The sequence below is a fragment of the Prionailurus viverrinus genome, chromosome C1 (genome assembly GCF_022837055.1).
Source record: "Prionailurus viverrinus isolate Anna chromosome C1, UM_Priviv_1.0, whole genome shotgun sequence".
Taxonomy (NCBI): Eukaryota; Metazoa; Chordata; class Mammalia; order Carnivora; family Felidae; genus Prionailurus; species Prionailurus viverrinus.
In genome coordinates, this window is record NC_062568.1 from 196,825,046 (window position 1) to 196,886,798 (window position 61,753).

General features: G+C 47.3%; 2 protein-coding genes and 1 pseudogene across 10 annotated transcripts; all 3 read left to right on the top strand.

The window, feature by feature from the left end:
• The first annotated feature begins 13,712 nt into the window (after window positions 1-13,712).
• Window positions 13,713-40,649, top strand: CNR2 (cannabinoid receptor 2). Of its 9 annotated transcripts, XM_047873044.1 has the most exons (6): window positions 13,721-13,881; window positions 14,362-14,474; window positions 28,086-28,199; window positions 29,816-30,031; window positions 36,889-37,346; window positions 37,437-40,649. In XM_047873044.1, the coding sequence occupies exons 5-6, from the start codon at window positions 37,320-37,322 to the stop codon at window positions 38,562-38,564; spliced, it is 1,155 nt and encodes a 384-aa protein (XP_047729000.1). In that variant the 5' UTR covers window positions 13,721-13,881; window positions 14,362-14,474; window positions 28,086-28,199; window positions 29,816-30,031; window positions 36,889-37,319; the 3' UTR covers window positions 38,565-40,649. The 9 variants fall into 9 exon arrangements, 8 of the variants coding, with proteins under 8 accessions (XP_047729000.1, XP_047728999.1, XP_047729007.1 ...); XM_047873043.1 differs by lacking the exon at window positions 28,086-28,199; XR_007155106.1 differs by lacking the exons at window positions 28,086-28,199; window positions 36,889-37,346; window positions 37,437-40,649 and adding an exon at window positions 30,197-30,532 and having other exon boundaries at window positions 13,713-13,881.
• Window positions 40,650-43,225: 2,576 nt separating this feature from the next.
• Window positions 43,226-56,564, top strand: FUCA1 (alpha-L-fucosidase 1). Its single transcript, XM_047873042.1, has 8 exons — window positions 43,226-43,646; window positions 45,526-45,660; window positions 47,798-47,935; window positions 49,862-49,967; window positions 52,455-52,655; window positions 54,139-54,329; window positions 55,470-55,569; window positions 55,792-56,564. The coding sequence occupies exons 1-8, from the start codon at window positions 43,273-43,275 to the stop codon at window positions 55,930-55,932; spliced, it is 1,386 nt and encodes a 461-aa protein (XP_047728998.1). The 5' UTR covers window positions 43,226-43,272; the 3' UTR covers window positions 55,933-56,564.
• Window positions 56,565-57,003: 439 nt separating this feature from the next.
• Window positions 57,004-57,153, top strand: LOC125174116 (uncharacterized; annotated as a pseudogene).
• The last annotated feature ends 4,600 nt before the right edge of the window (window positions 57,154-61,753 follow it).

Genomic DNA, 61,753 nt, shown 5'->3' on the forward strand with positions numbered 1-61,753 from the left:
GGAATGCCTCAGGGAGTGTCTGAAGGAGTCACAAAGACTCTTTGCTTCTCTTTCTCCCCTTCTTTTGTGATTACATCTGCAAACTCTGAGAAGGAAAGCACTGGGTTGTGTTTTAAAGCCCGGGATAAAAATCTTGGGCTAAAAGTGGTTCAGAAATGTTGAGAGGGTTTTTCAAAGGTGTGCTTGTTCTCGTTACGTTTCTATGAGCGGATATAATTGCCTTCACGATTCAGCTTAAAAGGGGAGTCCACACGGTCCACATTTTTATCTCAGAGCCCCAGTTCAGTCCCTGGAGCTGGGTTGGGCGCTGTGCAGGTGCAGAGACGAATTCTGGGTCTTACCTTTAAGAAGCCTTGACAGTAGGACCCAGAATCGGGAGCAACTGTGTCTACGGTGGGGCAGAGCATGCCAAGGGCCACAAGGGAGCGGCAAACACCATAAAGCGGGCTCCTCACCTTTGCACGAGGTGCCACTTTTGTTTACTTTGTGAAGCTCTCCTTGAGTTTCACCCACCCCAGCTGGGTCAGCACAATGTTAAGAACACAAGCTTTGGACGGAGCGCCTGGGTGGCTCAGTGGGGTAAGCGTCCAACTTCAGCTCAGGTCATGATCTTGTAGTGCGTGAGTTCGAGCCCTGCATCGGGGTCTGTGCTGACAGCTCAGAGCCTGGACCCTGCTTTGGATTCTGTCTCTCTCTCTCTCTCTCTCTCCCCCTCCCCCGGCTCATGCTCTCTCTCTCTCTCTCTCTCTCTCTCTCTCTCTCTTTCTCTCTCTGTCTCTTTCTCTCTCAAAAATAAATAAATACTAAAAGAAAGAAAGAGAGGCGCCTGGGTGGCGCAGTCGGTTGAGTGTCCGACTTCAGCCAGGTCACGATCTCGCGGTCGGGGAGTTCCAGCCCCGCGTCAGGCTCTGGGCTGATGGCTCAGAGCCTGGAGCCTGCTTCCGATTCTGTGCCTCCTTCTCTCTCTGCCCCTTCCCTGCTTGGTCTCTGTGTCTCTCTCTCTCAAAAAAAAGTAATAAACATTAAAAAATTTTTAAACGGCTCTGCGCCAGGATGTGCAGAACATTCAAGAAATGTCAGCAGTTATGGCTTGTCCGTTTCATAAATGAGGAGGCTGAGCTTTAAAGTGACCTGCCCAGAATCATTCAGCTAGTGGGGGGGGGGGGGGGGGGGGCTTGGACCCAGGGCTTCCAACTCCAAGTCCAGTGCTCTTTCCGTTGTTTGGCGGCCGAAAAGCTATGGGAGTCTTTCCCCCCTGGGGCTGGGGGAAAGGATGGAGGTGGGAGTGGGGAGGGGAAACCCAGGGAGGTTTCCCAAGATGGTACGAAGTGCAGACTTTTCTTAAGCTCCTGAATCCAAAAGCCTTCACCTAAAGATTACTTCCAACAACTCAGTTTGATGGTGTATCCTCTTAGATATATTAACGTAATTTCCTTCTTCATGTAGAACATTCCACCACCTTTAATGGCTGCCCCCGCCCCACCCTTGTGTTCTCCAACACACTGTACATCTAGGGCATTTGGGTTACCTGCTCTTCCAGTTTCGGTTGCTGCACAATAAACCACCCCAGAGCTTAGTGGTTTAAAGCAACAGCAAGCATTTTATCATCTTTCTAGGTCTCTGAGGGTCAGGAATTCATGAAGAGATCGGCTGGGGTCTATCGTGGGGCTGCTGGTGCGGGGGGCGGGGGTAGACGGAGCTGGAACAGCTGGGAGCTGGCTGGCCATCTCTGTGTCCTCATGTAACTCTCAGAGCCTCCCCCCCCCCAGGTTGTCCCTCCACGTGGGAGAGTTTGGGTGGCTCCCAGCATGGCTACGTCATGGTAACTGAAGGCTCCGGGAGGGAGTATTCTCAGCCTTGAAAGTCACATAGCGTCACTTCTGCAATACTCCATGGGTTGAAATCATCACAAAAGCCTTCCTAATTTCAAGAGGGAGGGGACATATGGGAGAAGTCATATGGATGGGAGAGTCTACTGAGGTCATGTTTAGAAAAAACAGTCTGCCAAAAAAAAAAAAATACAATCTACCAGACATGTTTTTGTGTCTGCCTTCCCTGCTAGAACACTTATTCATTCAACCACTCGTGTATAAATTTGTTCACGCATCAAACGTTTGTTGAGCATCTATTATGTGCCAAGCACTAAGCCAGCCCTTTATATTGATTATTTCACTTGATCTTCATGTCAACCCTTGGAAGTGAATGCATCATCCCCACTTAAGAGGTGAGGAAACTGAGGCTCAGAATGGGGCAGTGATCTACCCAAAGTCACGTGAATGGAGAAGCCATGATTTGAACCCAGAACTGCCCATTCTAGAACATTTGCCCATTCTTTACATCAAGCTACACTCCCAGCCTCAACATAATCTGGTCGACTCTAGGGCCTTTCCATCTGTACCTTGGCAAACCTCCTTGCCCTCCATTTCTCCGGAGCAGGTCAGTAGTTGGGGAAAGGAATAGAGAGACGCTGGATGGGACCAGTGGGAAGGAACCCCAAGTCTTGTGCCAGCAGCCACAGGACCACCGTTTGTGGTCTCAGAGGTTCTGGCCGCACAGTGCAGGGTTGCAAGGGATTCATGCCTTTATTGACTTGTGTTTTCGTGCATGAAACCAGGTTTATCTGGTGCCACCTGCGGTCGACAATGGCAGCCTGGAGTGCGACCCTGAGGATGATCGGGAGCAGCATCTGGGCTCCCCAGAAATAAGGACCTTGATCAACTAGTCCTGTCTACCACTGACATGTCACTGAGAGCCTCGGGCCTTGCATCCACCTTCCCAGTCTCAAGATGTCACACCTGTTTTCACATGGGAGGATACCAGGATGCGAGCAGGGTGAGGATTTTTGTCTATTTTGTTCACTGTTGTACCCCCAGCACCTAGAACAGTGCCCAACAGGAATTAGGCTCTCAATAAACATTCTCAGAACGAATGAAGCAGTTAAGGGATAAAGGTTACATGGGCCGAGGCCAAGGGCATCACAGCTCCGGGCTTGAGTTTCAGCTCTGCCCCTTGCTAGCTGGATAACATTGGGCAATTTATTTAACCTCCCTCAGGCTCGGCTACTTGCCTTCATTCATTTCTTCGTTCAACAAATATTAGCTGAGCACCTGGTGAGTACCACGCACTGCCCTAGGCACCAGGGATGTAGAAGTGACCAGACACAGATCTCCACTCTAAGGGAGTTTATATTTCTGGGAGGAGTAGGCAAATGAACTACTAAGTGGAGTATACAGTGGGCTTCAGCTGATGATACGGGCTTTGGAAAAAACAGGGAGATGGGATTCTGGGGTGAGGAGGGAGGAGCTTTACCTCCTGGCCTATGGGACCACGTGAAGATGAGAGTCCAGGGCGCAAAGGACTGACCCAAAGCACCTGGAGCTCGTCCTACCCCTTCCTGGAGAATACTGTGTTATATTTCCACGCGTAACATCACGTGGATATAAAAGCCCTTACTGCTGCTAAGTGTTGTGAGGCTCCGAAGAGAAAATATCTGAGACGCAGATATATCTGTGCCTGGTACGCAGCTCACTGCGTGCAGATTGATAGCGCTTTCCTCTCCTGTACTCAGTGCACGTGTAAGCAGCCGCAGAAGGTCAGAACCGGACGGTCCGTCCCCTTCTCTAAATCTAACGGAAGAGGGATCTAAGGCCTAGACTTGTTCAAGATCACACGGCCACGGCGAGGCCGAGCCAGAACTAGAACTCGGTCCCTCATCCCTGCATTGTTGTTTCCTCCTCCATCCAGGCCTCCCCCCGTGCCCCACCCCCCACCCCCGCGCTTGCGGACTGTTTCCTATGTCCACTCATGGGTCCTGCAAGCTACCGTTAAAGAACATTATTCACGACACTCGCTTAAGATCATAAGGGGCAGTGGGGGGGGGTGGGGTCTGTGGATGAAAAACGACTAACAAGAAACAGCAGGAGTAAGGAAGGATTCTTACTGACCTACCGAGATTCTTGCTGCAACTGGGCAATGCAGGAAGGAACAAGCACAGAAATCCCTGAGAAACTCAGGAGAGACTGAGTGAGTTTGGTCAAGGGGAGAGTCTTCGTCACTATTCAGTGGATGATTTAAAACCATGAAATAGCTTTGTTTCCCTGGGAGGTTCACGCTAAACCGATCTGTGGCTTCTCGAGCCAACCCTGGGTCAGGAGTATCCCGCCAGGTGGACGCTTTGGCATCTGCCCAGAGTGGAAATTGCAGCTGCCGGCCCCCGGGGTTGCTTAATCACTGGGGGCCCAGCCAGCCCGGCGGCAGGAAGCGCCTCCCTCTGACCCATTTCCCTTGACCCCTACACTGGGCCCTTGGATGCTGCCTCCTCTTTGTTCAGGGGACAGTTCTTCCTGCTCCTCTCCTGTCTAACTGGCAGCTCGTTTTGTCCCCAGCCCTCTGTCTGCCCTCCCTCCACTCCTCTGAATTCCTTCGGGCAGGGGTGCAGTTGCAGAGTGAAGAGGGTCCCTCCTTCCTCCAGGAGATTGTCACCGGCTCATAGGCTGCCTTCTCATGATCCCTATTCTCTGAGTCTCGCTCGTGCCAACTCAGTACCTGGACCCTGAATGTGTCTCGGGCCTTTCTGACACCTCCACTGTCCCAAGCACAGATGGAGGGAGACACTTGAGTACACAAGCAACTACTAATTGGTAGACATGGCCCTTTATGAAAAACAAGCAAACCAGATTGAGAAGTGAGACCAGTGCTGTGGCAGAGAGCACTCCTGGCGAGGAAGGACTTGAGTTAAGCCTGGAGGAGTAGAGGTCAAACAGGTGAGCAGCAGGGGTGGGATCTGCTGCCCCACTATCCTCCCCCCCCCCCCCCCCCCCGCTTCCTCTCTCCACAATATCCCACCCTCCTCAGCTGATGGAAGAGATGGAACTCGGCGCTTTAACACTCTGGCTCCTATTAGTTCCAATGTCCCACTTTTTGTTTTGTTTTGTTTTGTTTTGTTTTGTTTTGTTTTGTTTTGTTTTAAAGTAGGCCTTACACCCAGCATGGAACCCAACACGGAACTTGAACTCACAACCCTGAGATCAAGACCTGGGCTGAGATCAAGAGTCAAATGCTCAACCGACTGAGCCACCCAGACACCCCTCCGCTTTTTTTTTTTAATTTTTATTTAAATTCCAGTTTGTTAACTTACAGCATGATATGAGTTGCAGGTGACAACATAGTGATTCAACACTTCCATACATGACCCGGTGCCCATCACAAGTACACCCCTTCATCCCCATCACCTATTTCCCCTATGCCCCACCGCCCCTCTGGGAGGAGAGTTTGTTCTCTATAGTTAAGAGTCTGTTTCTCGGTTTGCCTCTCTCTCTCTTTTTCCCCTTTGCTAGGTTTTGTTTCTTAAATTCCACGTGTGAGTGAAATCGTATGGTATTTGTCTTTCTCTGACTTTTTTCGCTTAGCGTAATACACTCCAGTTCTACCCACATTGTTGCAAATGACAAGATGTCTTTCGTTTTGACGGCTGAGTAATATTCCATATATATATATATATGTATATAGAAGGTATATATATGTGGATATATAGAAGGCATATATATCTACATATGGATATCTATATATTCATACATAGATGGATATATAGAAATGGATAAAGAAGGTATGGCATATATATATGTATATATGCCATATATATATATATATACGCTACACCTTCTTTAATCCATTTGTCAGTTGGACACTTGGGCTGTTTCCATAGTTTGGCTATTGTAGATAATACTGCTGTAAACCTTGAGGTGCATGTATCCCTTTGAATTAGTATTTTTGTATCCTTTGGGTAAACATTTAGTAGTGCAATTGCTGGATCCTAGGGTAGTTCTGGTTTTAACTTTTTGAGGAACCGCCATACTGTTCTCCAGAGTGGCTGCACCAGTTTGCATTCCCATCAACGGCGCAAGAGGGTTCCCCCTTTTCCGCATCTTCGCCAACACCTGTCGTCTCTTGCGTTGTGGATTTTTAGCTATTCTGACAGGCGTGAGGTGATAGCACATTGCAGTTTTGATTTGCATTTCCCTGACGACGAGCGATGTTGAGCATCCAGGGACACTCCACTTTCGTTAGTCCAATAAATCCTTGCTGAGGGCCTACCTACTCTGGGCTGGGCCTCTGTGCCAGGTACAGGAATAGTATGCCGTTTAGAGTGCCGTTTAGAGTGTGGGATTTACTGCCTCGTACCTGGGTTAACTTTTTAAATTTTTGGTTTCAGATTGGGGATGTTAAAGAGTATTCTGACACTTGTTTAAACCGCACGGAAGACTTTATTCGAGAATCTTGCAACACAGAGAGAGATGGGGCTCAACTCCCAACACAGCACAGACAGCTGGGGGTTTACAGTCGAGGAGCACAGTGAGGGGGTCAGTGGACGGATGGTCACCGACAGGAGACATCGAGGGTAGGGGACACCCTCGCTAAACTGACCTAACAGGATTCTTGCTGAAGGCAGGCCAAGGACTTGAACCTCAAAGGTGGGAGATGAATAACCTAATCACGGATCACAGGTGGATTTAGCAGGATTCTTTGCTAAGACCAGGCTGGGCAGGCCTCAGACAGCACAAGGGCCAAGATCAAGGCCTACCTGGAAGAAAGGCTCAGAGGAACCCAACTACAGTTTGGTCAGAGAGATCCTTTGTCAGACAGCATTTCCATCTGTCTTCTATATCTTGTGTTTTCCTTGTCTCTGATATTTATATGGTCATTTCTGATTCTTGCATTAAATGCTAGGTAGTAAGGGGCGCCTGGCTGGCTCAGTCGGCTGAGCGTCCGACTTCGGCTCAGGTCGTGATCTCACAGTTTGTGGGTTCAAGCCCCGCGTCGGGCTCTGTGCCGACAGCTCAGAGCCTGGAGCCTGCTTCTGATTCTTCTCTCTCTGACCCTCCCCTGCTCACACTTTGCCTCACTTTGTTTCTCAAAAATAAATAAATGTAAAAAAAAAAAAATTAAATCCTAGGTAGTAGCAATAGATGGGAACACTGAGATTTAAGAAAATCCAGTCACTTGACCAAGGTCACACAGCTGTTCGCTGGCAGAAGAGGGGCCCAGGTCCATCTGTGTTTACAGCCCAGATGCTTAACCACGGTGCTATGTTGCTTCTCGAGGCCAGAACCCAGCTTGAAAATTCAAATCCAGTGTTCTGCTACTGAAGATGCCTGCCACCGTGCTGTTTTTGGAGCCTGGGTGTTATCTGCCTGAAACCCCCCAGGACAGTCGAGGCTATTATTGAACACTTTGAGTCTCAGAGCCTGGCAGGCTCAGATCTGCCCTCAGCCCCTGCCCACGCTGTTATTTATAGCATCGGTTGTTTACTGCTGGGGCTGGGCCACAAGGGCAAAGAACAGGCTGAAAAACCCCTGCGGTGGCCGGGTCACCGGAGCCCAAGGTTGGCTCCAAAGTCAGATTCTGTTGATCAACCCTGTAATGTATCTGTTCAACTGTCCTCCCTCCTCTGTGCCCACGGGCCCCATGGGCAAGCTGAGCCCCTCAACACCCCTGGCCTGGATATGTGGCAGCCTAGAGAGAAACACATCGAAAAATTAGCAATGTTTCCCTCCCCCATTGTGGCAGGATCTAGGGGCATTTTTGTCTTCTTCCTTGTAGTTTGTAAAATTTCTTAAAAGGCTGCATTGAAAATTATTGCTTTTTCTAGGGGACCGTTGGGTGAGTTTACGGTCTTAAGCAGACCCCTTGGGTCTATGGCTCGCTGTCACTACTCTGTGCAAGGCCCCTCTCGTCCATTGATTTATTGATGTACTGAGCTTGTTTTAAACCCTTTTCTCCCCCCACCCCACCCCCACCCCCACCACAGATAACGCCTCTGTACTGTTTTGTAAGTGTGTTTTCTAATCTACAAAAAGAGTAGTGTCCTGAGTGTCTTATTCTGCCTCTTCTCTTTTTTACCTTGGCACATAGGTGGACATTGTTACTTCTGTTTACTTTCATAGTCAGAAAAAAAAGGCCTAACAAGTAACAAAGGTTGAGTCTGGTGGATTTCAGGGGGAGCTGGGAATGGCTGTGGAATCTCTTGTTTCCTTCTGAAATACACAGGCATGCTTTAGGAAAGGGAAGGTACCCCCGGGGAGGAGATGTGGGTACACTCATCTAGAAGTTTCCAGCCATCCTCACTGGGAAGGGCAGGAGAGGGAGCAAATGGGCAACACAGAAACACCAGGGAAGGGCCCTCAGGCAAAGACTAGAGGCCTTCAGGACAGGTCCAGCCCATAGTAACCTGTTATTTGTTCCTCACAGAGTGAGATTAAAAAGTTGGAAGAATTTCACACGCAAATCCAGATTGTTTACTCCCTTTGAAAAATCTGTGGTTTGGCCCCTTGAGCCCATTCCCACAAGGACCGAGCAACAGAGCTGGGCAAGGGCTCCCTGGTTGGCCACCATCTGATGCCACACCTGCCCCCACGCAAAGTTGCATTTGCAATACTTGCCCGAGATTTTATCAGATTCTTTTTTTTTAAATTTTTTTTTTAATTTTTTTTTCAACGTTTATTTATTTTTGGGACAGAGAGAGACAGAGCATGAACGGGGGAGGGGCAGAGAGAGAGGGAGACACAGAATCGGAAACAGGCTCCAGGCTCTGAGCCATCAGCCCAGAGCCCGACGCGGGGCTCGAACTCCTGGACTGCGAGATCGTGACCTGGCTGAAGTTGGACGCTTAACCGACTGCGCCACCCAGGCGCCCCTTAATTTTTGTTTTAATGTTTACTTATTTTTGAGAGAGAGAGAGTCAGAGTGTGCATGGGGGAGGGGCAGAGAGAGAGGGAGACACAGAATCTGAAGCGGGTTCCAGGCTCCGAGCCGTCAGCAGAGAGCCCCACGCGGGGCTCGAACTCAAGAACCTCGAGATCAGGACCTGAGCCGAAGCTGGATTTTTAACTGACCGAGCCACTCAGGCGCCCCAAATTTTATCAGATTCTTAAAGGGGATCATGATCCCCCAAAACCCTAAGAATTACATTCCAAGGGTGCCAAAACTTGGCTTGTGGACAGCTGCTGCCCCTCTTACACCATTACAGACCTCATTAACTGATCATGACATGGTTTCCCACTGAGTTCCTACGCCCAGCTTCGGAATCTATGGTCTGATAACACCCACCAAAATACCTGACGTAGCACTGAAGCTAAAATCTATCTGCCATTCCTGGAAACCCAACGGTCTCATTTTCTAGAGGAGACCAAGACCCAGAGAGGGGAAAGGACTCGCCCAAGGTCTTGAGGAGCTTGAGGACAGCCTTGCCCAAGGATTAACATTATGCTCACCAAGTCTACCCCTGATTCCCACGTGCTTCCCAACTAACACTGGAGTGACCTCACCAAGGTCTACTTGTGCACAGATTTTTCTCGAGCGTCATGTATGTGCCAGGCACTACAGCCAGTTGCAGAGGCTGCAACAGTGAATACAGTAGATGGATCTGTGATGCGATGCGGTTTATAGTCTTCAGACAGGGAAGGGCAAGAGTTATAAATATAAGAACTGCTTACAACAGTGGGGCTTAACCTTGCTTGGGTAGTCAGGGAGGGCTTCTCACGGGAGGCAATGGCATTGCGGCTGACGTCTGAACAATGAATTAGGAGGGAAGAGCTTTCTGGTTGAGGGAACAGCATTGAACGCCCTGAGGTTGGAGGACGTGTGGGATCTTTGAGAAACTAAAATAAGGACCCATGCCCCAGTGGCTCAAATGTAGAGGGGAGAGGGGTAGAGGCCGATCCCCCCACCCCCAATCCCCACCTCCAGCCCCTGCCCCTGTTGAGCACGTCGTCATATATTTAACAAGTGGATATCAGCTCATAACATCCAAGCCTTTTGGTTTTTTTTTCCTCTTAATTTATATTGTGAGCATTTTCCAAAGTCATTGTGATGGGGTTTTTTTTGTTTTTTTTTTTTTTTTTTTGAAAGCTTCATTGCTGGGGCATCTGGACGGCTCAGTCGGTTAAGCGTCCGACTTCAGCTCAGGTCATGATCTCACGGTTCATGGGTTCGAGGCCCGCATCGGGCTCTGTGCTGACAGCTCAGAGCCTGGAGCCCGCTTCAGATCCTCTGTCCCCCTCTCTCTCTGCCCCTCCCCCCACTCTCTCTCTCTCTCTCTCTCTCTCTCTCAAAAAATAAACATTAAAAAAAAAGACAGCTTCATTTCTAATAGCTGTATTACCTTCCAACGCATGGATGTACATAATTTATTAAATAATTCCTCTATTATCGGATGTTTAGAATGCCTCCTGGTTCTCACCATCATAAATAATACCAATGTAACATCGTTGATCATGTGATTAGTTTCTTAAAATAAGTTTCCACTTGGGGCGCCTGGGTGGCGCAGTCGGTTAAGCGTCTGACTTCAGCCAGGTCACGATCTCGCGGTCCGTGAGTTCGAGCCCCGCGTCAGGCTCTGGGCTGATGGCTCAGAGCCTGGAGCCTGTTTCCGATTCTGTGTCTCCCTCTCTCTCTGCCCCTCCCCCGTTCATGCTCTGTCTCTCTCTGTCCCCAAAAAAATAAACATTGAAAAAAAAATTCAAAAAAAAATAAGTTTCCACAAGTTAATTACTGTTTCAAATGCTCTCTGTGGGCGTGTTTGAGATTCACGAGAGGAGCCACAACTTTGTGCAGGACCGCCTCACATACTACCTGCGATCACCCTTTGGAGATTCCCAGGTGAGGAAGCTAAGGCTTGCAGGGGGCTTCACCAGGGTGTCACATAGGTGACAAGGGAGCTGGTTAAGACAGGTGTACTGTCGGGCCCACTTGCACCTGTTGAACGAGCATCTCTGTGCCTCGAACTCTTCCAGCCCTTCTGGTGATCTGATGAAGTCGGACAAACATCGGCCGGCTCCCAGTTGCTCATTTCAAAGGCTGAAGAAATTAAGAAAGTGCTTTGACCAACACAGTATGTTCCCCCCAGGCTAGAATTCCCTAGGTCTAGCCCAGGTCCAGGGCTGCGCTCAAACCTCTATTAGCCCACACTGCAAAACCCGGAGCCGGCTTCCTTCCAGGCCACACGCCCACTGTGTCTGTCTCACTGCCTGCTTGCCAGCGTCGCTATTGGTTTGGGTGTTTTCTTAGTTTGATACACGAATCACCACATTTTAAACACGCCTTATGCAGCCACCTAAAAGAGTACCTGTGGGGGCGCCTGGGTGACTCAGTTGGTTAAGCGGCCGACTTCGGCTCAGGTCACGATCTCGCGGTCAGTGAGTTCGAGCCCCGCATCGGGCTCTGTGCTGACAGCTCGGAGCCTGGAGCCTGTTTCGGATTCTGTGTCTTCCTCTCTCTCTGCCCCTCCCCTGTTCATGCTCTGTCTCTCTCTGTCTCAAAAATAAATAAAGGCTAAAAAAAAAAAAAATTTTTTTTAAATACATAAAAAAAAAAATTAAAAAAAGAGTACCTGTGGTAAAGACTCGTACAGATACACAACCCTTTCCCATATAAATATCACCAGCATTTGCACTTAGTGAATTCAGATCACTGGTGTTGGGTTTTCAGAAGCTTCAAGGCATAACAGTTTGGTGAAAACTGCTACCCCACGGACTTGCAACTGCATTTTGTTTTCATTTTCCTAGGTTAATTCAGGCTCCCACATCCATACCGGAAACTGAGTCATCTGAAGGGGTCAGAAGGCCCAGACCTGACAAAGTCTGCTTCCCTGGGGCCCGCTGGGAGATATGTCACCCCTGAATGTTCCTCCTTCAATCAGGTCCTAAATGTAGCGCCATGAGAGGCCCGGCACGGGCTAGATGCATCCAGTAGATGGCAGAATCTCACTGTGCGCGGGCTGGTGAGGCTGGCTGTCCAGAGGGGAAAGCCAGCTGGAGAAAACCAGCTCCTGGACCCTTCCCTGCCGATGCACCTAGCCCTCTCTGGGGAAAAAAAGAGAACAGACTTCCTTAGCGGGCCCCATCAGCCCTGCCCAGGGCACCCAGGAAACTTGAGGATCCTGGACTGCCCCAGCAAGAAGGTCTCCTATCCGTCATTTCCTTCAGGCTCCCCAAAGTGTGTCCAAGGACCAACAACATCACCTGGGAACTTGTTAAGAATGCAGATTCTCAGGCCTCCCCCCAGAATACTTCAGTCAGAAACCTGGGGTGGAAGGGACAGCAATCTGTGTTTTAACAAGCCTTCTGGGCGATTCAGATGCATGCGGAAGTTATAGAAACACCAATTAGCTCCAACTTCCTCATTTTAGGAATGGGGAAATGGATACTACACAAGGGAAGTAACGTCACGCGGCCAGGAAGTAGCCAAGACCACACTAGAACCCAGATTCCCAGTGTTCTTCCTACCTTAACCTTGAAAATTCTTTTTATATATATATATTTTTTTAATGTTTGACCATTTTTGAGAGAAAGAGACAGAACACGAGCGGGGGAGGGCAGAGAGAGAGGAAGACGCAGAATCCGAAGCAGGCTCCGGGCTCCCAGCTGTCAGCACAGAGCCTGATGCGGGGCTTGAACTCACGGAGCGTGAGATCATGACCTGAGCCGAAGTCGGACGCTCAACCGACTGAGCCACCCAGGCGCCCCGCCATCCTACATTCTTACTTGCTGAGTCCGGCACCTCTGCCTCAGGGGCACGATCCCCCTTCCTGAGAACCACCGGCCTAGATCCATCCGTTGGGGTCTGGAAAGTGGGGGTAGTAAGTACAAATATCTAATGAGATAATCAAATGCCATTCATCTAGGAAGGCAGGAACTTTACCGCACTCATCTCTGTATCCCTAGGTAGAAGTAGATCTCATTAAATATTCTATCTGATAAGCCATAAAACAGACCCTTAACTATAGAGAACAAACTGAGGGTTGCTAGAGGCGAGGTGGGTGGGGGATGGGCCAGATGGGTGCTGGAGATTAAGGAGGGCCCTTGTTGGGATGAGCACTGGGTGTTGTATGTAAATCGGGAATCACTAAATTCTACTCCGGAAACTAATATTACACTGTATGTTAACTGGAATTTAGATTAAAACTTGAAACAATACATAAATACATAAACATTCTATCTGATAACAGGTATGAAAACACCCAGGACTGGGCATGAGGGACACAATCCCTGCCTTCAGGGAGCCCACGATCTAGCAAACGTGAGCGGAAAATGGTGTTGGTTTGACCCACATAGCGTTTCTAAAATATGTGACTTCGTGGTCAACATTCTAAAATTGGAAGCCATTACATAAAGGTCAGGATTTCTATTATCTCTTAGAAAAAGGGGAACATGTTCCAAATGTTTGGGACAGCTGGCAGCCGGGGTCTGCACTCCCATGCAGCAGGGCTTGGCTGGAGCTGAGATGCCAGCCCCCTCTGACTGGGTCATGTGTCTCCACTCCCCCACAGTCCCCGAGACTCTCTCTTGCCCCATACCAGCACCCTTCACCCATTTGTGTTATCTGGCGGGTGCCGACGGGCATTGGATTTCAAAGCTCTGATCTGACAGGCAAGAGGGATTGATTGGAACGGAATGTCCTTTGAGGTGATCTGTGTAAGGCTGGTGCATTATCTCCATTTTGCAGATGAAAAAAAAAACTAAGGTTTGGGAAGGTTAAAGCGAATTGCTCAAGGTCATGAACGCGATGTTGGATTAGAACCCAAGTCCCTTGGCTCCAGGGCCTACACCTGTGCCCTACGCTGGCCCGAGTTCCTTGTGAGAAACAGCTCAGCTACAGGGACAAGAATGCTGTGGCAGTGGGGTCCCAGAGGGGAAGTGGTGACAGGGACGGAAGGCCAGGCCTCCCCACACTCACTCATCTGTGAGAAAGAGCGAAAGCAAGTGAAAGCTGTTTGGGGTGGCTGTTCAACAGGGGCTCTGACTGGGACCCAGACCCACCACCTAGACACGACTGCCAGGACTCCTCAGCGCCCAGCAGGATCAGGGAGCTCAGCCACAGATCACCGTGAGTAGCTGTCTGCAGCTGTTTTCTTTGGGGCCTCTTCCTCATTTCGGAAAACTGTGTTCTGTGGGGCGCCGGTGGCCTAGCGGTTAGTTAGTATATAGCTGCCTTCCAGAAAACCTGTGCTCTTACTTCACCCCTTCCCTCCAGGGATCTAAGGAGCTGGGAGGGGGAGGACTGCCTGGGGCCGGGAAACTGCTGCCGTGTGAGGGGAACTCCTGAGGTTTTTGAGGACCAGTCACAGGAAGGCTCAGGGCTGGTGCCGCCCTCCCCTTTGGACAGGACCACCAAGGTCAGGACAGAAGGAGACACTCACCGACACACAGAGAGCCTTACTGCATGCAGGGCTTGACTTAGTTAACCCTCGCATCTGTCTGCAGTCAGGACTGTTATCCCTCCCCGCCCCACAGATGGGGGGAAGTGACTTACCTAATGTCACATTCAGTGAGACACTGGCTTGAACTCAGACTCTCTGCTCCACAGTCACCCTTTCACCACCGGGGTGTCCTGCCTTACAAGGTCAGGCCTAATGAGCAGACAGTGGGCCCAGAAAGAACCCCAATAGATCGGCTGGAAGAGGCCTTAGAGGTCATCTGGTGAGTACAGGGCCCCTCTGCTGGATGGGGGGCTGGGGGGGGGCAAGGCTGAGGCTCAGGGAGCACAGCTTCCCCGTCTGGGGCAGTTCCGCAGCGTTAGAGCCACACTAGACTCAGGAGGCCAGGGGTCCGCTCCATGGAGGTTCCATTTAGCAGGACAGTCGTGTTTACGAGTGTGCCCTGGGCCAGCACCCAGGTGAATCTCAGCACTGGTAGGTAACCCCACGGCCTCAGGAAAATCGGTCCCCTTCCTTCCCACGCGGCTCCCTCTTCTGCAAATGTTGGGCCCGATGCCAGCACTCGTGGGCCTGTGGTGAGGGCGGGCTGGATGATGCTGACGCCAGGCGGGTACCTGGGTCAGCAAATGACTACAGTGGAGAGACTCTGATCTTCATCCATCGGCTCTTGCTATGGAGTAGAGATAAGGACGTCATGGCTGCAGGCTGTTTTTCTCTCCAACGGGTGGCAGGTAGATGCCTTGAGGACGCAAAGGCCAGGACTAGGGCAGAGGAGGGGCCGTGGAGGAATCCGGGGAGTCCCCGGGAGTCAGCACCCTAACGACTCTGGCCCTAGCATTAATTTCTACCAATGAAGCATGTCCTTTACCTTTGGGAGGGCTAAGACCATGTGGTTAAGGTGGGCAAAGTGGGAGCACGGCCCAGCCGAGCAGAGCCCTCCAGTGTATCTCTTCTGTTCCCTCCTCATCTTGGTGCACCTGTTAATCTTACTTACCCTGTGCTCTCAAACGTGCACAGAATGTTCTTTTATTCATTCTTATTAAAGCATGTTCAGTAGGACTCCGAGCTCTCACCCTACTGAGCTGGTCAGCGATGGGGTCTCGGTGTGTAGCGAGTTTCTCTCACCTTCCAGCAATGCACATGGCGTCCTAGGGTCTCATACAGAGCACAGAACGAGGGAGCCGCCCGGCCTTGGTGCCACCCTGGTTCCTCCTGTGATAGATGCCCATTGTCCAAAGGGGTTTGATTTCCCTGAAGTCCAGCCCTGTCCACTTCCCTGGCAGGCCTGGAGTCCAGATTCTTTGCCAGGATTTGAAACCACTGTGCTTTGGATTCATCTTCAGGGTGAGCCACCCAGTAACTTCCCCCAGAGGCCCCACCATCTCCCCAAGACAGCAGAGCCCAGGATGTCAACACTCAAGGGACCCGTGACCTCTGGTCCCTTCTTAGCCCAGGGCCATCTGTCCTGTGTCCTTGGCTTTGGGTCACAGATGTAGGCTCTTCTCCCCACCCTCCTGGGACACCCACTTAACCGCACCGCACTCAGATTTTCACAAAGGACAGGAAGAAAGTCTGTCTTCAGACAGCTTCTGCTTTCTACCCCAACCCCTGCAAAAAGGCCCTGAGCCAGGAGAAACCAAGGATACTCTTTGAAGGGAGACAGGCAGCCTGTGAGACAAGGCTCACAGGCAATGGTGACTCATTAAAGGTTGACCTTGAATTCAAGGCCAAGGAAGAGTGTCAAGTCCAGCTCTCTGGGCTCCAAAGCCTGTGCTATCAATCGCTGAATCCTGTGGAAGACACAAGTCCCCCTCACCAATGAGTCAGATGGCCTCGGGGGAGTCACATCACCTTTCTAACCTACAGTTTCTCCAACTCCAAAAATGAAGCAAAGCCTTACCAATCTGCCGCAAAGGGGAGCCCCTTTCCTTAAGTTAACATTTAGTGAGAGTTCACTACCTGCTGGAACTCTGCCAGCACGGCTGCCTCACCTTGTCCAGTGCTCACGACAGCCTGTGAGGGAGACACAGGCTCTCACCACCCACATCTGAGAGGTGAGAAACTAAAGCTCACCCAGGACTAAGACCTAGCCCAAGGTCACACAGCGGGTGGCACACGGCAAAGCGGGGACTCAAACCTGGGTCTGTCTGAAGCCAGAACCGGCTGCACTGTAGTGAGACCCAAAGAGAACAGGTGTGGAGAGTACCTTGCGAGCACTGAGGTGTCATGCAGGCTTGAAGAACCATCAGCCCTCTTCCAGCCGAGCTCGGAAAAGGAAATTGAAGACCATAATTCCCTCTTCCCTCCATCTCCTGAGGAAAGATAGGGTCCACAGAACATGGGGTGTATCCTGCCCCACCCCCATCCAGGGGAGACCCCCCAAATGCCAAGGAAAGAAAATGGCAGAGAAAGGCAGATCATCAATAGGGTAGATCAGAAGGGGAGGAGGCCCCCAGTGTCATTAAAGCCAAGCTTGGGGGAGGGTGCCTGGGTGGCTCCGTCGGTTAAGCGCCCGACTTCGGCTCAGGTCAGGATCTGGCGGTTTGTGTGTTCGAGCCCCGTGTGGGGCTCTGTGCTGACAGCTCGGAGCCTGGAGCCCGCTTCGGATTCTGTGTCTCTCCGTCTCTCGGCCCCTCCCCTGCTCATGCTCTGTGTCTCTCTGTCTCTCAATAATAAATAAACATTAAAAAAACATTTTTTTTTAAAGCCAAGCTTGGGAAGGAAGGCTGCTGAGGTCCCATCCAAATCAGAAGAATGTTGGGGAGACCTCCGGACAGAAGTGGGTTGGGCTGAGTGTCCTATGGGCTTTGCTGCCTCCCTTCTCCTCCCCCCACCTGCTCCTACCCCTCCAGAGGAGGCCCCCAATCTTCTGTTCGCACAGTGAGTCAGAGGCAGCCCCTCCCACTACAGCTACCACCCCCTCCTCCGCCCTCCTCTCCCTGGGGGGTTGGGGCCACCCCAAAGTTCCTCCGAGAACCACAGCTGCGTTCACGGTGTTGCCTCTGCTGGACAGTGAATCGTCCTCTGTGGGTCTCCGTGGATCTGCCTGGGTCCTGGGAAATCTGACGGAGCTGAGGGGGGGGGGGGGTGGGAGCCTGCTGAGAACCGGGCGGGGGTGCAGGGTGTCTCACGGACCTTCTCGAAGACTTCACACGAGTCCTATCTTAATAATATCCACTTGGCAGATGAGGTCACCAAGGCCCAGTCAGAGCGGGCAAACGGTAGAGACCAGAGTCAAGCTCAGCTCCGTGTTTCCATTCCTTTCCACGAGGTTTTCCCAACAAGGAGGAAGGTATTCCAGAAGGTTCACACACTAGAAGTTCATGGTGCTTGGTTCCATTTTTTAAAAAAATTAGCGAATAATTATTTTTGCTATTTAGAAGATTGTTTTTATTCAGACTGAGAGCTTCTTAAAATAAAAAGAATCAAAAGCAGAAGTCAGTGGTGATCAAATGAATGATAACCTAATGAATTCCCACCCCGGATGTTTCTTCTTTGGCGACTAGAGTGGCTTTAGCTGATATATATGGTTTTACCCTGGTCTTATTCTTAATTGTTTATTATTTAATTTGCACCCTTATTGAACCAATGATCAAAGACAGGATGCAAAAGGAACTCTGATGTCAAAAACACAAGGAAATAAGAAGGAAAATAATACCTCCTCTGAAAATTTGCCTCAAGATTCATAAGTTGTGTTTATCTGATCAAGTTTCTTACAAAACATTTCAGGGAAGTTCTTATGCTTCTCCACATTTCAAGATTGTTAAAAAGAGAAAATAGCGTGTTCTTTCTTCTCCTGTGTTGGGCATAAAGGCGATCCACACTTGCCAGGCAAATGCAGAGAGAGGCTTGCAAATAGGGACCTCAGATTATTTTCTCTTGCCTGTGACAAACACGAGATTCTTTTTAAAAAGGTACAAACTAGGGGCACCTGGGTGGCTCAGTGGGTAAGTGTCCAGCTTCTGCTCAGGTCATGAGCTCATGGTTGTGGGTTCGAGTTCTGCGTCGGGCTCTGTGCTGACAGCTCAGAGCCAGGAGCCTACTTCAGATTCTGTGTCTCCCTCGCTCTCTGCCCCTCACGCTCTGTCTCTGTCTCTGTCTCCCTCAAAAATAAACATCAAAAAAGTAATAAAATTTTAAAAAATAACAAAATAAAGCCATGAGGGATTTAAAAAAAATTTTTTAAGTACAAATTGGCTATTTAAGCATTGAATGCAAGAATTCAAACCCTCAGGGTACTTGGGTGGCTCAGTCGTTAAGCATCCAACTTCAAACTCAGGTTATGATCTCCCTGTTCTTGAGTTGAAGCCCCGTGTCGGACCCTGTGCTAACAGCTCAGAGCCTGGAGCTCTGGATTCTGTGTGTGTGTGCTCTCTCTCTGCCCCTGTTTCCCCCCCCTCCTCAAAAATAAATCAACATTAGAAAAATAAAAAAAATAAAAAAAAGAATTCAAACCCTCAGGTCATGAAAGTGATTCCCATCCTCTTGTTACATTGCAGCCTATTGTAATGTCCATTTGGTCCCAATATATATATATATTTTTTAAAGGACGGTGTTATTGGAACCTGGGACTTTTCAACGTTTTTTATTTTATTTTTGGGACAGAGAGAGACAGAGCACGAACGGGGGAGGGGCAGAGAGAGAGGGAGACACAGAATTGGAAACAGGCTCCAGGCTCTGAGCCATCAGCCCAGAGCCCGACGCGGGGCTCGAACTCCTGGACCGCGAGATCGTGACCTGGCTGAAGTCGGACGCTTAACCGACTGCGCCACCCAGGCGCCCCATTTGGTCCCAATATTAACATTCCCTCAAAATGTGTTCACTAACCAGGCATCTTCTTCTGTTGTGACTGCAAAGCAGAAAGGAGCATACATGCCCCTTGGAAGGTGGGGAGAAGTCAAAAGTTATCTTCACACATCATGCATATAATTTAAAGGGTTTAAAATAAACCTTAGGGAAAATCCTGAAATGATACACGTATTGAAAATACTACGTTTAACTTAAAATCGCTTCCTTTTTCACAAGCCATACACGATTACAAAATGGCTCAAATAATTCCTATTGGGGTTTCTAACATTATATATTACAGTGAAACAGCTCCCAAGTCGGAAGAGATTGGAGATTATTCTAGTCTGACGCCCTCACTCTGTTTTATTTTACTCTTTCAGTTTTGGCCATGACCCTTAGATAACCTGGCACACAGACAGACGACCTTAATTGAGGGTAGAGTAAGGTACTGAGCTATGCATCTGCTACATGCCCCCTGCCCCATATACTCCTCACAACAGCCCTGAGTACTTTCATTATCCCCATTTTACAGATGAGGACACTGAGGCTCAGGGAGGTGAGGCAATCTGCCCAAGACACAACGGACCTAATAAGAGGCAGAATCAGAACTCACAACCGTGACTTGGGGCGGCCTCTTAAACCTCTGTCTGTAGGGGCGCCTGGGTGGCTCAGTGGGTTAAGCGTCTGACTCTTGATGTCGGCTCAGGTCATGAGCTCACGGTTTGTGAGATCGAGGCCCATGTTGGGCTCTGTGCTGACAGCACAGAGCTTGCTTGTAAATTTCCTTCTTATTCTCAGTCGATCCTTTTCTGTTGACCACCTCTCCTTCCGGAAGCAGGAGATGGAACTCCAGGCCTCCTTGCGAGTTGGTGTACCGAGGGAATCAGTGTGCTGGGTCTGATCCCAAATTCTAGGCCAGAAGTGGTGACATGCTTTCGTCCTCACTGCCCCAGGGCCCAAAGCAAACAGCGCCACCGGGGCACATTAATTCGCTCTGTAGAAAGCAGTGGGTGGAGTGTGCGTGAGGGTCACCTCCCCAGATGTCTGGCCCATCTCTGGCTTCTCCGCATCTCTCCATGGCCTGACTGCCCACAGCAGGTTTCATTCATTCATCAGCCTGCATCCAGCTGTCCCCGCGGCCCTCTAGCCACTTTGTCACCCCAGATGTTAGGGGCCCAAAGTCTTATGAATCAGCCCCTCTGCTGATGCCAGTTTCCTCGATTATGAAATGGGAACGCTACCAGTCCCCTCGTTGGCTTGTCGTGCAGAATATATGAATTACTGCGCAAAGGGCATAGAATGGTCTGGCACACAGTATACAGTAAGCGCTCATTCAGTGTTACTTTCCATTATTGTCGTGATCACCACTGTGTTCCATGGCTCTGTCGCCCCACCGCTCCCAGCTCCGTCTGGAGAACTGGTCTGAATTGCAACCCCCACGGTGCAACTAGAAACAACCAGAATCAAGGTTGGGGCAGGGACCACACCCTTTGGGATCTGGGCAAGCCAGGAAGAAGCAGAGGAACCTGGGGGAAGCTGCAGGTGATTCAGAATATCCACCACTTAATTAGCCCTTGCCTACTCTCTGCTGTATACAGAAGCCACCACGAAAAGTCCCCATCATCACACCTCTCTGCCCCCTGGTTATAAGGCCTTGTTTGCCCTATAAGCACTTCATGGTCAGAAGGGGTGACCAGCCGCTATACACACACGCACACACACACACACACACACTTCCCAATGACCAATGACCAAGCTTCGCCCTCAGGGTCAGGGAGATCCATGCACTGTTATCAGTCATGCAGACTTTAACGTGACTGAGTTTCCAAAATTTTCTGTAGCAGGTTTTCTTTGAAAGAGAGGTATAGGCCTTTTGTAAATCCCTGTTACAGAGATAAAGGTAAAAGGCAGGGAATCAGAGTAACGGGCCCTGAATCACAGGGGGGCTCCCTGCTAGGGCAAAACTAAGACACCTGTCATCAGACACCCCATCCTGAGACCCTGAACCCTGGGATCTGGTAAAGCAGGAAACAGGGGACCTTATGCTACTTCCAGAATTTCAAGAAGCGCCCCCGCCCCCTCCTCAGAAAGGACAGAGGTCCTCAGGAGAAAGCTGCAGGGACCCACTGAGCAACTGGGAGGAGAGGTCCCATGATTACGGGCCAAGCCTGGGTTTGAATTGGGCTCTGCCCTTTCGTATGACCTCAGGCAAGTCACCTCGTGTCTGTCTGCAAGAGGGAACCGATGATAATAGTACCGTCCTTCCCTGATTATCGTGCAGATTAACTGAGTTCGCACGCGAAGCCAAGCTTGGCGCACAGGAAGCTGTTAGCATTTAGGTTCGATCCCCTAAGACCCCACCCTCTCCTGCACATTTCAGCAGGGCAGGGGAATCTCCTAAAGGCTTGTCCTAAGTGCTCTTGTCGAAGATCCTTTGAGAATCACTTCTGAAACATCAAGCCCGGCATGTTCTTCCTGCTGATATACATTCCATCAGCCCCTTTTCCCTCCCTATACATTTTTAAAAAATGTTTTTCCTTATTTTTGAGAGAAAGAGAGATAGAGTGTGAATGGAGGAGGGGCAGAGAGAGAGGGAGACACAGAATCCGAAGCAGGCTCCAAGCTCTGAGCTGTCAGCACAGAGCCCGACGTGGGGCTCGAACTCACAAACCTGAGATCAGGACCTGAGCCGAAGTCGGCCCCTTAACTGACTGAGCTACCCAGGCGCCCCTCTGTAAATAGATCAGTTGTGTCCCCTTTGAAAATCACCCTCCTTGAGGATTTTCACAAGCGTCAGAGAGAAGCCCTTCAGCCGATTCATTCGGAAAACATATAATTGGGCAGCTACCGTGTGCCAGGCACTTGAGACACAGCAGTGAACAAAACAGACGATGAACACCTGCTCTCTTGGAGCTGAGATTCTACCGCCCTCGCAGCTAAGGGTGGTGCTAGAGGCCCTGGTTGGAGCAAAGAGTCCAAAGAGGAAAGGATGAAAAGGAGAGGGAAGAGATTGTCACCCCGAGTGCGTCCCTCCCGCGGACAGGGTCCGCCACGCGCGTAGCCACCCAAACCGGAGTTCTGACTCTGCCACCTGCAAGTCGTGTGACCTGGGGCAGATCCATCCAGCTGGGCCCCAGCACCGTCATCTTAAAATAGGGAAAATAAGACAATCCACCCACAAGTGCAGTTCGCAGGATAAAGGAAACAATGCAGGTAAAAAGCCTCTTGGAGAGCCTGCCACAAAGGAAGTAGTAAAGGGTGGTGACAAATTCATTTTCCTCACATACTTTAACCACAATGACCTATGACAATAGGCTGAATGCAGAAGCAGAGATGAGAATCCGGCTGCCAGATAATTAAGAGACTTCCTTTCGCCCAAAACTATTTTCATTAAAAATAGGCTATTTCTGGGGCGCCTGGGTGGCTCCGTCGGTTAAGCGTCCGACTTCGGCTCAGGTCATGAGCTCACGGTCCGTGAGTTCGAGCCCCGGGTCGGCCTCTGTGCTGACAGCTCGGAGCCTGGAGCCTGCTTCGGATTCTGTGTCTCCCTCTCTCTCTGACCCTCCCCTGTTCATGCTCTGTCTCTCTCTGTCCCAAAAATAAATAAACGTTAAAAAATTAAAAAAAAAAATAGTCTATTTCTAGGGGCACCTGGGTGGCTCAGTCAGTTGAGCGTCCAACTTTGGCAGAGATCATGACCTCGTAGTTTGTGGGTTCGAGCCCCACATCTGGCTCGCTGCTATCAGCCTGTCAGCGCAGAGCCTGCTTCAGATCCCCTGTCCCCCGCCTCTTAGGTCCCCTCCCCGCTTATGCTCTCCCCCAAATAAATAAATATTTTTAAAAAATAGGTTATTGCTATTAACATGTAATATAGTTTCACTAAACATATTTTTTAAGTTGCCAGGTTTATTTTCTAATACAGTAAAGAGTGAGAGATGTAACCTACATCAATGAAAGCCCTCTAGGGTCTGGTGATTTTTTTAAGATAGTAAAGGGGTGCAGAGAGCCCAGAGTTTGAGATCTGCTGCTCCAGGCTTTCCTAAGCTGACTTTCTCATGCCCAGCTCTTCTGCAAGTGAACAACAACCCCCCTGCCCCATGTGGTTAATTGCACAACTTCAAGTTGGAAAGAAGGACCCTTTGAGATGTCATCGAAAACCCCTTCCTGGTACAGATGGGCACACTGAGAAGAAGACTGTTTTGCCTGAGGTTACCCGGCCATCATTTCCACCCCAAGCTGGAACCAGAAGCCTGTCTCCTTGGCCCAGGGCTCTTGTCCCAGTTGCAGGCTGGCAGGTGCTGACTGCTTTACCCCAGCCTGGTTAATAATCCATCAGGCTCCCGGCACATCCTCAGCTTCCGGTTCACTCAATTCCTAACATCCTGAATGGAAACAGGATCTTCTCCCTCTGCAACCCTAACACTGTCCCACTCTCCATCCTGCCTCTCAACTGCTCTGTTCTCCTAGACCCCCCTCCACCAGCCCAAGGGCAAGACAGAAATGACATTGTCACTCGGTGTCACTTAGCAAAGAATTTGGGGAAGTGAGGAGAAAACTGTAATTTGTACACATATTGTGTGTGTGTGTACATATATACATAGTCTCTACTATATATATATATATATTATAGATAGATAGATAGATAGAATCTGCCATCCACGGAGGGCTTACTGTGTGCCAGGCACTGTATTAAGCATGATGCTGTCTCAATTAATTCTCGTGCTTCACCACCACCGGTGAAGTATGTACTATTTGTTATTCCCATTTTATGGATGAGGAAACAGAGGAAAAGAAGTGAATGAAGCGACATTTTTAGTGTTTATTTTTGAGAAAGACAGCGTGAGGGGGGAGGGGCAGAGACTGGGAGTGGGTTGGGGGGGGACAAAGAATCCGAAGCGAGCTCTGCCTTGACAGCTCAAAAACCCATGAACCGGGAGATCATGACCTAAGCCAAAGTCGGACCCTGAACCGACTGAGACACCCGAGCACCCCCAGAAGTGACTTTATCTGAGGGCACAAAGCTAACACTTGGCTGTGCCAGTTCTGGAAGTCGGGTCTGTCTGACTCCAAAGCCCCAAGAACCTGACTGGCAAATCCTTGGGGGTGAGGAGGTCAGGACTCCATCCGGTTGGCGGGGATAAGACTAAAATCTAGATCAGCTAATGTAAGCAAGGGAGGCATTGCTGAATGAAATTGGTCCAAAAAGGAAAAAGCCAGAAAGAGAAACGATGCAATTTGCCCCTGGGGCTAAAGGACAAAGATCGCCTATTTGCTGTTGTTAGGGCCCCTCGCCCCCGGGGCAAGGTCATGCATTGGATCCTGTCCCTTTACCAACCTGACTTTGTCGGAGCACTGGGGCTCAAGTCCTAGCTTTGCCTGGCACTTGCTGTGAACTTTGGGTAAGTGACTTGCCCTCTCTGCATCCATTTGCTCAAGACATGCTACCTGCTTCAGATACGATCGTGAGCCCTCCCCACTGTGCAAACTGTCAAATATGATATGGATGTGGGCACCATTGGTTCATTCTCTGAAAGGGAAGTTGCAGGAACATAAGGTAGTTGAAAAAAAGGAAGAAAAGATCTGAAAAGACTCAACCATCCTGTCCCGTGGGAAGATTTCAGATCAGTCAGTTAATTACCAAGAATTAAGGAACAGAAACCAACAGGACGGGAGCCTGCGTCTTCAGAGGAATGAACGCGTGCCTGGTGCCCCCAGCACGTTTCTTACATCCATCCCTGGACCCCGCTTTCCTCATCTGGAAAATGTGGAAAATAATTACACCAGCCTTGCAGGGTTGTTTTGAGGTTTCAGTGAGATAATGTGTGGAGGGCGCTAGTACAATGCCAAGCCCTGGTCATCATTATCCTTCGATCTTCTCCTCAGATGGCAGCACTGGGGACAGGGAGGGAAAGTGACTTCTCCATAGCACCAACTGGTGCCAGAGCCAGGCTCAAACCCTGAGCATCCGCGGCTCAGCGTGAGACCCTTTTCTTTCCGCCACATCACACACCAACACGCTATAGTCCATTCAGGCCCCCACGCGACTGCTTGTTTTAAATCGTTACTTAATCCGCACGTCAAGAATGCAGGTAGTAGGGGCGCCTGGGTGGCGCAGTCGGTTAAGCGTCCGACTTCAGCTCAGGTCACGATCTCGCCGTCCGTGAGTTCGAGCCCCTCGTCAGGCTCTGGGCTGATGGCTCGGAGCCTGGAGCCTGTTTCCGATTCTGTGTCTCCCTCTCTCTCTCTGCCCCTCCCCCGTTCATGCTCTGCCTCTCTCTGTCCCAAAAATAAATAAACGTTGGAAAAAAAAAATTAAAAAAAAAAAAAAAAAGAATGCAGGTAGTAATAGTTTCCCCAGTCACAGATGAAGAAACTGAGGCTCGGAGAGTTTGAGTAACTCGCCCTCAGGTCACACAGCCCACCAATGGCAGAGCTGGGATTTGAAGCCGGCAATGTTTCATTCCAAAGCTTTGGCCCTTTAACCTTTGCTACCGTGGAAAGAGGCCTCAGACACCATTTAGCTTAATTCCTCCCAGGAGGGAGGCTGGAGACGATACAGAAAGACGAGGAAGGAAGGTCCAGGGAGAACAAGTGTCCAGACAGCAGGTAGTGATCCCACAGGCCCCTGGTGGGAGCGATGAGCAGCGAGTGGACAGCAGACAGGACGGAAACTTCCAGCCCCACAGGGCAGACTCATGGGGAGTGAGATTTTTTTGCCAACCGTTAGATGTTTGAGAAAGGCCTTCATGGTGATCCTTTGTGCCAATTCTATAAATTAAAAATCCTTCCCTTAAAGAACTGGAGGAGGTCTATCTTATGAATTAGGGCAGTGGAAATAAAAGCAAAGCATTAGAAACCACTAAAAGAGAGAAGAAATGAATCAGGAACCAACCTTGAATGAACCAGGACTGCAGGCTTGCATCGTGTTTAGCTCTGAACCTCCTGGCAGCGGAGGGAAAAGAAAATACAAAGTCTCTCTGAAGAAGCCTGCTTTTTTCCCAATAGGACATTTGTTCGTTCATTCATTCAACGTGTTGATTTTAAAATATTTAAGTGCCTACTTTATGCCAGGCCTTGTGCTCAAGTGCTGGAAATCCCAGGAAAAGTGTATGAAAGAAATCAGTTTGAGGCGCCTGGGTGGCTCAGTCAGTTAAGCGTCGGACTCCTGATTTCAGCTCAGGCCATGATCCCAGGGTTGGGGGACCCAGTCCGGCTTCAGGCTCTGCTCTGAGTATGCAGCCTGCTTGGGCTTCTTTCTGTCTCTTCCTCTGTCCCTCTCCCCTCTTGCTCGTTCTCTCTCTCCCTCTCAAATTAAAAAAAAAAATTAATTAAAAAAAATAGAAGAAATCGGTCTGCGCAGCCCTTTGTATCCCTTCCCTAGGACAATTTCCATATTTTGCCTCACATCCATAAGCTTCTCCTAGGGCTTATATCACTGGAGAGATTTCCTTTTAGTTTTTTTTTAATGTTTATTTATTTTTGAGAGAGAGAGAGAGAGAGAGACAGAGAGACAGAGCACAAGCAGGGGAGGGGAAGAGAGAGAGCAAGACACAGAATCCAAAGCAGGCTCCAGGATCTGAGCTGTCAACACAGAGCCCGATGCAGGGCTCGAACTCACAGATTGTGAGATCATGACCTGAGCCAAAGTCAGACGCTTAACCCACTGAGCCACCCAGGCGTCCACATCACTGGAGAGATTTTTAAGTTCCTTCACTCACAATCTGTCCCACCTCCTCTGGGATGACTACCGTAGCGGTCTATTTACAAGGTCAAAAAGAGCCTGGACAGTTGGCAACCTTTTAGTTCACTTTCTGCCTTAGACCTGCTGTTTGTGGTTCCCATCTCTTTCTAGAAGGCTGGTTCCCTGGATAAAGGGCACTAGGGTGAGGCTCAGGATGAGGGGGAATCGGGGCCGATGGGCACTGTCTGTCATGGCTTGGGAACAGGGGGTGGTGGCTCGGGGCCACCTAATTGTCTTGCTTACCTGGGCTGAGTTCCACCTCCATGAGGGCTGCTGAGCCTAGCTCAGAACCCCTCATTACAAGAACTTCGTTTCATTGTAAAGGGAACTAAAATACAAAGATGTCTTCCCTCCCTGACCCCCAGATTCAACTCTCAAAACTAGAAGCTCACAATCCAGGAAGCAAGAGGAGACAAATATTACTGATACAAATAACAGAAGGTAGATGGTGATCCATACAGCAGGACTCAATGAGTTTCAACCACCTGGAAGGGTTACAGGAAACCAGAGAATGCTTCCTGGAGAAGGTGGCCTTGCTGCAGGACCTGAAAAAAATAGATAAGATTTGGGTAAAGGACACTAGCCTACAGCCCCAAATCCCAGAGAACTTCCTTGCAACTTGCAGCCAAGGGCTATCAAGCACAGAAGGGAAGTGGGAGAAGAAATGTGGAAGGAAGGCCCCGTGACTCCCTTCCTACAGCTGGACATAGCGCCAAGAGCCCAGACTGCTGGGAAGCAGGCCAAGAAGGTCATGTGGGTCAAACAGGGTTTTAAAAATGTGATGGTTTGGCCTTCATGGTGATAAAGTGTCAGCTAAGAACGAGCAGAGATCTTTCTATTTGCCTCAGCTCTCAGAGGAAGGTCAGACAAGCCTTGAGCACAGAATCCTGTAAGAATTCTAACTCAACTGAGTTCTTTCCTGCCTTTTATTGGACACGTACTGTCAGCCAGGCATAGCACCATGAATTTAGGAAACTTCGGTTACTTAATCGGTACAGCAATGCCATGTGGGTGGTATTTCTCACCGGTTCACAGCTGGATGAAACAGAGGGGAGGTAACTTGCCCAGTGTCACACAGCCCACGAAATGGAGAGCTGGGTTCGAATCCAAGGAGGTCTGGGATTCAACATGGTGAATTTCCAGGAGGAGACCTAAGAAATCACCCACTCTACCCACCTGCTTTAAAGATGCAAAAAGAAAGACCCAGAAAGGAGAAGGGAGCTGCCCAATGACAATCAGTAGCAGAACAGGGACTAGAACCCAGGCCTCCGCACTCCCAGTCAGAGAGACTTGCAATTGTCTCTTGACCGCTCTTGACCTCCAATCTCAGCTTTTCACTTGCAGGTGTAGCAGCGACGTTCAAAGGGTTACTATCCTCGTCCCTGGTGCCCTCAGGCTTTAACGTGGGGGCAGCTGTGACCGTGGAGCTCATTCTTTCACTTCACACTTTCAGTTCAGGTAGGAAACCCCCCCAGAGGCACCCACCCACCACCACCCCCCCCCCACATCCCCCTGCCTGAAGGTTCCCCTCCCAGACACTCAGCATGGGGGCTCTGGGACTGCAGGCCCTGCCAACCCACCACAGCACGGACATGCGTCTGAGAAGAGTGTCAGGCAGTTTGAGGACTTTGACATGTTTCTTAGGTGGGGATAGCACTTGCCTGGTTCTTTTTTTTTTTTTTTTTTTTTAGAGAGAGAGACAGGGAGGCGGGGAGAGGGGCAGAGGGAGAGAGGGAGAGGGAGAATCTCAAGCAGGCTCCACGCTCAGCACAGAGCCCCATGCAGGGCTCGATCCCATGACCCTGGAATCCTGACCGGAGCCAAAATCGAGAGTCAGAGGCTCAACCAACTGAGCCACCCAGGTGTCCCTGGTTGGTTCTCTTTTTAAAAAAAAATTTTTTTTAACGTTTATTCATTTTTAAGAGACAGAGAGAGACAGAGTATGAGCGGGGAAGGGGCAGAGAGAGAGGGAGATACAGAATCCGAAGCAGGCTCCAGGCTCTGAGCTGTCGGCACAGAGCCCGACGCGGGGCTCGAACTCACGAACCGGGAGATCATGCCCTGAGCCAAAGCAGGCCACTTAACCAACTGAGCCACCCAGGAGCCCCAAGGTTGGTTCCTTTTCATCCTGCATTTGTACAGAGTCGGCCACAAAATGGTTCTGTATGACTTGGTGCTTCTTACTATTGGGAACTTCATTGACACAGTGATAAATATATATATATATATATATATATATATATATATATATATATATATGGGGCGCCTGGGTAGCTCAGTCGGTTGAGCGTCCGACTTCGGCTCAGGTCATGACCTACAGTTCGTGTGTTCGAGCCCCGCGTTGGGCTCTGTGCTGACAGCTCGGAGCCTGGAGCCTGCTCCGGATTCTGTGTCTCCCTCTCTCTGCCCCTCCCCTGCTCCTGCTGTCTCTCTCTGTCTCTCAAAAATAAATAAATGCAAAAATAAAAGAAAAATATGAACGCTTTCCCCTAAAAAATGTACAGACATAAAGTCTTACACACACTTTGAAAAGATGGCAACCCCCATCACAGCTCACTGGCTTCAAAAGCTGTGTTGGAGGTCATCAACCAATTGGTTTCTCCAAGGAGAATGGGACAGGTATTGTCACTGCCATTTCATAAATGAGAAAAGGGGATGGGGGGCGCCTGGGAGACTCAGTCGGTGGAGCGGCCGACTCTTGATGACGGCTCAGGTCATGGTCTCACGGGCTCGTGGGCTCGAGCTCTGCACTGACATCGCAGAGCCTGCTTGGGATTCTCTCTCTTCCTCTCTCTCTCTGCCCCTTCCCCTGCCCTCTGTCTCGCTCGCTCTCTCTCAAAATAAGTAAACATTCAAGAAAATAAGTAACCGAGAAAAGGGGCTCAGAAAGTCGAAGGGACTTGCCCAGAGTCACATGATTAGACAAGGCAGAGGTGGAACGTTTCCACCTCTGTCGCTCAGCGCACGCTGGGTCTCTCCCCGTGCCGGGCATTCAGACCAGTCCTCGCCCTGGAAGCAGGCCCGTCCGGGAGCCAGATGCTCTGACTCCAGAAGGTATTTCTATCCCCCCACAGGGAAACCAGACAGGGAGCTGGGCTTCCTGTTGCTTTGTGCATCCTGTTGCCGTCGGATGTTGTCTTGTCAGGCCCTCCCTCCAAGGGCCTGCGTTTCCTGACCTTGCCGAATTTGGACACCACCACAGGTCAGTGGCCACGCCAGACCTGGGGGCAGCACAGAATGCCAGCAGCCACCTCTCTGGCATCCCTCTTCTAGGCTGGACGCTGCGTGAGGTAAGCCATGCTCTGGTGGGAAGGGGACCGTTTTCCCAGGGAAATTCAGGGAGAGGGGAGTTTGGCTGGGGCCGCAGGGTGCAGGGAGGAAGCTTCCAGAAGTGACAGGGTGGGGACATGGGAACCGAGAAAGGTTTGCACTGTCTGTCACTCATTCATGACCAGGGCTGAGAACTCGGCTGGCACCATTTCCTGTCTCAGCTCAGATGTGACTTTGGCGACATTCAGCAAACCGTACGTCTCAGGGAAACACTTCTGTCGGTGGGGTCACCTCTGTGCCTGCAGAACAAGAGTCTTGTCTTGTGATTGGGGGGGATGCGAAGTCTAGTTTCCGACGTTCCTCGGGTTGCCTTGAAGAGAGGCTACCAGTGACGTGAGCTCAGATTTTACCTGACTTACGAATAGGGGTTCCATCAATTATAAAAATTATTCTGCCGTCTTAAAATTTTCGAAGCCCTGGCGGCGCCTGGGTGGCTCAGTCAGATGAGCGTCTGACTTCGGCTCAGGTCATGATCTCAGAGTTCACGAGTTCAAGTCCTGTGTCCGGCTCTGTGCTGACAGCTCAGAGCCCGAAACTGTTTCAGATTCTGTGTCTCCCTCTCTCTCTGCTTTCTTCATCTCGCGCTCTGTCTCTCTCTCAAAAATAAATACAAATTAAAAAAAATTTTTTTAACCTGGATTATGATAAGGGTTAGCGTTTATCACGCTCTCGTGATGTGCCAAGCATGTTATTATTTTTTTTAAGTTTATTTATTTATTTTGGAGAGAGAGAGACGTGGGAAGGGTGGAGAGAGAGAGAGGGAGAGAGAGAGAATCCCAAGCAGGCTCTGCACCATCGGCACAGAGCCCGATGCAGGGCTCGAACTCATGAACTGTGAGATCATGACCTGAGCGGAAACCAAGAGTCCGACGCTCAACTGACTGAGCCACCCAGGCGCCCCCTGGCATGTTATTCTTAAGAACCTCATGGAGTAGGTGAGTTATCCCCATTGGAAGATGCTCAGCAGCAGCAGCAGCAGCAGCAGCACTTTCAGATAGTATATTAATGTACTTAAAGCCTCACAAAACCCATTTTACAGATGAGAAATGGGAAGACTGAGGCATTCGGTATCTTCAACAAGGCCACCCTGCTGGAATTTTAACCTACAGGATGTGCTCCCCTCCCCCTCACATTCTTACTTGGGGTCCACTCCACTTGAGGCAAATGGGGTTCATTCATTAGGGAGTTTTTGAGCACCTACTGTGTAGATGGCAGGCGTTGTGCAAGGCACTAAAAGACCCAGGAATAACGAAAGCCCAGTCCCTGACCTTGCCAAGCTGTGGGACCTCCGCCAAGTGGTTTAACATCTCTGAGCCCACGTTATCTATGCAAGAACAATAACCATAATCTTTATATTGTCAAGTTGTATGAAGTAGACGGTGGCAAATTACTTTGTAGAATTTCAGTCCCGTACAAATGTTGGTTAGTGCGGTTATTCCTCCGGTGGGAGAAAAGCCTAGTGCAGAACTGGTTACAACATAAGCAGAGTAAGACTGGGAGCTTCCAGGGTAACGGGGGATCGAGGAAGCCTTCACTGGGCGAAAGATGAGTCCAGAAGGAAGGAAAAGAAGGAAGGTGAGCCAGAAAAAGGAACCCTGGGGCGAAGGTGTGGGCAGAGGTGCGAGAAAGCAGAGCTATCTGGGAACCAGTGGGGCATCTGGTGGAGCAGCTGAGCCCGATAGGACTGCCAGCCGTGGCTGCTGGGCGCTGTGCCCTGCCCTGCCTGGCCGTCCACATGCAGCACAGCATGCTGGCGTGGGCCAGCGCCATCCCGCGAAGGCTTCATGTGAGCCACATGTCATTTAAAAAATAAGTAAGGGGGCGCCTGGATGGCTCAGTGGGTGGAGCATCCAACTTTGGCTCATGATCTCACAGCTCGTGAGTTCGAGCCCTGCCTCGGGCTCTGTGCTGACAGCTCGGAGCCTGGAACCTGCTTCGGATTCTGTGTTTCCCCCTCTCTCTGCCCCTCCCCTGCTTGCTCTCTCCCTCTCTCTCTCTCTCAAAAACAAACATTAATTTTTTTTTTAAATAAGTAAATAAATAAATAAATAGAAACAGGAGAGTTAAGTAAACAACCTTGTTGCTGTCTCCTCGGTCACACGTGTCGGTGTCCCTCAGGAGCATATTCCCGGGAGAGAAACTGGTGCATTCAAGGGCAGGGGCACATCAACTTTGCCAGATTTTGCCAAACTGCTCTCCACAGTGGTTGTGCCAACTTACACCCCCGTCGCAGTGCTGAAAATTCTTGTTGGTCTGCGCCTTCTCCAACGCTCAGTATCATCAGGTTTAATGTTTTTTTAAGTTTATTTATTTATTTTGAGAGAGAGCGATAGACAGAGAGAGCATGCAAGTGGGGGAAGGGCAGAGAGAGAAAGAGAGAGAGAGAGAGAGAGAGAGAATCCCAAGCTGGCTGCGCACTGTCAGTGCAGAGCAAGTTTCAGGGCTCCATCTCACGAACTGGGGTCGTGACCTGAGCCACCCAGGCGCCCCTCTCAGGTTTAAGTTTTTACCAACCTGATTGGAGCGAAACTGACATTTCTGTGGACGTTATCGAGGTTAAACATCTTTTCAAAGGATCATTGACCAAAAACAATAGCAACAACGTCAACAACAAAGGATCATTGACCATTTCTCTTTCACACCATTATTTTTCTCTCCTTTTTTCTTCAGAAATCTTTCCTGAAGGGGCACCTGGGTGGCTCAGGCAAGGTTAAGTGTCTGACTTCGCCTCAGGTCACGATCTCACGGTTCGGTTCGTGAGTTTGCGCCCCATATAGGGCTCTGTGCTGTCAGCACGGAGCTCACTTGGGATCTTCCTCCCCCTTCTTTCTCTGCCCCTTCCCCACTTGTGCTCTCTCTCTCTCAAAAATAAAAAAATAAAATAAACATTTAAAAAAAATCTTTCCTGAGGGTTGCCTATTTTATCACCTTTTCAAAAAACTAGCCTCAGTCTTTTCCAGTCTCCATTAGTTTCCTATGTAATTAATTTCTGCTCTTCTGATTTCTGTCTTCTGCCTTCTTTGTATTTATGCTGTTGTCCCTTTTCTAATTTTGTGATGGTTAGCACATTTTTTTCCCTTTTCCACTATGAGCATGTGGGGCTATAGATTTCCTTTTCGGTGCTGCTCAGATGCATCCGACGAATTTTAATGTTACAATTCTAAGTATTTTTGGACTCCCTTTATGATTTCTTGACCCAAGAATTATTCAGAAGTGGGTTTTTTTTAACATTTATTTATTTATTTATTTATTTATTTTTTTTTTTTAATTTTTTTTTCCAACGTTTTTATTTATTTTTGGGACAGAGAGAGACAGAGCATGAACGGGGGAGGGGCAGAGAGAGAGGGAGACACAGAATCGGAAACAGGCTCCAGGCTCTGAGCCATCAGCCCAGAGCCTGACGCGGGGCTCGAACTCACGGACCGCGAGATCGTGACCTGGCTGAAGTCGGACGCTTAACCGACTGCGCCACCCAGGCGCCCCAAACATTTATTTATTTTTGAGACAGAGAGAGACAGAGCATGAACGGGGGAGGGTCAGAGAGAGAGGGAGACACAGAATCTGAAACAGGCTCCAGGCTCTGAGCTGTCAGCACAGAGCCCGACGCGGGGCTTGAACTCACTAACCGCAAGATCATGACCTGAGCCAAAGTTGGACGCTTTAACCGACTGAGCCACCCAGGCGCCCCTTCAGAAGTGTTTTTGAAGCTTCGTACTATGAAGTTTGTTAGTTATATTTTTTTCAGTTCTTAATAAATTGCACTATGGTCAGAGAACATGGTTTGTATGTTACAGATTATTTTAAATTTGTTAAAATTTACTTTTCACCTAAGACTTATCCAGTTTTGGTAAATTGCTTGAAAACAGTGTGTATTCTCTAATTCTTGGGTGCTGAGTTTCATATATGACTATTTTTTTAATTTTATTTTTAAGTAATCTCTACACCCAAAGTGGGGCTTGAACTCACAACCCTGAGATCAAGAGTCGCATGTACTACCAACTGAGACAGCCAGGTGCCCATCCATATTAACTATTGGATCAAGGTTGTTCATTGAATGTTCAAATATTATACATTCTATTAATTACTATGTTGTCAACTTAATCTATCAATTTCTGAGAAAGGAATGCTAAAGTCAGTCATTATTCAATTTCACTTCACTTCAAGTCCACAATATTTATTGAGTTCCTATTATGTACCAGATACTATTCTAAGACCTTATATGAGTGAACAAAATAGCTCCTTGACCTCATGGAGCTTAAATTCTAGTGGAACAACAGACAATAAAAAATAAAACATAATACATAGATAAGTTATGTAGGGTAAAGTGTATGTTAGAAAGTGATAAGTGATATGGGAAAAAATAAAACATCGAGCAGAGGGAGGGGGACCAGAAGAGCAGGAGGTTGGTGTGAGTTACAGTATTAAATAGAGTGGTAAGAAAGATGTCGCTGAAAAGGTAAAACTCGAGCCAAGACTTGAAGAAGGTGAGCGACTAAGTCAAGCATATATCTAGGGAAAGTGTGCTCAGATAGAGGGAACGGCCAGTGCAAACGTCCTGTGGCAGGAGGTTAGACACCTCAGGCATCCAGTGTGGCTAAAGCTGGTTGACCAAGGAAAGCATGATATTAGAGATAATAGGGCCAGAACACATAAAGCCCTTTAGGCCATTGTAAGTACCTTGGCTCTTACACCAAATGGAATGGGTCCTTATACAAAGTTTCAGACAATGAGTAGCACCCTCTGACATATTTTAAAAGGATCACTCCAGAAGCCCAGTTAGTAAACTATCAAAGTCAACCAGGTAGGAGATGATGCTTGATTTTTAAAATCCTGAAGTAGATCAATGCCTTTACTCACTTCCTAAATAAAGCTTCCACTCTTTCTCTTTCTTGGCTTGTGTTACTGTCATTCACAATTTTGCTTCCATTTTTTCTTTATGCCCTCCAAACTGATCATCAGCATTCTTATTAGTGTCGTACACAAACTGTTGTTTTTATTTACACATACATTTAGCGATTTCTTTGTTCACAGTTCCTTCTTGCCTTCCTATTCTTTCCTCTATGAAAAATTTCTTTCTGGTGATGGCACATCGTTTAAATGTTCTTTCGGTAAAGGTCTGTTACTAGATACGTCTACTTCTATTTATTTATTTTGAGTTGTACTTTAGTTACCTCCCTCCCACCTCTTTCTTCTGGCATCTACTGTTGCTTTTGGAAAATCAGCTTTTAAACTTAATTATGATTCATTTGCAGGTAGTGTGTCCTTTCCCTCTGATTGCTTTTAATTTTTTCTCTGTCTTTGGTGTTCGGAAGTTTAATTATGGTATATGTGAACGTTCAATTAGTTTGTTTTTAAAATTATGCTGGGGGGGGGGGTGCAGGGGAACCTGGGTGGCTCAGTCAGTTAAGCATCCAATTTCGGCTCAGGTGATGACCTCATGGTTTGTGAGTTTGAGCCTAGGGCTCAGTGCTGACAGTGCAGAGCCTGCCTGGGGTTCTCTCTCTCCCTCTCTCTGCCCCTCTCCCACCTGCATGCACGCGCAAAGTCTCTCTCTCTCTCAACATAAATAAATAAACGTTAAAAAAAATACTTATAGCCTGGGTGGCGCAGTCGGTTAAGCATCCGACTTCAGCCAGGTCACGATCTCGCGGTCCGTGAGTTCGAGCCCCGCGTCGGGCTCTGGGCTGATGGCTCAGAGCCTGGAGCCTGTTTCCGATTCTGTGTCTCCCTCTCTCTCTGACCCTCCCCCGTTCATGCTCTGTCTCTCTCTGTCCCAAAAATAAATAAACGTTGAAAAAAAATTTTTCAAAAAAAAAAATACTTATAAAATAAAATAAATAAAATAAAATTCTGCTCAGAGTTCACTGTGATTTCTGAATCTGAGGAGAATTCTGGACAATTCTCCACCATCCGCCTCCCTCTTTGGCCTCCCCAATGCCTACCCTCAATTCTATTTTTCCCTTCTGAAACTCCAATTAGATATATTATAGGACTTTTCATTCAATCCTTCATGCCTCTTAACCTCCCTTTTATCTGTCCCATCTCTTTGTCTCTTTGTGCTACGTTTCAAGAAATCTCTTCAGCTCTACCTTCGGGGTTCAGTGCTTTCCAACGAATCTGTTCTGGTTTTTTTTTTGTTTTGTTTTTTTTTTAATGTTTTTTATTTATTTTTGAGACAGAGAGAGACAGAGCATGAACGGGGGAGGGTCAGAGAGAGAGGGAGACACAGAATCGGAAGCAGGCTCCAGGCTCTGAGCCATCAGCCCAGAGCCCGACGCGGGGCTCGAACTCACGGACGGCGAGATCGTGACCTGAGCCGAAGTCGGACGCTTAACCGACTGAGCCACCCAGGCGCCCTTGTTCTGTTTTTTTAACCTGCCTTTAAGAGTTTCTTTTTTCAAAGACTTTATTTTTCAGTTCCAGAAATTCTACTTGATTCGTTTTTAAATCTGCCTAGACAGTCTCCCATTATGTACTCATGTTTTTGAGCCCTTATTGTTTAATTATAGTAAACATATTCCCAAGAATGACACAAAGTCCTGGGAAGTCTCATTCCACTGTCTGACATTTCTGTTAACTCTTGTCCATAGATTCTTAAGTATTTTGTAATTTTGCATTGTGAGCTCAAATACCATGGGCTTCTCCATGTGGGAATCTTGGATTACCTGGCTAGAAAGTGCATCTCTCTAGAGAAATTTCCAGTCTGCTTTCTAATAATATCTAATGATGTCCCCTATAATATTTGGGAGCCCTGGTTCGGTTTTCCTCAATATTTAGAATACTTACACTAAAAAATGATTCATTATCTGACATTCAGGTTTATCTGGATTCCTATATTTTATCTGGCAACCCTACTGGCGTGAGGCCAAAGACTCATCTTTGTTGTTAAAACTTCAGCATCTTACTTACCGAAACCGACAAACAAAACAAAACCGAACAAAACGCCGATGGAAAAAATCCCCTCCCGCCTTACCACTCTGGATTCCATTTTTTTCTTGGTTTTGATTTCCTCTCAGTTTTTGACGCTTGGAGATTTCTTTTACTTTCAAAGGGAAGTCTCAGGATTGGTCTTTTTGAAGACAAAAGACCCAAAACCTTGCAGGCCCCTTCTGCTTCTTGAATTCCCACATACCTCTCCTAAAGCAAAGCAACCAGTACAGACCTAGTGAGCCAGTGGGATGGAGCCAGGGCAAAATACAGGGGAACAAAACACAAATTTTTTTCAAAAGCTGAAAGGTCTAAATCGCTATGGCAACGCAAGACCCATCCACACAGGTAAAGGGTGTGGCTAGAGCCGGTGATTGTGTGAAGTCGTTATTGTGCTAATTGAAAAAAGACTCATTTCTTCCCCTCATTATACTACAGCAAAGGCTTCTTGGCAAGCCCGGCAGGAGCCAAGGGACCCACCTCATGGAGAGACGCTGGGTGATGGAGGCGGCCAATGGCTGCAAGGACGGCTTGGATTTCAACCCCATGAAAGAGTACATGGTCCTGAACGCTTCCCAGAGGATCGCTATCGCGGTGCTGTGCACCTCCCTGGCCCTGCTAAGCGCCCTGGAGAACCTGGCCGTGCTCTACCTGATCCTGTCCTCCCACCGGCTCCGCAGGAAGCCTTCGTATCTGTTCATTAGCAGCTTGGCTGTGGCTGACTTCCTGGCCAGCGTGATCTTTGCTTGCAACTTTGTCAATTTCCACGTCTTCCACGGCGTGGACTCTCAGGCTGTCTTCCTGCTGAAGATTGGCAGCGTGACCATTACCTTCACAGCCTCTGTAGGCAGCCTACTGCTGACCGCCATTGACCGCTACCTCTGTCTGTGCTACCCACCCACATACAAAGCCCTACTCACCCGTGGGAGGGCGCTGGCAACCCTGGGCATCATGTGGGTCCTCTCAGCATTTGTCTCCTACCTGCCCCTTATGGGATGGACCTGCTGTCCCAGTCCCTGCTCTGAGCTTTTCCCCCTGATTCCCAATAACTATCTGCTGGGCTGGCTCCTGTTCATTGCCTTCCTCTTCTTTGGCATCATCTACACTTACGGGCATGTCCTCTGGAAGGCCCATCAGCATGTAGCCAGCTTGGCTGAACACCAGGACAGGCAGGTGCCAGGAATGGCACGGATGAGGCTGGATGTGAGGTTGGCCAAGACCCTGGGGGTGGTGCTGGCTGTGCTTTTCATCTGCTGGTTCCCGGTGCTGGCCCTCATGGTCTACAGCCTGACCGCCACCCTAAGCGACCAGGTCAAGAAGGTCTTCGCCTTCTGCTCCTTGCTCTGCCTTGTCAACTCCATGGTCAACCCCATTATCTATGCCCTGAGGAGTGGGGAGATCCGCTCCTCTGCCCACCGCTGCCTGGCCCACTGGAGGAAGCATCTGAGGAGACGTGGGCTTGAAGGAAGCAAAGAAGTCCCGAGGTCCTCAGTTACTGAGACAGAGGCTGATGTGAAAATCACCCCGTGGCCAGATTCCAGAGGACTATACTGCTCTGATTGCTGATGAGGCCTCTCACAGTTCAACAAGCTGAGCCAATCATTTCACTCGCTGGAGGAGAGAGAGCGACCTTGACCCTATTGTCTTACTTGAGCCAGCCCCAGGGGCCTGGACACTTACCCCTTTTCACTGATGACTGATGGCACCCACCCTTGGCAGGTAGCCTGGCCACGCCTATTTGCACACAGACTGTTGGAGAGCTAGGCCCTGTGAGGAGTGGCAACGTGGGCAAGAGGCCTGGGCAGGCTCAGTGCTCGTCAGGTTAGGAGAACCTCCCCAACAAGATGGCTTAGTGCTTGCGTCCTCCAGAGACCACAGAGACCGCAGCCAGATGGAGCCTTCAGGCTCAGCAACAAGGGACTTGGAGGACATCTGGGAAGAAGAATGGATTCTTTTCCTGGGATCTCAAAAGTATCGGATGGGATGGCTGGCCAACCCTGTCCTTGCTTAATTGTCAGGGCCTCCTTGGCTCTAAGGCTATGAAAGACCCCACTTTCTGGTCATCCTTTCCTATCGAGGACGAAAAACTTTGATATGATGAGGCTCAAGGGGGTTGATCCACCTCTTTCATAGGTAATTGACAAGCCTCCAGCTCAGGGAATCTTGCTATTAGTGCAATGGCCCCACTTGACATCCTGAGAATCTCCACTCACAGCCACTGTGACCTAGGTCCCGGGGATACAGGGAGGGCTGGCACTGTGCAAGACACAGAATTTTCAGAGCATTTTATTGACCCTGTGAAGTCCTATTTGATGGTTTGGTTCCCCTGGAAGCAAGCAGTGCCCCAATCTAATACAGCTCCAAGAAAAAGAAAGACATTCACTAGGATTTCATAAACTCCCAAATTGTTCTCCGCTGTCCCTCAATTCAGCCCCTTTGTCTCTTCCACACCCCTACGGCAAAAAATAAACAGGGCAAGTGAGAGGAGGGGGAAATTCCCTTCCTATGTGCCAGGCATGGGACTGACATCCCCCAGTCTGTTATCGCCAGCAAGAACACAGCCCCATGCTTCCGAAGATTCCAGGACACCCATATCTTACATATCAGGGAAGCTGCGTTCCTACCAAAGAAGCTTAAAACAGGCAAGAGAAATTGTTGTTGGTGGGGAAGATTACAGAGGCATTCTAATGCAGTTATGTGGGACCACAGACAGAGTAAAAGGCAAGATATTGTTCAAACATGTCTTCGTTTAATGTTTACAAGACAAGGTGTCCACTATTCATTCATTCATTCATTCATTCATGCACCCATCTCACAAACACTTGCCAGGCTTCATGCTAGGTCCCGTGTGCAGCCATAAATGAGACTCTGCCCCCACCTAAAAGGACTTACATTTTACATTCTGGTGGGAAAGACAGCCACTAACGAAGATAATTACTGGTGGCACAATAAAGGAACTCATTAGTCAAGGGAAAGGGACTAACTGAGACAACTTTAGGTTGGTCATAAATGTCAGCTGGTTTTTATTGAGGCTTTACTATGTGCCACACACCAGGATGAGTGCTTTCAAATGAGGTATTTCATTTAGTCCTCATAATAACCTGACCACGAGGGTCTTAAGATCCTTGTTTTATGGATAAGGAACCATCGAAGAGGCAAAATCACTTGCCTGAGGTCACATTGGCGATACGTACCCCAAACTGGGGTTTCCAACCCTTTCCCACTAACCTTTTGGCTTAGTTCAGCCAAATTCTGTCAATGAGGAATAATACTCGATTTCTGTAACATCAGATTGTTGCTCTCTTAACTCACCATTATTTCTCACTGCACTTCATTGTATGTCCTGTGTTAATTTCCGGTAACAATTTTCCACAAACTGAGTGGCTTAAAACAACAGAAATTCATTATTTCACAGTTCCGGAAGCTACAGTCCAAAATCAAGGCATCAGCAGGGCCATGTTCCTTCCAGAGGTTCAAGGACAGTATCCTTCCTGGCTTCTTCCCACTTCTGGGAGTTCCTGATGTTCTTTGGCTTGTGGCAACAGAACTCCAGTCTCTGCCTCCGTCTTCATATGGCCCTCCCCTCCCCACCTCTCCTGGCATCTTCTTTTAAGGACACCAATCACTGAATTAAAGGCACATCCTAATCCAGTATGACTTCATCATAATTTAACAAATGACATCTACAAAGGCTATTTTCAAATAAGGAAACATTCACTGGTTCCGAGTGTACATGAAGTTTGGGGGTGACCATTATTCATTTCAGTACAACCCCCAAGGACAAATCCTACCCCTCTGTTACAGCCCAGATCATGGACTGTGTTAAATGGCAGTCACTGGCTAGTCTCCCCCCATGAGATGAGCTACACGTTCACCTCCTGGTCCCCAGTGCTCCCTGACAACCCAGCATAGAGTCTTAAGAGGGCTGGTCAATACTTGTGGAACTAAACTGCTCCTGAAAACCATTTTGGAAAATCAAACTTTCTTTTAACCCAGATGCCTATCTTTTTGTAAGGCAAAGACATGGAATGATTTTTTTTTAATTTTTAAAAAATGTTTATTTATTTTTGAGAGAGAGAGAGACAGAGCACGAGTGGGGGAGGGGCAGAGAGAGTGAGAGAGAGAGAGAGAGAGAGAGGGGGAGAATCCAAAGCAGGCTCCAGGCTCTGAGCCAGCAGCACAGAGCCCAACGTGGGGCTCGAACTCACGAACTGTGAGCTCATGACCTGAGCTGAAGTCAGATGCTTAACCGACTGAACCATCCAGGCATCCTGGCATGATTTTTTTAAGGTGAACTTGTGATTCCTTAAGGTTTGGGCATGCCTTTCTTTAATCATTCGTGGGGTCTGCTCTCATTTTAGCAAAGAAAATGCCCCAAGTGCCTGGCATAAATTGACACTCAGCAAATATTTATTGTTTAACAAATGAAACTGGAGTTTAAAAATCATTTGCACGTCCACACTTCCTACCTCTCTCTTTTCACATTCACACTCAATTTCTGCTCTAAGTAAAGAACTCGAGTTTATGGAGGAGGAGAGCAAGTGGGGAAAGCGGTCCGTGGATTTCACTGAGAACTCTCCTTATTATTTAGATGAGGGAACGGACCTAGACAGTGGACGAGACTTGCCCAGGAAGAGCCAACAAGGTGATACCCAGTGCCAAAAATGCTGGTCTCCCAACTTCCGGTTTTATCCACACCGTCACCATGCCTCTCACCTACCTGTCCCTGCAGATTTACATTTTGGTGAGGAGAATAAGGAGACGTGAAGGTCACAGTGTTCCATTTTACCTTCCCCAAGATAAGTTCCATAACGTCAGAGCCCATTACTCACTCTGATCACTAGAAGATGTGTGCAAATGGGTTGGGTCAGGTTTTTCGAGGTGGTCCATGCTTACTGTTCTGGGCACTATGTTAACATAATCTTGCAGAGAAAGAAACACAGAAGATAAACTAGCCGTTCAATCAGCAACACCACTGTATTTCCTTATCAGTCCTTAAATGAGGAAGTGCTTGGTTTTGTCAACATAGGCTCCAACCCCTCCCAGAAAGATGCAGCCTGTAGAGGAGAGGCACAGATTCCACATCTGGAGACCTGGATTCTGGTCCCACCTCCGGCTCAAACTAGCCTCGTGATCCGAGGGCAACTCCAATCCCCTCTCTGGCTCTCAGTTTCCTCCTCCATAAGTAGGGAAGCGGATAGTGTCCAGGATCTCCAAAGTCCCTTCAAACTCTGATGTGCCTCAGCTCTCTCACTGATACGTGGGGACTGGCTGTGCCACATGAGGTCATTGGGCTTCCCCCACCTGATGGCCTCACCTGTTTGAGCACACAGCGTGTAAAAGAGTAGAGGAGCTGGTGACATCCCTGAGAGACAAAGTTGACACAGGCGCTCCTTGGGCCTGGGGCTCTCAATTTGCTCACTCTGCTCTTCTAAAAACGTTCCTTAGTGGCGGCCTGTGCCCGGGTCTTGTTTTTTTGTTTGGTTTTGTTTCATTTGTTTATTTTTAATTTACATCCAAGTTAGTTAGCATATAGAGCAATAATGATTTCAGGGGTAGATTCCAGTGACTCATCCCCTATGTATAACACCCAGTGCTCATCCCAACAAATGTCTTCCTCAATGCCCCTTGACCGTTTAGCCCATCCCCCCCACCCACAGCCCCTCCAGCCACCCTCGGTTTGTTCTCTAGGGTCTCATTTTTCCAATTAGATATTACACTCTTTGAATTGCCTCAGCATGCCCAAAGCAAGTTCAGTAAATATTAGACGGGCACAGTGACCACAGAGGCTCTTCCTCTCTCAGTGCCCACTCTTCCCCCTCTTCTTCCCTGGCAATGCCTCCACCATCCCTCTAGCCCGCATTTCTGCCTGGGCCGTCACTATGCCCTTCCATCTGGTATTCCTGCCTCCAGGCTGGCTCTTCTCTACTAACGTTCGAAAAGTCCTCTATGGCTCCCAATGACAAAATGCACTAGTCCCAGCTCTCAGCACTCGCCAGGCCTTCCTCACCCCCACGATTTAACCCAGCTGTGACTTCCTCATCCCTCAGGGATCACGGTCAACGACCCTTTGCGTTTTTCTCCTTTTGAGCGCCAGAGGGCGCTGCAGGAAAAGCCGCGGCGGAGAGGAACACAGTCGCCAAGCCGCCTAGGTTGACACGCCCCTTTTCCCCTCCGAGCCAATCATTAGTTAGAGTAGGCGGAACCGGGCGGCCCGCACCTGCGCGTTAAGAAGCGGAGAGGAGGCTCGGAGTCCGCCACTCGGTTCTCCGAGATGAAGTCGCGGGCGGTGGGCGCCGGGCTGGTGCTGCTGCTGCTGGTGCTGCTCCGAGCCGCATACGTGCGCGGGTTCCGGCCTCAGCCCCGTTATACCCCGGACTGGCAGAGTCTGGACTCCCGGCCGCTGCCGGAGTGGTTCGACAAGGCCAAGTTCGGGGTGTTCGTGCACTGGGGCGTGTTCTCGGTGCCGGCCTGGGGCAGCGAGTGGTTCTGGTGGCACTGGAAGGGCGAGGGGCTGCCGCAGTACGAGCAGTTCATGAGGGACAACTACCCGCCCGGCTTCAGCTACGCCGACTTCGGGCCGCAATTCACCGCGCGCTTCTTCAACCCGGACAGCTGGGCCGATCTCTTCCAGGCGGCCGGGGCCAAGTGAGTGTCGCCGCGGGGACCGGCGGAGCTCGCGTTCCCGGCTCGGGCTGACGTTGGGCAGGTGGGAACGGAGTAGGGGCGGGGCGGGGGGGGGGGGGGGAGGCGAGGCCTCTGTCCCCGGGTCCCACGACTGCCCGGCTGACTTAAGGTCCCCCCGGAGCCTGTGATTTGCCTCCTGAAGGATGCAGAACTGAATGTAGCACTCCTGATCAGGAGAAGGCGCGTCTGCTGGGGGGTTCGAAGAAAATAAAGCTTTCAGGGAGGTGGTGCGTTGGAAAGCCCCCTTGTCTACACGTGTTGATCGAGACGATTGAGCTCTGATACTTAATGTCCTTCCAGGTCAACAAGACAATCAGGATTCCACTATTTTAATCCAGTGGTCTGGAGTTTTGTTACCTCCCTGCAGCCTCCTTCCATGGTGATGGAAAGGGGTGTATTTAGTTCGTTTCAGCCTGAATATCTCCCAGGGGAAGAGGGAGGGGAGGGGAGTTCTGGTGTGCAGTCCATTTGGACAACAGTACCAGTTCTCACTCACCTGCTCTTCTCAGTGCCCTGCACACAGAATGTGCTCAAGAAATGTCTGAACTGTTTTGATAACTGTTGGAGCTTGAGTGTGGTCGGTGCAGAGAACTGAGAGTGTGGCATGCTGAAATGGGGAAGGGAGAGGCTGTTAAAGGCTGGGGCCGATCCTGAAGGACCAATCCATGAGGGCAGTGTGTGAAGTCAGGTGTGAAGTGAGGGGACGGTTCCCTTCAGCTTCTGGAAGAATCAGCTTGGCGGCCGGGAGGGAAGCAGGTTGGAAGAGGGTAAGAATGGAGGCAGGGAGGTTTCTGGGCTCCTGGCTTAGAGTGGCCTTCCACCCTTACCTTGTCTTCTCAGTCATTTTCTGGGTTTTAGTTTCTCTAGGATAAGTTCTTTTGTCCTAAAAAAAAAAAAAAAATTACAGCTGACTCTTACTAGTGTTTGCCAATAAATATGGGGGAACATAAGGCTTGACCAAATGGAGGTGGTGGTCACTGTCTAATGGGAGCCTTAGAGATCCATACGTTACGAATGGCAAAAAAATTAAAATCTGGGAGACATCCTTTGTCCAGACCCCTTATGTTGTAGCCCAGGTGACTAGCCCAGACAGAGGAAGGGAACTAATGTCCTGCATCCAAATCTCATGACTCCAAGGCGAAGGTTCTTTCCACCACACCAGGGGTCTGCATACTGTGGCCCGAGAGATGGGTCCCCTCCGCCTGTTTCTATAAGTTCCATGAGATGAGAATGGTTTTTACATTTTAAAGGGTTTAAAAAAGAAAAAAGATATGCTACGGGGAGGAGTGGGGGCCACAAAGGCTGAAGTACTATCTATCTGGCCTTTCAAGTCTTAGAGCTCCCTGCTACAGCCAGTGATTAAATTATCACGTGCAGGCTTCCTCTGTTTTTCTGCCATTAAAGCAAATGAGATGTTGAGTGATTTGGTTGTTATTTCGAAGTTTTTCTCCCCAGTTCTTTTGGTCTTTTGTCACCTCTGTAAGTGAGAGGCAATCCAGGTGACCTTTGCCTTTACTTTTCTATCATCTGCTGTTTCCAGAACCGGAGAGCTGAGGTGCACTTCTTTTCCCTTATCTACTCCTCCCTTCCCTCTGGGCGTCCTCCTTGGCTGGGGACTAAAGAATTGTCCTCCTTAAGTTTGCTTCCATTCCTAAAACTCCCCATGGGGATTTGTGACTGCAGCAGCTCCCTGGGTGTCGCTAATGCAATTACCCATGCAAGTACGGTTTCTGTAATCAAGTTCTCCGGACCATTTTTAAAACCCTCAGGCATGCTGGGTAAGTTCACGCTTGTGGCCCGCCGCCTGCTTCCTTTGCTCATGTAGTTTTGATGTCCACAGATACGTAGTCCTGACAACAAAGCATCACGAAGGCTTCACAAACTGGCCAAGTCCTGTGTCTTGGAACTGGAACTCCAAGGATGTGGGTCCCCATCGCGATTTGGTTGGTGAGTTGGGAAAAGCTGTTCAGAAGAGGTAGGTATCTACAGATGGTTACTCTCTCATGTCTTTTGATGCACCATTTATTTCTCTCCGATCTTACGGGTCGTCTAAGTTTACGTTCAGCGAGTAGCCTGGCCTCTGAATTAGCGGGCTCTGATGCCCAGCACTTTTCATGCCTGAACTTTTCACGATACCGTGAGAGAAGGTCATGGCCTTGTTTAGGTGAAGGATACCCAGAGTAGCCCACAATGCCTCATTTGCACTCTGTGAAGGATTCTTTCTGGAAGGCCTTGCAACCCAAGGCCTTTTCTAGTGGCTGATGAAGGACTGGGTCTGTCCTTTTTGTGTCCCCCTTAGCTGTCAACATACAGCTTTGCAGGCATTCGGAGAAAGTTTGGATGAATGGTAGATCCAGAGGGAACTGAAAAGGGCAGTTAGAGCAGCCCAAAAGTGAGGTAAGGAGCCGCTTGGTTGATTCTAATTAATGCTTCCTAATGTTTATCGACTTAATAAGAAGTAACTTTCCCAAGGGGCGCCTGGGGGGCTCAGTCAGTTAAGCATCGGACTCTTGATTTCGGCTCAGGTCATGCTCTCACTGTTCCTGGGATGGAGCCCCCCCCCCCCAACATCAGGCTCTGTGCCGAGAGCTCGGAGCCTACTTGGGATTTTCTCTCCTTCTCTCTGCTGGTGCGCTCACTCGCTCTCTCTCTCTCTCTCTCTCTCTCTCTCTAATAAACGTTAAACATTAAAAAAAAAAAAAAGTAACTTCCCAAGATCAAAGAGCTAGGAAATGGTAGAAGTGGGCTTTGAACCCCATTATCCTGGTTTTGTGCCCTACAATTCTAGGTATGTTTGCCTGTGGAGAGGAAAAGTAGTATTTGTCCCCTGCCCAATCCCGCTCTTTTGTGATTTGGTAAACTTGCTGCCCTGTTTCAGGGATAGGCCAGCTGCCTGTTTGTATAAATAAAGTTTGATTGGAACACAGTTACGTCCACTCATTTATGGGTTATGTCTGGGGCTGCTTCAGGCTGCGACTTCAGAGTTGTGATAGAGACCGTGAGGCCCACAAAGTCTAAAATGCTATGTGGCCATAAAGAAAGCGTTTACTGACTCTGGTCACCTGTTCAATATTCAGTCTCCCAATGCTGTGCTTGGCTCACAGTCCTGCTGTAAAACTCTGAGATGTTGATGAGATCTGGATTTTACCATCCTCGATTTTTACCTTCTTTGTACCTGGTTAGGCCCCAGGTCTGTGATGAAACATTTAACTCTAATGCTTTCTGCCTTATCTGTGCGGTTGCAATGTTATCCTTACTTCTTACTGAGTGTAGCATTTCTGTGACACTCACCACTTAGAACTCAAAACAAGTTTTATTGTGTACAAAAATAGGTCACTTTGACCCTTTTTCATTTTGGCTAAGAATTCTTAACATTTCAATGTTAAGAACTATTAGTAAATCTTAGGTAAATGAACCAATAAACCTGTATTCATTAATTTCAACTAAATAGAAAATGTTACTAATGATCACTTCTGAGAGATAAGATTTTGGATATTCTTTATATTTTTTTCTATTTCCCAGTATCTTTACAATATGTATTCTTTCTTATGACTGACAGAGAAAAACAGTTCTTTTTTTTTTTTTTAATGTTTTTTTTTAATGTTTATTTGTTTTTGAGACAGAGAGAGACAGAGCATGAACAGGGGAGGGTCAGAGAGAGGGAGACACAGAATCTGAAACAGGCTCCAGGCTCTGAGCTGTCAGCACAGAACCCGACGCGGGGCTCGAACTCACGGACCGCGAGATCATGACCTGAGCCGAAGTCAGCTGCTTAACCGACTGAGCCACCCAGGAGCCCCGAAAAACAGTTCATAAAAAAGAACTATGTGTCATTACTGAGATAATGGACATAGATAAAATATGGTTTAAATAACATTTGGTGTTAAGATAGTTATGTATAAAAAGTAGTCATGTGTATTATCAAAAACCCAATCATCTTGTTTAAGTTAATGATAAGACATAATTTAAGGAAATGGTTTGGGATCCCACTGCCCTGCATACCCTTACGGGTGAGTTTCACTGAAATGTAACATGCTGTCACTGATTTTTCTTAAACTAAGTTATTTTTTCTTTGCTTACTGGACAGGTACTGTTCTGTTTTTCTTTTTCAGGAACATGCGTTATGGACTCTATCACTCACTGTTAGAGTGGTTCCACCCACTCTACCAACTTGATAAGAAAAATGGCTTCAAAACACAGCATTTTGTCCATGCAAAAACAATGCCAGAACTGTACGACCTTGTTTACAGGTAAAAAAAAAAAAAAAAAAAAAAAAAAAAAAAATTCTTTTTGGTCTTACGACTTTTACCAGTGAAATTAGAGCTCCCTATAGAATACTCTTAAGTTGGGGGGAAGGGGAAAGGAAGGACTATGGAAAAAAATCTACAAGACATCAAAATAAGAATGGTGGTTTGTATTAAGACAGAATATATTTTTTTCCTCCTCTCCTTCTCAAAACTCCCATAATGTGGTCATAATTGTCTTTATAGGTTAAAATGAACAAAACCAAGGATGGTGGTTAAGTCAAAACTTCAGTCCCTCTTTTCATGCAGTTTTCTCTGTCGGGACCTTGCAGAGGGGCCCAAAGAACCCTGCGTAGGATTTGGCATCCGGCAGATTTGCGTTTGAACCCTGGCTCTTGTTACAAGCCTTAAATGAGTACCCTTCTGAGCCTCAGATTCTCACCGTGTAAAGTAGGGAAATAATGCCTTTTACATAAGGGCTCAGAACGATATGTGAGAAGTATCTGTCACCTTGCCTGTACAGAAAAAGGGTGGCGTTATCATTATTATCATTAAAACGATCACTTTCGCATTGGGGTTCATCACTAGCCTTCACCATGTTTTATTTCTAGTTAGCCCTTCTCGCACCTGGGCGTGCCACCTCGTGGAGGATGGTGAACCTTTAAGACTCTAGCGGCAGCCATCTCGGCCCGGACTCTCATTTTAGACCAAAACAAAAACAAAACTCCTTGCGTCCAGATGCCTTCCCTAAGGAAATAGTACGGTTGTAAGAGACCCGCAGAGGTTCGGAGTCCCGACAGAACTGGATCTGAAACCCGGTTCTTTTTCTTGCTGGCTGTATGGCCTTGAACAAACTCCTTAATCTGTCGAGATCTCAGTTTCTTTACCTGAGAAAGGAGGTTAATAGACACTGCAGGGCTGTTGTGAAAACTAATGAGGTAATGATGAGTATAAAGTGCCTAGTACAGTTTCTCATACACGGTACCACACAGGCCACCTGCGTTATATCTTGCCTCAGACAGGCAATCTTTTTCCTGAAGTCCACTTGCTGTCCTGCTTACAGAGCACAGCACAGGGTCAGGATCGGGTAAATTTGCACATGAGTTTCAGCTCCTATTACTTACAGGCTTTGCCACCTAAAACACACTGCCCTGCTGAGCATCAGGTTCTTGCTCTCTAAATGGGCATAATCGTGCTTACCTCATAGGTGCGTGTGCTCACGCCGCATAGAGCTCAGAGTGTCAATATGTGAAAGGTGCAGCTGTGGCTCAAGTGGACTCAGAAGATCCTTCATAGTTGAAGCTATGGCAGTTGTCCAAAAACAGTGCATTTGGTGGAATAGTTGAAGCTTTTTTTTTTTTTTTTAACATTTATTCATTTTTGAGAGACCGTGTGAGTGGGGGAGGGGCAGAGAGAGAGAGGGAGACACAGAATCCGAAGCGGGCTCCAGGCTCTGAGCTGTCAGCACAGAGCCTGATGCGGGACTAGAACTCACAGACCACGAGATCATGACCTGAGCTGAAGTCAGACGCTTAACCGACTGAGCCACCCAGGTGCCCCGAAGCGCTTAATACATCTTAAAAGCAGACACCTTAATCCTACAGTTCTGGAGCACCACTCTTGATCAGAAGCAGTTGCTGGAAGGAAATCAAATTGTATATATACTGATTACGACTCTTTTTTCGGAAGACACTGAAAAAAGATTAGGAGGGAATGTACCAAAATATTGTGTATTAAACAGCGGTTATATGAGGAACCATAACAGTTACAGCTGTTGTTTTTGTCTCTTTAGTTTTCCACATTCTCTGCACCATGTAATTTTTTGGTACTTTCAAAACGGGAGAAATTTTTATATTTGTTGCAAAATAGATCCGTAAGACCTTACTGCGAACAGATTCAGATGATAAACTTTCCTAATTGTGTATCTTTCAGGTATGAACCTGACTTGATTTGGTCTGATGGAGAGTGGGAATGTCCTGATACTTACTGGAACTCTACAGAGTTTCTTTCTTGGCTCTACAATGATAGCCCAGTCAAGGCATGTGATTGTATGACTTCTCTCTTATTTGTCTGTTATGAGAAAAGAAAGAGTAAGGAGCCAAGATCTGGAGTAATAACAGTGACAACAGCAACAATAATAAATACTAATAGCAATTTGGAGGTGGTAGGGACCAGGGGACTTCATGGATAGTAAAGGTTTCTCCTTTTCCCCCCTTCCTTAGAGTATAAGCTTTTCTTTTTCTTCTTTAATTCTTGATTAAAAAAAATTTTTTTTAATATTTACTTGTTCTTGAGAGACAGAGCATGAATGGGAGAGGAGCAGAGAGAGAGGGAGACAGAATCCGAAGCAGGCTCCAGGCCCTGAGCTGTCAGCACAGAGCCCAACGCAGAGCTCAAACTCACAGATCGTGAGATCATGACCTGAGCTGAAGTTGGACGCTCAATGGACTGAGCCACCTTTGATTCTTTTTTTTTTTTTTTTTTTAACATATGAAATTTATTGTCAAATTGGTTTCCATACAACACCCAGTGCTCATCCCAAAAGGCCACCTTTGATTCTTGACTTTGACAACAGAGGTTTATATCTTGTTAAATTTAAGGAGTAGAATAGAAGCAGTATGTAGAAATCCCAGAGACTTAGAGAAAGTAAAATATACTGTTAAGCACCTGAACATTATAAATGAAAAAAAAAAACAAAACACCAGCCCTCCCCCCCAAATTAATAGACAAAACGTAAAAATTAAATGATGGGAATGAGATGTACATATTTATGACTGTACCTAATCTGTGTTGGTCATGTGGTTTAACTCTCGAGGAAATTTCCTTTCCCTTCTATCCAAATTCTTGACGGAACTTTGCCTCCCTCCCCTCCCCCTCCTCCTCCCCCCAGCTACATACTCAGCACTATGACACCGTATAGCTGCCCATTTCTGGTTTGTATTTCCGTACGCTTACAAAGTCACAGAAGCCTGGGTCTTCACCGCACAAAAATTTAACAATTCTGCATATTCTGGATTTGTTGTGGATTTTCAAGAAAAACCCAAGTATAGCACCAGGTTGTACTGAGCTATCTTGGTAGATTCATAAACCTCCTAAGGAGCTTATCGGGTAACTGTTACTAAATTCAGGAAGTAAAAAGGGAAAAACCGATGTGACAACTAGAAATTAAGAGTGGTTTTCTGGGATTTGCCAAGTGTGGAGGGACTCAGGGGCACAGCTTAAAACAGGCTTTCCCCAAGGTGCTCACCCTGGACCGGCTCCGATGTGCACCCTCGGGTGGGATGCTGCAGGTGCTGTTCTGCACGCTCTTGTTCTATGCTTTCTCGTGTGTTAGGAAGGAGGGTTATTTCGGAGCTATGCTCATCTTGGGAAAGTGCTTTTAGGAGAAGTCCCTTTTCCTTACTGTTCCTTCTGTCCGTAATTCCCACATGGCTCCCTCCTGTGCTTCCTCCAGTCTTCCCCCAGAGCTCATCTGGTTCGTGCAGCCTTCCTAGTCCCCCTGTCTGAAACTGCAGCATGCCCCTGTCTCCCTGCTGGCTTTTTCCCTTAGCACTACCTGGCTTAACATTTTTCAGATGTCACTTGCCTTGTTTCTTAACTCTCTCTCACTAAAGGGTCAGCTTTCTGAGGGCAAGGTTTTGGGTCTATTCATTGCTACATCCCCAACCCCAAGAACAGTACTTAGCCAGTTAGGCACCTAATAAGTATTAGTTAAATGTTAACTAAATCTGGCTCCTGACAATTCATATTCTTTGCTAGAATTAAGAAACACTCCCGGATTAGTGTTTCCCTTTAAGTTAGGTAATTAACTCTGCTGTGCTGTCATATTGTCCACACGTCTGTCTCCTCAGCCAGTCTCTGCTGGATCTCGAAGGACAAAAACTGTTTTATTCACCTTAGATATGCCAGCACGAGCATAATGGTAGTATTAATCATTAACATTGAGATAATCTGCGTAATTTCTCAGAGTTCAGCAAAGATTTGAAGGAAGGAAAAGAATATTTGCTGACTTTTCTTTACCTAGGAAAAGGAAGTCAGGGTTATATGGTGGAAAGCATCTTGGGCTGGGTTCACCTACCAGCTTCACAATCCCAGCTTCCTGAAACTCTGCCCAGGGATGTGACCTTGGGCAAGGCTTCTCTCCATTCCTCCTTTATAGAAGAAGTGGTTTACCAGGTGGTCTTTAAAACAGGCTCTCCCAGCTCTGACGTTACCTATGGGCCTAGCAGGGTTTCTCAGCCTAGCACTGTAGACATTTGGGGCTGGATGTTTTGTTGTGAGACATTTAACAGCATCCCTGACCTCTACCCATAGATAACAATAGCACCACCCCAACTGTGGCAACCAAAAATGTCTCTAGACTTTGCCAAAAGTCTCCAGAGTAAAACAGCCCCCAAATGAGAACCACTGTTGTAGACCAAGTCTGTTCCTTCTGTCCAGATACATACTTAATTTACCAAACAGCATTACATAAGGAAGCTAGGTGGTTTTACCTCTGGTGACCCAGTACTCTTTCTTCCTTTAGGACAAGGTAGTGGTAAATGACCGATGGGGTCAGAACTGTTCCTGTCACCATGGAGGATACTACAACTGTCAGGATAAATTCAAGCCAGAGAGCTTGCCAAATCACAAGTGGGAAATGTGTAGCTCCATAGACAAGGTCTCCTGGGGCTACCGTCGCAACATGGTGATATCTGACGTCGCAACTGAGTGTGAAATCATTTCGGTAAGAACGCTTACGAGTTAGGTGTTTGTTAACTACTATCTCCAACTAGCTTTCTAACTAAGAGTGGTGGGAGCATTCTGGGATGGAAGTGCAGATCGATCTATCGACCCACTGGGGTCGTTGAACATACCCACAGAAACCTGTCCTAAGGAAATCATTGTAATTACAGAAGAAGGTTTTACATACAGAGATGTTCTTCCCAGGATTATCTGCAGTTGGACATGTGGGTTGTGTTCATTTCTGGCAGCCATAAGGGGATATTTAAGTAGATTTGGGGATTTTCCTTGACTATTAAAAAGTTTATGAATGTAATATCGGGTCAGTGCCTGGGGATTGCGTGAAAAAATAAGTTATGAATTACCACAGCTATATAAAATCTATTTCCACTGCATTGGAAAAAGACCAGAAGGGAGTATCAAAAGTTGGTGGTGTAGTGTCTTTGGGATACTGTAACAAATTCTCCTTTTTAAAATTTTATGAGTGTAACCATAATTTTTCTGGGCCTCCTTGAAGTGCACCTGTTTGAGGTCATAGTAAATACACACACACACACACACACACACACACACACACACACCCCACTCCAGAAGCCTTGAAGAATATATTTTTTTTACAGCATCTTTTCCCAGAGAGGCAGCATATACATTTATGTAACCCATTTCTTTTTTTTTTTTTAATGTTTATTTATTTATTTTTGAGAGAGGGAGAGAGACAGAGCACGAGTGGGGGAGGGGCAGAGAGAGAGGGAGACATAGAATCCCAAGCAGGCTCCAGGCTCCGAGCTGTCAGCACAGAGCCCGACGCGGGGCTCGAACCCACAAACTATAAGATCACGACCTGAGCCAAAGGCGGACGGACACTTAACCGACTGAGCCACCCAGGCTACATAGCCCATTTCATACAGAGCGTCCCTAATTCTGCAGATCTCGTCCATGTCCCCAAAGTGCCCCTAGCACCCCCCTCAAAATCTCTCTTGTCTTATCCCCATATTCTCTCTATGTGGCTCCATGGGATTACATCACAGCAAAGTGTTTTGTCCTCCCCTTCCCTGCTTACCCTTTCCTCTTCTGACACATGACCTTCCCAGTGCGTGCCACACCGTGGGAAGTGCAGGCTGACACGGAAGCACCCATGATCACTTCCTGGAATTCAAGTTAATCTATTTCTCCACTGTGTGGCAGGATTTTTTCAGTTTTCTCATATAAGCCCGTCCTGCTTTCATAATGACAAAAAATATATGGCATTTTCAAAAGGGTAAAGGCTGTTCACCAAAGGAGATTCTTTTTCTTAATACCTATGTGTTTCAGATTCTGTGTCTCCCTCTCTCTCTGACCCTCCCCCGTTCATGCTCGCTCTGTCTCAAAAATAAATAAACGTTAAAAAAAAAAATTTTTTTTTTAAATAAAAAAAATACCTATGTGTTCTCAGCATCATGCTGGGCTTGGCACTCGTAGCTATGGTTTCACTGTTCTGCTCTCTCCAGGAACTGGTTCAGACAGTGAGCTTGGGAGGCAACTACCTTCTCAACATTGGACCAACTAAAGACGGGCTGATAGTTCCCATCTTCCAAGAAAGGCTTCTTGCTGTTGGGAAGTGGCTGAGCATCAATGGGGAGGCCATCTATTCCTCTAAACCGTGGAGGAAGCAACTGGAGAAGAACACGACGTCTGTGTGGTGAGCTTGTCCTTCGTTGCGGGCGGGAGCAGGACGGCGGCCCGTCCCAAACTGGCGTCTCCTCGGGTCCGCAGTGTTAGCAGCCAGGCTGGAAGCCATCTTGATTGAGGAAACCCGGAGCCGTTCTTTTGCCCTTAAATTTGTACCCCAGTTTATGTCTGAAGCCACCAGGATATCTTTGACTCGTGAGAGGGGTGGTGGGCTTCGTGGAGGAAGGAGCCACGAGGCATCTGTTAACATACTTGACCTTGTTACCCTATCTCTAAAAATAGTAATAGCCAATACTTGCACAGCACCTACAGTGTGTTAGGCTCCAATCCAAATTCTTCCCATTCACGTAATCCCTTCAGTAGCCCCACCAAGCGGACACTGTTATCATCCCCATGTTGCAAGTGAGAAGGGGACCCAGGGCAGTTCTATACAGTTCCTAACCCTAGGACCACAAAGCTAACTAGTGGAGAAGTTGTGATCGAAACTTGGAATTTCGAATCTAGTTATTTGACCCGGGGCCTGTGTTTTTCAAGTGCGAAGCAGGGCACAGATACTTAACTTCCCGGAGTCGTTGTGATGGTTAAGTGCGATAACTTAGGTAAAGCGCCCGAGAGCATGCCCAGCGTATACAAAGTGCTCAGTGAAAGGTATCTGCAGGTGTTACACCGTAGCACATAGGTCTTTGGATCAGGGGAAACCCGTTCATCCTTCTGTTTCGAGTGAATTTCTATTTAGTGATTTTCATCCTCTTCTCTAAGCCTGGTGAACTCTCAGAACAAATGCGTCTTTATTGTACATCTTGCCCTTGTTAGATCCTCTGCTGTTCTCCCACGGATTTGGGGTTGAAAAAAGATTTGAATAATAAGGGAAGTGGCTTCAATGTGAAATAACTAGTATAAGCGTTAAAATTTTTTAAAGAAAATTTCTAGCCCAGTAGAGCAGGAAAATGGAAGAGATCACCAAAAAGAGCCTTCCAAGGCTGTTTTCTTTCCTTCCTGCAGACCTGGTATCCGAGTAAGCATCACTTCCTAGCAGCAGTGACAGACTCAAGGTCTTGGAGTTGGTAGATAACTGAAAGGGAGATGTATAAGGTTATGTGTCAGGGTCACAAGCCAGGTATTTCTGACAACGGTGTTTCTTTTTTCCCAGGTATACCTCAAGAGAAACAACTGTGTATGCCATTTTCCTGCAGTGGCCAGAAAATGGAGTCTTAAGCCTCGTATCCCCCATAACTACCTCGACTACACAGGTAAGGAACCTCTCAGTCTGTCCTTTCTGAGAGGTAACTTTTTTTTAAAGGAATGGGAGGTCATCTCTGTTTCTTCCCTTTGGCCCCAGTTTTCCCCCGTTTTGATTCCCCTTTTAGACTGTCTGCCCTGCCCTGGCCCGGTGTGGCTGTGTCCCATCATGTTCAAGCCGTATTCTGTACTCAGTGCACTGATGTGTGATCATTCCCTTTTACTTTCTGCAGATAACGATGCTGGGGGTCCAAAAAGATCTGAAATGGTCTGCAGATCCAGAAGGAGGTCTACTCATTTATCTGCCCCAGTTACCACTCCTTACTCTCCCAGTTGACTTTGGTTGGACTATAAAGCTGGTAGGAGTGGAGTGACCACTGGAGCTCAGGCAGAACTGTCTTCTCTTTGCTGTTTTGATTTTCCTCTTATAGCACCATCGTTGTAATAAACTACTTCTCTACTCGGAGCTGGATTTTCCAACACATTTTAATCAAAGGAACTGAGTGTCTGTACTGATGTCTCTGTGGATCAGGGATCTGAGATCCATGGCTAGCATGTCTCTCTCTGAGCAGAAGGAACTAATCGGTCAAGCTCTGAGTTCACCCTTCTCTTCCTAACTCGGGAAATTCTCTACCCTGGAAACTTCCCTCCATTCTCTGTGTTCGAAACCTGTTTCCTTACTCAGTGACTTCAGGTAAAGAATAAGCCAGTCACCCTATTGCCTCTGGAAGGAGGCGAAAAAGGTTTAGCAAGCTCAACCACATGCTGTTTACCTAGTGTCATTTGTCATCCCCACCCTTCCAAGAGGTGGAGAGCCTGGAAGGGAAAGAAGAGGCTTGCTAGGCTGCTGGTGGTCAGCTCTTTGAAAGTTTCCAAAGCAAACTAGGGACTCAGAAGTCCAGTTTGTTTCCAGAGATATTATGAAGGAAATGAATGTGATTCTGCCTTGCTTTTGAAAATACGATCAAATGAATAAATTTTTATGTCAAATCATTTCTACCAAAAAGCATGTTGTAGTCTTCTTCTCCCAGTTTCTATATGGACTGCTTATAAAAAGCTTTATATTTCTGTAAAAAGAAAAAAAAAAAAAAAAAAAGACTCGCCAAGTCTCCTTAATGCAGAACAGAGAACATAATTCCTTGGTTTTTTTGCTTCTCTAATACTGCTTCTTTTGAGTTGGCTACCAGTTCAGCCCCCACCCCCCTTTAATTATAGATCTAATCAGATTTTCCATTTCTTTTTTATTTGGTAGATATATTTAGACATCTTAACACGACGTTTAAGGAATCTTTGTTTTCTCAAGCACACGGAATATTTATAAATATAAATACCAAAAGAGCACTATCATACAGATGGCCTGCAACGTAATTAAAGGACCATAAAAAAATAAAAACCTGGAGGAAAAAAGCCTATAGGTTTGGAAATTTTAAAACATACTTTAAAATAGCTTTGCACAGTGGCAGTATCGTAGCCAATGAGGTTTATCCGAGGCATGATTATTGCTAATTAAAACATACTTTAAAATAACTTACTGATCAAAGAAGGCACCATACAGGGAATGAGAAAATGCTTAGAATAATATTGAGAACACTATGTACTGAACCTTGTGAGATGGAATGAAGTCTTTAGAGAGGATGCTGGGAAGATGGCAGAGAGGAGGCACCAGGAATCTATCTCCAGACCTGGACAACAATTGCACTGGCAGAATTTGATGCAACTTTTGTAGAACTGTGGAGTCTACCAAGGCTCCAACTTCCAGAGGAAGATTTGGATGGTAAATTGTGGTTAATGTTGGTCAACTTAGCTGCCTATCCCCCACCCCCAGCCAAGAACAGGCAGCTATGAATGTGTTCCTAGAACAACTTGCACACAGCTCATGGGAGCCCAAGGGGGCAAAAAGGACCCTGCCCTCCAAATACCTGGGATTTGAGCTTGGATCTCTGATGGCTGCTTCTGGTCGCAGAGGTGGGCAGCCATTGTTGTGCCTCCCCCAGTGTTGCAAGCCCCTCCTCCTTGGGCTAAAGTGACTTCCAGTGGATTTAAAGGGCTAGTGCCCTCCCCTCTCCCATTCAAATATTACCCATTTGGGGAGCCAGACATTAAAAACTAGGATATTCAAAAGCAACTGCATGTATGAGGAAAATTAGAAAGTGGCCATGCATGCCCAGGGAAAGGCTCAGAAAAGACCCGAGGAGACCTTAAGTTTATACCTCTGGATTATCCTCAGCATAGAAACAGCCTACAATAATCAAAATACAAAAACAATAACAACAAAACCCCAGCAAACCCAGGAGGGTAGTAACTAATTTCCAGAGTTACTGACATTATTAGATTCCAACGTCCAGTTTTAAAATTTTTTTTTTCAACGTTTATTTATTTTTGGGACAGAGAGAGACAGAGCAGGAACGGGGGAGGGGCAGAGAGAGAGGGAGACACAGAATCAGAAACAGGCTCCAGGCTCTGAGCCATCAGCCCAGAGCCCGACGCGGGGCTCGAACTCCCGGACTGCGAGATCGTGACCTGGCTGAAGTCGGACGCTTAACCGACTGCGCCACCCGGGCGCCCCTCCAACGTCCAGTTTTAAACAAATCACCAGGCATGCAAAGAAACAGGGAAACATGTCCCTTCAAAAGAAAAAAGTGAATCAACAGAAACTTAAAAAAAAGTCTCTGTAAAAGACCTGATGGCAGATAAATTAGACCTTAAAACAGCTGCCTTAAAGACACTCAAAAAACTAAAGGAAGCTGTGAGAGAAATTCGAGAAAATGATGTATGAATGAAACATATGTCAATAGATAGCTAGATAACGTAAGAAACCACACACGCACAAAATTCTGGAGCTGAAAAGTACAATAACTAAAATGAGAAATTCACCAGAGGGATTCAAAGGCAGATTTGACTAAGCAGAAGAAAGGATACCGCACTTGAAGACAGGACAATGGAAATTATTGAGCCTGAGGAACTGAAAGAACAAAGATTGAAGAAAAGACCATATGTTAGAGCAGAGATCAACAGAATAGAGAACCAAAAAACAATAGAGAAGATAAATGAAACAATTGTTTTTTCAGGGCGCCTGGGTGGCTCAGTCAGTTGAGCATCCAACTCTTGATTTCACCTCAGGTCATGATCCCAGGGTTATGGGATTGAGCCCTGTGTCAGGCTCTGCACTGAGTGTGGAGCCTGCTTAAGATTTTCTCTCTCTGAGCCAAAGCATAAGAGACTCTTAAACACTGAGAACAAACTGAGGGTTGATGGGGGGTGGGAGGGAGGGGAGGGTGGGTGATGGGTATTGAGGAGGGCATCTTTTGGGATGAGCACTGGGTGTTGTATGGAAACCAATTTGACAATAAACATATATTGAAAAAAAAATTTTTTTAATTAAAAAAAAAAAAGATTTTCTCTCTCCGCCCCCCTCTCCTACTTGCATGTGAGCTGTCTCTCTCTAAAAAAACCTTTTTTTAAAGTTCATTTTTTGAAAAGATCAGCAAAATGACAAGCCTGTAGCTATGATGGAAAAAGATTCAAATTACTAAAATAAAAATGAAAATGGGGACATTAGTACTAATTCTATAGAAATAAAAAGGACTATAAGAGAAAACTAATGAGCAGTTGTACTCCAACAAACTGGATAACCTAGATGAAGTGGGAAATTTCCTAAAAACAAAACCTACCAAGACTGCATCACAAAGAAATAGAAAACCTGAATAGACTTATAACTAGTAAGGAGATTGAATCAATAGTTTTAAAATCTCCTGTCAAAGAAAATCCCTGGACCCAATAGCTTCTTGACAAATTCTACCGTTTAAAGAACTAACTTTTCCAAAAAATTAAAGAGGAGAGAAAACTTCCTAACTTACTCTGCGAGACCAGCATTAAACTCATATCATACCCAGACAAAGACACTACCAGAAGACTACAGACCAATATCCCTATGATCATTGATGCAAAACTCTTCAACAAAATACTAGCAAACCCAAATCAGTAAAATATTCAAAGTATCACACACCATCACCAAGTGGAATTTACTCATGGAATGCAAGGATGGTTCAAGATACAGAAATCAATCATTATAATACACCACATTAACAAAGTGAAGGGGAAAAAACATCATCTCAACTGATGAAAGCATTTGACAAAATCCAACACTTTTTTGTGAAAAATACACTCGAGAAACTAGGACTAAAAGCAAACTACCTCGACATAATAAAAGCCATATAAAAAACCTATACCAAACATCATAATGGTGAAAGACTGAAAGCTTTTCCTCTAGGACCGCGCACAAGACATGGATTCCTGCGTTTACCACTTCTATTTGGAAGTCCTAGCCAGAGCAGCTAGTCAAGAAAAAGAAATAAAAGGTATCCAAATTAAAAAGGAATAAGTAAAATACTCTGTTTGCAGATGATATAATCTGATATTAGAAAACCCTGAAGATTACACACACACACACATACACACACACACACACACACACACACACACAGTTACTAAAAACCAAACAGCATGGTACTGGCATAAAGCAGACATAAAGTAGATAAATGGATTAGAATAGAGAAACTCAAAATAAATCCTTGCACATGTGGTCAAATTATTTTTGAAAACGGTGCCAAGACATTCACTGGGGGAAAAAAACAGTCTTTTCGACAAATGGTGCTGGGAAAACTAGATATCTATGTACAAAAGAATGAAGTTAGACCCTTATCTGATATCATACAAGGTTAACTCAAAATGGATCAAATACCTACACGTAAGGCCCAAAAACAATAAAACTCTTGGAAGACAGATGACATAGGACAAGAGTTCATGATACTGGATTTGGTAGTGATTTTGTGGGTACACCAAAGGCACAGAAAACAAAAAGAAATAGACAAATGGACTTAATGAAAATTTTTAAAATTTGTGCATCCAAAGGCACCATCAACAGGATTTATAGAGCAAACCTCAGTTAAAAAAAAAAAAAAAGAATGCGGGGCGCCTGGGTGGCTCAGTCGGTTAAGCATCCAACTTCGGCTCAGGTCATGATCTCGCGGTTTGTGAGTTCAAGCCCCGTGTTGGGCTCTGTGCTGACAGCTCAGAGCCTGGAGCCTGTTTCCGATTCTGTGTGTATCTCTCTCTCTCTGACCCTCCCCCGTTTATGCTCTGTCTCTCTCTGTCTCAAAAATAAATAAACATTTTTAAAAAATTAAAAAAAAAAGAATGCATACCTCAGAATGGGAGAAAATATTTGCAAATAATATATCTGATAATATTAAATATTTAATATTATTTTTAATATTAACAAAATATTGATTTTATTTAATATTCTGATTAAAATCCAGAATATAAAGTAGTAGACTCCTAAAACTCAACTAACGAAGGACAGCCCAATTTAAAAATGGAAAAGGACTTCAACATATATTTTTCCAAAGAAAATATACAAATGGACATTAAGAATAAAAAGATGATCAGAATCACTAATCACTAGGGAAGTAGAAATCAAAACCCCGAGACGCCACTTTACAACCATCAGAATAGCTTTATCAAAAAACAAAAAGACAAACCAGAAAATAAGTGTTGGCAAGGATGAGGAGAAATTGGAACCCTTGTGCATCGCTGGTGGGAATGTAAAATGGTGCAACTTTTGTGAAAAACAATGTAGCACTTCCTGAAAAAAATTAGACGTAGACTTACCATATGGTCCAGCAATTCCACTTTGGGGTGTATACCCCAAAGAACTGAAAACAGAGTCTCAAAAAGAGTATTTGTACACCTATGTTGATACCAGCATTGTTCACAATCATCAAAACATGGAAGTAACCCAAGTGTCTGTTGACAGATGAATGGATAAGCAAACTGAAATATACTTACGTACGTGTTTGCTTTTCAATTTATTTCACCTGTATATTGCACAGTTTGCTTAGCCACATATATGTTACTCAATGTCCAAAAGGAAGGAAATTCTGGGGCGCCTGGGTGGCTCAGTCAGTTGAGCATCCGACTTCGGCTCAGGTCATGATCTCACAGTCTGTGAGTTCGAGCCCCGCATCGGGCTCTGTGCTGATGGCTCAGAGCCTGGAGCCTGCTTCCGATTCTGTGTCTCCCTCTCTCTCTGCCCCTTCCCTGCTCATGCTCTGTCTCTCTCTGTCTCAAAAATAAGTATAAAACATTAATAAAATTTTTTTTAAAAAAAGGAAGGAAATCCTGCAATATGATACA

Bases quoted from the DNA above. Each gene is read 5' to 3' on its own strand.
- CNR2 (XM_047873044.1), top strand. From the start codon at position 37,320: ATGGCAACGCAAGACCCATCCACACAG. The intron at 37,347-37,436 runs GTAAAGGGTGTG...ATTATACTACAG, and splicing joins CGCAAGACCCATCCACACAG to CAAAGGCTTCTTGGCAAGCC.
- FUCA1 (XM_047873042.1), top strand. From the start codon at position 43,273: ATGAAGTCGCGGGCGGTGGGCGCCGGGCTGGTGCTGCTGCTGCTGGTG. The intron at 49,968-52,454 runs GCATGTGATTGT...TTCTTCCTTTAG, and splicing joins ACAATGATAGCCCAGTCAAG to GACAAGGTAGTGGTAAATGA. The intron at 54,330-55,469 runs GTGAGCTTGTCC...CTTTTTTCCCAG, and splicing joins AAGAACACGACGTCTGTGTG to GTATACCTCAAGAGAAACAA.